Source organism: Odocoileus virginianus, unplaced genomic scaffold (genome assembly GCF_023699985.2).
Source record: "Odocoileus virginianus isolate 20LAN1187 ecotype Illinois unplaced genomic scaffold, Ovbor_1.2 Unplaced_Contig_20, whole genome shotgun sequence".
NCBI classification, from domain to species: domain Eukaryota; kingdom Metazoa; phylum Chordata; class Mammalia; order Artiodactyla; family Cervidae; genus Odocoileus; species Odocoileus virginianus.
The window spans coordinates 620,935-676,968 of NW_027224337.1; the positions used below are offsets into that span (position 1 = coordinate 620,935).

General features: G+C 38.6%; 2 protein-coding genes and 2 pseudogenes across 3 annotated transcripts in view; all 4 read left to right on the plus strand.

Annotated features, from left to right (window-relative positions):
- The window catches only part of LOC110148584 (olfactory receptor 56A3-like), a 960-nt gene extending 686 nt beyond the window's left edge, over window positions 1–274 (plus strand). Inside the window, exon 1 of the mRNA XM_020910632.2 lies at window positions 1–274. This exon is cut by the window's left edge and continues 686 nt beyond it. Coding sequence (XP_020766291.2) covers window positions 1–274 — 274 coding nt within the window.
- Window positions 275–12,297: 12,023 nt separating this feature from the next.
- Window positions 12,298–14,988, plus strand: LOC110148582 (olfactory receptor 56A3-like). 2 transcript variants are annotated; one of them, XM_020910630.2, is made up of 2 exons: window positions 12,298–12,337; window positions 14,084–14,988. In XM_020910630.2, the coding sequence occupies exons 1-2, from the start codon at window positions 12,298–12,300 to the stop codon at window positions 14,986–14,988; spliced, it is 945 nt and encodes a 314-aa protein (XP_020766289.2). The 2 variants fall into 2 exon arrangements, with proteins under 2 accessions (XP_020766289.2, XP_020766288.2); XM_020910629.2 differs by lacking the exon at window positions 12,298–12,337 and having other exon boundaries at window positions 14,041–14,988.
- Window positions 14,989–30,383: 15,395 nt separating this feature from the next.
- Window positions 30,384–31,322, plus strand: LOC110148580 (olfactory receptor 56A3-like; annotated as a pseudogene).
- A 14,463-nt stretch (window positions 31,323–45,785) lies between these two features.
- Window positions 45,786–46,341, plus strand: LOC139034037 (olfactory receptor 56A3-like; annotated as a pseudogene).
- The last annotated feature ends 9,693 nt before the right edge of the window (window positions 46,342–56,034 follow it).

A 56,034-nucleotide genomic window follows, 5' to 3' on the forward strand; every position in this document is an offset into this window, starting at 1 on the left:
CCTTCGACTCCATACAAAAGGGGCAGCTGCTAAAGCTCTGAGCACCTGTGGCTCTCACTTTATCCTTATCTTCTTCTTCAGCACCATCCTGCTGGTTTTTGTTTTTACCCATTTGGCCAAGGAAAAGGTTTCACCTGATATTCCTGTCTTACTTAATGTCCTCCACCATGTCATTCCTGCAACTCTCAACCCCATTGTCTATGGTGTTCGAACTCAGGAAATTAAGCAGGGGATTCGGAAATTATTGAGAAAGGGTAGTGACAGCAGAAAGTAATTGTGTTCTTGCTGCTCTCCATGAAGAACACTCAAAATCACAACTGAAATGCAAGGATTGGGATGTAGAAATACAGTTCTAATCTTCTTCCTGTTCTTGTCTAATAATATGAGCTATGCTGTTTCCTCTTACACAGAGTCACATCCTAGTTCTTATCATTCCATGGCATCCTGGCAGAGACAAAGGATAAAGATGTATAATCTTTCATCTTGGTAGCCAGACCAGGGGTCATGAATTTTGATGAGTCAAGCATCAGACCTAATTGTCTGCTTCTAATTATCTCCCAAGTAGAACTAGTGGAGATGAAAAAAAATCTATGCTCACTTAAAAATGTGTGGCCACATTATAGAGAGTGAAGTAAGCCAGAAAGATAAACACCAATACACTATACTAACGCATATATATGGAATTTAGAAAAATGGTAATGATAACCCTATATGCAAGACAGAAAAAGACACAGATGTATAGAATAGACTTTTGGACTCTATGGGAGAAGGGTGGGATGATCTGAGAGAATAGCATCGAAACATGTATATTATCAAGTGTGAAACAGATCACCAGTCCAGGTTGTATACAGGAGAAAAATGCTCAGGGCTGGTGCATTGCGATGACCCAGAAGGATGGGATAGGGAGGGAGGTGGAATGGGGGTTCAGGATGGGGAATACATGTAAATCCACGGCTTATTCATGTCAATGTATGGCAAAACCCACACAATATTGTAAAGTAATTAGCCTCCAACTAATAAAAAGTTAAAAAAATAAATAAATAAAATAAGATTTTTAAAAAATGTATGGCCAAAGCAAAATAGCTTTTAAAGACTGTGCTTTGACTTTGGAAGAGTAAATATAAGATTAAAAAGCAACTGCTTACAAGTGTTTAAAATAGCTGTTACATTTTAACATTTTTCCTTAGGCATTCAAAAATATTTATAAAAGTTATTTTATATTCAACATAGTATTAGAAACTAGAAAACTAACTAAAAAAAATCAGCCTGTTTTTTGAAAGCACATGACCTACTGAAAAACACAAAAATATGTAAAGTTAATTGTACTGCAATGTCACAACAGTTTGATTGAAACACATGATTAAGACACTTTGGTAGCCCAGAAGAGAGAGACATTTATTCCTCTAGATGGAATTCATTCACCTCCCTGAACTCCTCTTTTAATCCACACCATCTAAATTGCCTCCCAAGCACTTTCTTAAAAACATAAACTACATCCTGCCTTTGGGATTTCTTACTTTTTGTTGCTCTGTCCACATAGGTCTTTCCCTCTGGTCCATTCAGTCTCCTTGACCAGGATATTTAAAACAGTATCCAACAAAATTCCCCCCAAACATAAACAATTTTCTAATCCCTTTCTGTTTAGAAGTTATCACTGTTCTGCATAGCGTTTATTACTATCTAGTGACCACAAATTTTGCCAATTTATTTATGAGTGTACATTCACCAAAGTTTATTTTGTAAAAGAACATTCCTTAATTAATCTCAAAAACATACAAGCAACTCCTGCAGCTCAATACCAGAAAAACAAATGATCCAATCAAAAAATGGGCCAAAGAACTAAACAGACATTTCTCCAAAGAAGACATGCAGATGGCTAACAAACACATGAAAATATGCTCAACATCACTCATTATCAGAGAAATGCAAATCAAAATCACAATGAGGTACCATCTCACGCTGGTCAGAATGACTGCTACCCAGAAGTCTACAAACAATAAATGCTGGAGAGGGTGTGGAGAAAAGGGAACCCTCTTACACTGTTGGTGGCAATGCAAACTAGTACAGCCGCTATGGAGAACAGTGTGGAGAGTCCTTAAAAAACTGAAAATGGAACTGCCATACGACCCAGCAATCCCACTCCTGGGCATACACACCGAGGAAACCAGAACTGAAAGAGACACGTGTACCTCAATGTTCATCACAGCACTGTTTACAATAGCCAGGACATGGAAGCAACCTAGATGCCCATCAGCAGACAAATGGATAAGAAAGCTGTGGTACATATACACAATGGAATATTACTCAGCCATTAAAAAGAATGCATTTGAATCAGACTGGAGCCTATTATACAGAGTGAAGTAAGTCAGAACAAAAAACACCAACACAGTATACTAACGCATCTATATGGAATTTAGAAAGATGTAACAATGAGCCTATATGGAAGACAAGAGAAACACAGATGTGTAGAACAGTCTTTTGGACTCTGTGAGAGAAGGCATGGGTGGGATGATTTGAGAGAGTAGCACTGAAACATGTATATTACCATATGTGAAACAGATCACCAGTCCAGGTTCAATGCATGAGACAAGGTGCTCAGGTCTGGTGCACTGGGATGAACCTGAGGGATGGGATGGGGAGGGAGGTGAGGGGGTGTTCAGGATGGGGAACATATGCACACCCATGGCTGATTCATGTCAATGTATGGCAAAACCCACTACAATACTGTAAAGTAATTAGCCTCCAATAAAAATAAATAAATTTAAAAAAACAGTTTCTTTAGTCAGAAGAAAATGATGTCAAATGTAAACATGGATCTACACAAGTGAACAAAGAGCATCAAAATTTGTTCCTACATGTGTAAATATATTTTTTTATTATATAGATGTATTTTTAAATAATTGTGATTTTAAACAAAAATAATAACAATGGAGTTTTATAAAATGTATACAAGTAATAGTGCAAATAAGAAAGGGAGAAATGAAAGCATATTATTGTAAGGTTCTTCTGTTACATTCAAAATGATACACTATCACCTGAAGGCAAACTGCCATTAGTTAGAAATGGGTAGGATGTACGTCCATGACTGATTCATGTCAATGTATGACAAAACCCACTACAATATTGTAAAGTAATTAGCCTCCAACTAATAAAAATAAATGAAAAGAAAAAAAAAAGAAATGGGTAGGATAATCTCTAAACTAACCCCCAAAATGAAATTGCATTAACTCATTTGGACACAAAAAAGATAGAATAAACCTTTTTGAGTGTTCAGTTTGGAAGAAGGGGCAGAGAACAAATTGAAAATGATAGATTTAAGCCCAACCAAAAAAAAAAGCCCAACCATAGCCATAGTCACATTAATTATAAATAAGCAGACCAAACATCCAATTAAAGTTCAGAGTTTATCAGATTGGATTACAAAAAAGAAGACCCAATTAAATGTTGCTTACATGAAATACACTTCAAATGTAAACACAAATAGGCTAAAAGTATAGAAATGGAAATATATTCTATATCAACTCTAATCAAAAGAAAAATTGAATGGTTATATTAATACCCAGAAAACATAGTTTCAAAGCCAAAAGCAACAGAATACACATCATTTCAAGTGTACACTGAACATTTATGACAGTTAACCATATTCTAGGTCATAAAATGAGTCCCATATAATTAAAAGAATTCAGACTGTACAAAGTATGTTCTCTGATCACAATGAAATTGAATTAATACCAATAACAAAATGATATCTGAAAAAATAACAAAATATATGAAAACTAAACAATAGGTTCTTAACTCATGAGAAGAAGAAATCAAAGTGGAAAAAAGAATTGATTTTTAACCAAATACAACATATCAAAATCTTTGAAATGCCACTAAAGTCATAGTTGGAGAGATATACATAGCACTATGCTGCTGCTGCTGCTGCTAAGTCACGTCAGTCGTGTCCGACTCTGTGCGACCCCATAGACGGCAGCCCACCAGGCTCCCCCGTCACCTGGGATTCTCCAGGCAAGAACACTGGAGTGGGTTGCCATTTCCTTCTCCAATGCATGAAAGTGAAAAGTGAAAGTGAAGTCAGTCAGTCGTGTCCGACTCTTAGTGACCCCATGGACTGTAGCCTACCAGGCTCCTCTGTCCATGGGATGTTCCAGGCAAGAGTACTGGAGTGGGGTGCCATTGCCTTCTCACTATACATAGCACTAAATGTGTACTTTAGAAATACAAAATTTCTAAATATAAGACTGGATGCTATAGAATTCCCAGGGGAAAACATAGTTAGAATACTCTGACGTAAATCACAGCAATAGTTTTCTGGATTTGTCTCCTAAAGTAAAAGAAATAAAAGCAAAGATAGACAAATATACTTTTGCACAACAAAAGAAACCATCAATAAAATTAAAAGACAACACCCTGAATGGGAAAAAATATTTGAAATGCTATGATAAAAAAGGAATTAATATCTAATATATATAAACAACTCATACAACACAGCATCAAAAAAAACTGAATTTTAAAAATGGACAGAAGAACTGAGTAGACAATTTTCCAAAGAGGAAATGCAAATGGTCAACAAGAACATGAAAAGTTGCTTCATAAGGCTATCATAGGGGAAATGCAAATCATAAACTACAGTGATGAAATATCACTTCACACCTCCCAAAATGACTATCATCAAAAAGAACACAAATTACAAATGTTTGCAAAGATGTGGAGAAAAGCAACCCATGTACCCTGTTGGAGGGAATGTAAATGTGTGAAGTCACAGTGGAAAACAGTATGGAGGTGTCTGAAACACTGAAAAACAGAACTAATATATGATCCAGCAAATCCACCCCCAGGTATACATCTGGGAGAAATAAAAGGAAGACACTAATTCAAAAAGATACATGCACCCCAATGTTCACAGCAGCATTATTCACAATAGCTAAGATATGGAAGCAATCCAAGTGTCCATCAACAGAAAATGAATAAAGAATATGCTGCATACCCAAGTGTGCTTCAACAGATAAATGCATAAAGAATATGCATGTGTGTGTGTGTGTGTGTGTGTGTGTGTGTGTGTGTGTGTGCTGTGCTGTGCTATGCTAAGTCACTTCAGTCATGTCCAACTCTTTGCGACCCCATGGACAGTAGCCCACCAGGCTCCTCTGTCCATGAGATTCTCCAGGAAGAATACTGGAGTACGCTGCCATGTCCTCTTCCGGGGGATATTCCTGACCCAAGGATCAAGCCAAGGTCTCTTGCAGCTCCTTCCTGCATTGCAGGCAGAATCTTTACTACTAGTGCAATCTGGAAAGATATACATATTTTGTGTGTGTGTGTGTGTGTGTGTGCTATATGTACACACACACACACCCACACACACACATATATAACTGTTGCCCAAGAATACTGGAATGTCTGGAGTGAGTAGCCTATGCCTTCTCTGGGGGATTTTCCCAATCAAAGAATCAAACAGTGGTCTCCTGCATTGCAGATAATTTACCAGCTGAGCTACCACGGAAGCCCTATATCTATCTATCTATCTATCTATCTATCTATCTATCTATCTATCTATAGTTGTTCATCCACTAAGTCATGTCTGACTCTTTGCGACCCCATAGACTGCAGCGCTCCAGGCCTCCCTGTCCTTCACTATATCAATAACTATATCTATGTGTACTTTGGTATACAGCTGCTGCTGCTGCTAAGTCACGTCAGTCGTGTCCGACTCTGTGCGACCCCATAGACGGCAGCCCACCAGGCCCCCCGTCCCTGGGATTCTCCAGGCAAGAACACTGGAGTGGGTTGCCATTTCCTTCTCCCATGCATGAAAGTGAAAAGTGAAAGGGAAGTCGCTCAGTCGTGTCCAACTCTTAGCGACCCCATGGACTGCAGCCTACCAGGCTCCTCCGTCCCTGGGATTCTCCAGGCAAGAATACTGGAGTGAGGTGCCATTGCCTTCTCCGAACTTGGCATACTACTCAGCTATAAAAAAGAATGAAAATTTCTAATCTGAAGCAACATGGGTGCATTTGGAGGATATTATGTTAAGTGAAATAAGTTAGAGAAAGAAAAGTACTATATGATATCACTTCTATATGGAATGCAAAAAATACAGCAAACTATTGAATATCACAAAGAAACAGACTCGCTGATATAGAGAACTAACTACCCGTTGCCAGTGGGGAGGAGCAGGATAGGAGTAGGGGATTAAAAGCTACAATCTACTATATATAAAGAAAATAAGCTACAAGGATGTATTGTACAACACATAAAATATAGTCATTATTGTATAATAACTATAAAGCATTTTTTAAATTAAAATTTCCTTTTAAATTGAAAATTTTTAAATTAAAAATTCTGAGTCACTATATTGTGGGAAATGCACTGTACATCATTGATACCTTAATTAAATAAAGATGCATATACAAATGTAATATTACTCACTATTAAAAAAGAATGAAATTTTATCATTTGCAGCAACATACATTGACTTAGAGGGTATTATGCTTGGTGAAATAAGTCAGAGAAAGAAGAAAAACACTGTATAATGTCACTTATATATGAAAACTAAAAACTAAAAGGAACTGGTGATTATAACAAAAAGGAAACAGACCAACAACATAGAGAACAAACTAGTGGTTACAAGTGAGGAGAGGGAAAAGAGGAGGGGAAATATGGAAGAGAATTAAGAGATACAAACTACTATGTACAAAATAAATAAGCTACAAGGATATATTGTACAGCACAGGGAATATAGCCAATATTTTATTATAAGTGGACTATAACTTCTAAAATGAGTGAATTGTTAATTGTATAAATGAAACTTACATAGAATTATAAATCAACTATACCCGGAAAGAACAAAAATTTAAAAATAAATATTTCTCTATGTCATAAGTGAAAAACATTATTACCTACACATTCTTTCTAGGTCCAGAAAGAGAGATGTACAAGGATGTAGACAGTAGCAGGATATTTGGTAAATTAATTGCATGTCATGAGTGTTGTTTATTTACATCAAAAAGGATAATAAGTACAATGGAAATTGAACCACAGTGAAAAATAATGAAGTCAACTCACACAGAGCAACAGATTTTTAAAATTTTATATTGGAGCATAGTTGATTAACAATGTTGTGTTAGTTTCAGGTGTACAGCAAAGTGATTCAGTTATACATACACATGTATCTAGTCTTTTTCACATTCCTTCCTATTTAGATTATTACAGAACTCAGAAGGAAATGTTACTGTCATATTAACCCTCTGAAAAACACACAGTATTTTCTCAGTAACATGTTCTTCAAATTTGTCTTGCAATTTTATAAATAACATGATAAACATCATCATAAGGTAATGCCTATCCATCTAGAAGCATCATTTTGTTTTTTTTAAATTTATTATGGGGAAAAAAAATTCACATTCACAAAAATAGAGCAGTATAATAAACTCCATGTGCCCATCCTCCAGCATCAACAACGATCCACATTCTGTCCATTTGATTTCATCCAACCCCCACCCAAGTGTATTTTGCATGGAAGGATGCCTGGAGCATTTAAAAGCTAACTCAACACATCATTCCAGGTCATCTGTAAATGTAGAAGCATCATTTTGGATGTCCATACCTATTAAGCATGTGCAGGATTCCCATTAGAACTTCTGAGTGAGTTTATAGGATCAATGGAATATGTCAAATATGAATATGCAAACACATATAAACAGGTAAGGATGTTTGCAGGAGACAGACTAACTGCCAAAGGAGCACATGTCAATGTGCAGCTAGATTCCCAGAGGTCTTTTCTTCAACAGAGAAAGCAAATAATTTCTTCTACCATCTCCCTGCCTTCCTGCCTCAAAATGACTTTAAGTCCCAAAGGGAGCAACTTTGGAGGGGTTCCCAGAGGGCAGAATCTCTGAGTCCCAAGAGGTATACCTACCCCAGGCCCTTGGGAACTATACAAGGCTCCACTATCAATGAAGTTAGATCCCGTGCTTACATCTTCAGTGAGTCTGCGTGAAGAAAGATATACCAGCGTTAACCAGAAGATAGGAAAGACCTATCTCTTCACTGGAGGTCTGTGCTCCTGTGCATTCCTGGGATGGTACTGCTCAAGTAATCTGAAAGCAGGTAGTAGTCACTGCTTCCTGTGTCAGATGAGTAGGTGCAGGGGAAAGCTCTGCTCTGGGACCTTGTTCTCTCCTTTGCCCTTCGCTTCTATGATCTTTTCTTTCTTAGTGATGATAGAGATGCAGAGGAGGTGAAGTTTGTCCATGGGAGACTAACAGGTGGTGGGGAGCCTGACAGTACATCATCTGGACCCCACTTAGGAAAATTGGGAGTATGGACACTGGGCACAAAGTATTCATGCAAAAGTACTGGAATCATGGGGAGGAATTAAACTTATTCTGTATAACTTAGCAAGGTGAGAACAGAGGTCACAATTGGGAGCCGGGGGGATATCAGAAAGTAGCTCCTCGGATGTCAGTTCCATCTAAATAGTATCTAAAGCTACAGCTGCCAAAACAAACAAACAAAAAAATGATTCCCAAAGATCAAAGAGGTATCTGCTGCTGGATATTGTCAATAATGTCTGTAACTATATTTCAGAGACACATGTTACAGGTCTGTCTGAGTTCTGTGGAGTTACGTGAATGCTAACAACCTTAACACTTCATGAAACAGGGCTTCCATAGTGTTATCTGTGGCCTCTCCTACAGCTTGGGTGGTCACATCCACTTTAGACTTGGACACTCTACTTTCCCTGCTTCTTCCTACCCCTCGCTGGAACCAGTAACCATTAGCTCCTGGTTCTCAGCCCTGGTGCTCTTATTGGCAAGTTCTAATGGCAAAGTCTGAAAGAGAACAAAAGCAGAAATTAATGCATATTTATACTTAAGGCTCAGTGGGTTTTTTAATGTTTCTTGAGTGACATATGCATTGAAGAACACATAGGAACAAATATTCCAGAGAAAATAAGGGTCAAAGAGTGGAGTAAAGAGACAAATTAATCTTGCTTCTTTCTTAGAAATTTCATCCTACTTCTAGAAATAATAACTCCTAATCTCTTGAGAAAAAATATAAACCATGCATCTTTCTTCAGGTACCCATGGACACTCATGTCTGAATCACCAGTTGTTCCAGTTAGCTGTACCCTCTTAAGGCTATTTCAACATTTTTTCTGCTTCCATGCATGCATTTCTTGATTCTTTAAGGAAGAACTTAGAAATTCCTACCTAACAAAAGCATCCTGAAGATAGTGAGATTTGGGTCTATGACTTGTAAAACTTAAATGTAAAACTGATTCAGAGGAAGAAAGGAGAAAGGATCAGTTGACAGAATCTGAAGGATGGAGGTGGTGTTTAGAGGGGACAGTTGGAACTGGGCAGCCTGGAGTTCTACATTGTGTGGCACAAGCAAAGTTAATAGGAGCTCAATCATTGTGACAGTGGTATGCTTGTTAGATTTTCCTTTTTGCCTCAGACTTATAAGTGAGTGAGTGTATTCTAAGACAAAGAGGCAAAGAAAGGTAGAGTTGATTGAATGTAGTGCCCAGAACATGTAGAAGGTCCTTTGGTTACAACTCACCACGTACAGATGTGAGAATTGGACCATAAAGAAGGCTGAGTGCCAAAGAACTGATGCTTTTGAACTGTTGCTGGAGAAGACTCTTGAGAGTCCCTTAGACAACAAGGTGCTCAAACCAGTCGATACTAAAGGAAATCAACCCTGAAAATTCCTTGAGAAAACTGATGCTGAAACTGAAGCGCATACTTTGGTCACCTGATGCAAAGAACCAACTCATTGGAAAAGACTCTGATGCAGGGAAGGGTTGAGGGCAGGAGGAGGAGGGGGCAACAGAGGATGAGATGGTTTGATGGCATCATTGACTCAATGGACATGAGTTTGAGCAAATCAGAGGTAGTGAAGGCCAGGCTAGCATGCAACAGTCCATGGGGTCACAAAGAGTCAGACACAACTGAGCTATTGAACAACAACAACACTGGATGTTATATTCATAAGATGTTCCTCTTAAGGACATCCTATACTTCCAGTATCTCTCTCTCCCTGTGAGCAACTCCATCAGGCAAAGCCTTGAGCACCAGACAAGAAGAACTGAGTAGAAGTGAAGAGTGTGTGGTTATGAAATTTTTTTCAAAAAAGAGAATATGGCTCTGGAAATTGCTTTAGAATCTTTATTGAATCCTTAGGTATCTGCCACTTAGAGGACAGACACAAGAAACCAATAACAAGAGTCACAGTATGATACTAATTAAGAATGAAACAGGGCTCCATGAGCAGTGGGAAGCAGGAATCAGAGTTGCAACTGAAAGGAAAAAGAAGATGCCAGACTGCTGGGAAAGTGCCCTTAAGATCAGGGAGAGAGATGAGGATATGAAAGTGATAGAGCCAATGAGATCCGCATTTCCACCTCACTATAGCAACACAGGACATGGCTGTATGCATATTCGACAGCTTTGGATCTACTTTTGTTTCATCTATATCTAAACCCTAGCAGTTAAGCTGCAGAAAAGACACATAATACTGCTGAAAACTTTGTCCACTGGAAAAGGTAAATTACTAAGATAGTCACCTTGGCACACTTACTTCAGAGTATGGTTACTATTATATGACATGATATGTGTACAATTCTTTCCCAAATTGTTAATGTCACTACTAATATATTGTTATTAGCAAGAGAAAAGGAATTGGAAGATCATTCGATTTCTTCTACGTATCAGGTAGGAAGGCCATGCCTGGCAAACACCAGCTGGACAGGACCATTTGTAAGGGGACAAGGAAGAGGCAAGAGAGGAGTCACAGGAAGGGACACCCCTCCTCCCTCCTCTGAAAACCAGCCCTGGTCACGGACAGGGACTCCCTGGTGAGGAGAATCTGGGAGGAGGAGGATTGGAACTTCATTTGGAGACTAGAATTCATAACTGGAAACCAAAACAGTATTTGAACCACTATAGAGGCAAAAGTTGGTTTCTAATAGTATGAAAATGCTTTTCACTACTGGCTTCACAGTTTGATTAAAACACTCTTTCCCTTGCTACCCTGCCCCTACTCCAAATGTCCTTCCCTTGTATCAGTTCTGTTTTCAGAACTATTCATTGTATCATCAGTGAAGTTTGCTTACATTTCCACAATGTTGATGAGGCCCCTACATTATCATAGGATTATTTATTAGGGCAAGAGGGAATCTAGAAAGTATTTGAATCTAAAGCACTGGATTAGGATTAGACAGGAATAGGATTAGCCTAATACTGTGAGAATGGTTAAGATTATGAGAATCAGCCACTCCTTGGTAATGTGGTGATAATAAAACATATCTCAGAGGGGGTGAAGAATTAAATGAGATGAATCCCTAAATATTTGAGCACTGTTCCCAGCAAGTGATAAGAGTTCAACAGCTAAACAATATGTAATTTTATATTATGTTAATGAACCTCATGAGAAATACAGAGGAAATTTCATAAACTCCTGATAAAAATTTTCTAAACCCACATGATAACACTCTATATGAGACTGTGTAGACAGCTTTAAATGCACTGCTTTGAAGGTTGCCAGAAAGTCCTGACCTACACATTTTTCCAAGTTACAGACTTCTTTTGACTCTCTGGTTCTATTCCTTGGTGGGGAAGATCTGCTGGAAAAGGGATAGGCTACCCACTCCAGGATTCTTGGGCTTCCCTTGTGGCTCATCTGGTAAAGAATCCACCTGCAATGTAGGAGACCTGGGTTCAATCCCTGGGTTGGGAAGATTCCCTGAAGAAAGGAAAGGCTACTCACTCCATATTCTGGTCTGGAGAATTCCATGGACTATACAGTCCATGAACTTGCAAAGAGTCAGATATGAGAGACTGACTTTCACTTTCACAATTCAAGGAGAGGAGAATCTTAAAATCATTTGTCTGTAATGTAAATGAGAGTATCACATCAGTTTATTCACAATTCTCTTTCTCCAGCCTATTCCCCATGCCCATTAGTCAGCCCTCCCCTATTCTCTTCTGATAGTTTGCTCAAGACTCTGTCATTGCTTATAGCACTTATTATCTGTTGTCCCCAGAATGGCTTTAGTTTTCCCTGCTTCAGAGTAGGGATGGTTTCTAATTCAATTCTCTGATCCTAGTATCACACTAGTGACCCTAGTATTTCCAGGCCAAGGAGAAACTTTAAATGATGAGACGACAATGGCAACTTTGAACTAGCCTGGAAGAAAGAGGGAATGTATATCTAGATTATTGTATGGAAGAAAGGGAAATCAGAGATGGAAAGAATCTTAAGGTGAATCTCACCACCCTCACAAAAATGCAATCAGAAAATGAAGTTTCATCCTGTTTACTATTAAGTATCAGTCCTGCAGAACTGGGTGGAATTGCTCATTCTCCTTTAAAGGTGATTCATCCTGGAGTTAGGAATCCAACTAATATGAAGACCAAAGAAATAGAGTGAACAAAAGGCAATTTTTAGGAACAATTCGTAGGTACCAAATTAAAATGACCTTAGAAAAATGTAAATTCACTAACATTATTTTCAGTGTACTTTTTTAAATAAATACATCTGAAAGGTCAGATTTTGGTGGTTGGAGGTCTACAGTCATTTATCTGAGTCCCTAGTTTGTGCTCTGCTACTTATTTCCATGTGTTGTGCCAGCTAAATTGCAGATATCAGTCTATGTGAAAAGTGAAAAAGTGAATGCTAATTTCTCAGTTGTATCTGATTCTTTGAGATGCCTGGTCTGTAGCCCACAAGGTTCCTTGTCCATGGAATTCTCCAGGCAAGAATACTGGAGTGTGTAGCCATTCCCTTCACCAGGGGTCTTCTGGACCCAGGATTCAAACCTGGGTCTCCCTCATTGCAGCAGATTCTTTACTGTGTGAGCCACCAGTGAAACCCAGAGTATATGTAATCATTTTTAAATAATGAAGAAGAAATATGAATGCGAATTTAGATGCTTATTACAAAGTAGCTTTCTAAGCAATTTTCCCCTTCTCTTTAGTTTCTGTAAAAATTTAGCAGTTCTATTAAAAACAGAGAGCAAAGGGGTTTCCCTGGTGATTTAGTGGTAAAAATTCTGCCTGCCAAAGCAGGAGACATAGAGTTCATCCTTGATACAGGAAGATCCTACAGGCCATGGAGCAACTCAGCCTGTGGGCCACACCTACCCAGCTTGTGCTCTAGAGCCTGGGAACCACAACTACTGAGACCACATGCCTCTACTGCTGAAGCTGACATTCCCTAAAGCCCGTGCTCCACAATAAGAGAAGCCACCACAATGAGAAGCCCATGGCCCGCAACTGGAGTAGTTCCTGCTTTCTGCAACCAGAGATAAGCCCATGCAGCAACAAGAACCAGCACAGCCAAAAAATAAATAAATAAAATAGTTTTAAAAAGAGTGAAGTAAGTCAGAAAGTGAAAAACAATTATCATATATTAATTCATACATGTGGAATATGGGGAAATGGTACAGATGAACCATTTCCAGGACAGGAATAGAGACAAGATGTAGAGAACAGACTTTGAAATAAGAGTGGTGTGGGGGAGAGGAATTGGTAGTTTGGGACTGACATATATACACTAACATGTGTGAAATAGATAGCTAGTGGGAACGTGCAATATCACACAGGGATCTCAGCACAGTGCTCGGTAATGATTTGGAAGGATAGTATACGGGAGTAGAGTCAAAGGAGGGCTCAAAAGCGATGGCATATATGTTTACATAGGGATGATTAATTCTGTTGTACAGTAGAAACTAACAATATTGTGAAACAATAGTACCCCCAAAAAAATTAAAAATAAGCTTGACAAATCAAACATTTACAAAGAAACCATATCATCTCACTCTTCTGTATCATTTAAAGTAATGTGACTATTCCCAGCAGGGCACAAAAGATGCACATGTAAATTCACTAGGCTTGGATAAATTGCCAGAATCCACAAGTCCCTTAAGTAAAGCAATTTCTTCTGTTGCTATATATCTTGAATTAGTAACTAGTTTTATCCTAAAATTATAGATCACCAAAAGGAAGCTGTGGAACTATATGACAAACTATGACAGCACACCAAAATGGCAGCATCTCCACTGAGTTTTCAGACTTTCTTCTGAACTGTTTTGTCAGGTCCCCCAGCTGGCAGCACTGGCTGTCCCTGCCCCTTAGCTTCCTCTTGCTCCTGGCCCTTGGGGCCAACACCACCCTCCTGATCACCATCCGGCTGGAGGCCTCTCTACACGAGCCCATGTACTACCTGCTCAGCCTGCTCTCCTTGCTGGACACAGTGATCTGTCTCACCGTCATCCCCAAGGTCCTGGCCATCTTCTGGTTTGATCTCAGGTCCATCAGCTTCTTTGCCTGCTTCCTTCAGATGTACATCATGAATTGTATCTTTGCCATGGAGTCCTGCACGTTCATGGTCATGGCCTATGACCGCTATGTGGCCATCTGCCATCCACTGATGTACCCATCCATCGTCACTAACCAATTTATAGTCAAGGCAGCCATTTTCATTTTGGCCAGAAGTGTCTTTTTGACACTGCCCATCCCCATTCTCTCAGGACGTCTGCATTATTGTGGGAGAAACGTCATTGAGAACTGCATCTGTGCCAATATGTCTGTCTCCAGGCTCTCCTGTAGTGATATTACCATCAATCGTCTCTACCAATTTACTGCAGGCTGGACCCTGCTGGGATCTGACCTCATCCTCATCTTCCTCTCCTACACCTTCATACTGAGGGCTGTGCTGAGACTCAAGGCACAGGGAGCTGTGGCCAAGGCCCTAAGCACATGTGGCTCCCACTTCATCCTGATCCTCTTCTTCAGCACTGTCCTTCTGGTTTTTGTCTTCACGCTTATGGTAGAAAAGAAATTGTCCTCTGACATGCCCGTCTTGCTCAATATCCTCCACCACGTCATCCCTCCAGCCCTCAACCCCATTGTCTATGGGGTGCGAACTCAGGAGATCAAGCAAGGAATCCAGAGGCTACTGAAGAAAGAATGGTAACTGGAACAACTGGATCTTGTCTTTCCTAAAATTGGGTGGCATTTGAATGGATTATTCAACGATTATTGAGTCAATGAGTGGACTGAAGTTCATATCGATGAATTTTAATTTCAAACTGTGTAAACGTTTTTGTGTTCCCTTTAATAAAGCTTCAATCTCATCTAGAGTTCCTCTTTCTCTCACACTTCAAAAGGAATCTCCTTTAAAAAAATTGAAACTAAAAAAAGGGAATCTCCTTGATCCATTTGTCCCCTTTTCCCACACTTCTTATCCTATTTTGTCCAAAATACTAAAATTCCTTAAGCAAGTTCTAAAGTGAGAGATTTATGTTCCTGAACAGACAACTGTTAATATACCATACTTTTCTTATCTTGGGGATACAACTGTGTCTATTTGGTGGGCTGTGTTGGGTAATTTGTAATGTGTTCTTATTCTGATTTCCACTGAAGGGAGTATATTGGAGACTAAGATAGTAGTAGTAGTGTCAGGCGCAGAGTCATGTCTGACCCTTTGTGACCCTATGGGCTGCCCACCAGGCTCCTCTGTCCATGGGATTCTCCAGGCAAGAATCTCTTGGAGTGGGTTGCCATTCCCTTCTTTACGGGAATCTTCCCACCCACAGACTGAAACTGCTTCTCCTGCATTGCAGGCAGATACTTTACTAGCTGAGCCACCAGAGAAGCCCAAAGATAATAGGAGTTTAAACTTCAATTCTGAATGCTGGAAAGTTACTAATAGTCTGGAATTATCTTTTTCTCTCAACTTTCAATGATACCACAGGCATTAATCAACTCACTGTCTCTCTGTCTCGCTTTTCTTCTCTTCACTTCTCCATCAATGTGCATTAGAAAGGGGCAGGTTTTTTTCCCTGAATACTCACGTGTATAAGAATTATCATGAAGTTTCGGTAGATTTAAGGGACTATCGACTTTATGACCCAAAGTGTCTGTGCATTGGACACATATCTTTTGGATCCAGGGTTCCATGGTGAATGATATGCAAACACATGGTATGCTAATGAGTTAAAGAAGTTAAGCAACGTAATATACGATTCAGTAATAATACTCAAAGATACAATAGACTATATGAACGTTAGTTTAGTTTCTAAGCACACTTGGGTTCTGCAAATTCCGTTAACTATTAAGGTACAAAAATAAACAGAACATTAGAATTGCTTTCAGGCTTCTCTGGGCGCTCAGTCGGTAAAGAAACTGCCTGCAATGCAGGAGATGTAGGTTCAATCCCTGGGTCAGGAAGATCCCTGGAGAAGGAAATGGCAACCCACCCCAGAATTCTTGCCTGGGAAATCCATGGACAGAGGAGCCTGGCGGGCTGCAGTCCTTGGGTTACAAAGTTGGACACAACTGAGCCACTAAACCACTGCCACCACTGCTTTCAGGAGCTCAAAGTTGGTTTAGAAAGTGTGTGTGTTAGTCATTCAGTCATGTCCAACTCTTTGCAACCCCATGGACTGTAGGCCACCAGGCTCCTCTGCCCACGGGATTCTCCAGGCAAGAATACTGGAGTGGGTTACCATTCTCTTTTCCAAAAGTTGGATTAGGAAGAATATAAATAATGAGACGGTAACAGGCAGGAAGGCTGGGGTCCCCAAGTGGAGGAAATAGGCTGCAAGTGTCAGACTTTTTGTCTCTCTCTTAAGAGGCAGGAGGAAACAAACTACAAAAGTCACATTTTTTTCCCTCTCTGTACAAAATAAAAGGGAGGTTTCTTTTAAAACTTTGTGTTACCATGACAACATCTGATTCTGCCTGAACTGAACTTTTCTCAACCCTTGAGGTAACCAATGTGTTTTTCTATGGAAATGTTTTTCTTAAGCTATTTTAATGAACTGTGTATTTACTTTAGACTCTGTCTTTCTTCAATATTGGTTCCACCTAAGACTCAGAACCAATAATGGCTCAACAAATCAGTATGTTTTACTCATGGAAATGTTCTCTTAAGCTGTGTTAAAGAAACTGCATTTGCTTGGAAACCTGCCTTTCTTCAAGCTTCATGTCAATTGTTTTATGGTCTGGGATAACTCACCTTGTGCAAATGCTATCTCAAAATGCACGTTGTGGGTGAGGGGCCTGGGGCAACTCTCCCATTTTGAGACATTCCCTTTCTCTAATTAGAAGCTTGCTAATAGGTGTATAACTTCTTGCTATAAACTAGTAAGGGAGCACTCTTTCTGCCCCTTTCTGATGTCTATGTCAGAAGCTTTCTCTCTTTTATACTTTAATAAAACTTTACTACACAAAAACTCTAAACAATCAAGCCTCGTCACTGGCCCCGGATTGAATTTCTCTCCTCCAGAGGCCAAGAATCCTGGCATTGTTCATGGCTCATATGAACAACCTTTCAATGATAATTTCAGAAATATATTATTCTCATATGAAGAAGCTGAGGAATTAAACAATGTGTCTCTGCAGGTACTAAGATGCTGAGAAACATAGGAAGGCAACAGATGGAGTTAGAAGGTCTGAGTTGTAAGCCTTGCACAACCACATACACACACAAATTCGTTTCCTGGAAACAAGTGAGTTGGTATTGTTGTGTTTCATGTTACTCTGTTACCTGAAAATAGTAAACAATTTGTTTAGAAGATCCCTTCTACACATAAGACCTGTGTGCTTCAGTGACAACATATGTGTGTTATGTTATTTTCACCATGAAAGGAAATATCTACCAAAAGTTCAATGAAGAAGTGAAGTGAAGTGAAGTCGCTCAGTAGTGTCCGACTCTTTGCGACCCCATGGACTGTAGCCTACCAGGCTCCTCCATCCATGGAATTTTCCAGGCAAGAATACTGGAGTGGGTTGCCATTTCCTTCTCCAATACTCTTCTCCAAGTCTGGTTCTTTCAGTCTTTACTGAAAGCATCAGGAACACATCTCTTGCCTTACTTAAGCTTTCATCCTGCAAAGATCTATCCATTTCTTTTCCTTCTGCCACTCACGGTGAAAAAGAATACATAAATTACTATTTGATTTCTCTACCCCTGTATAGCACTATGAACTACTATTTGAAAAATAAGTGTGCACTCACATAAAAAAAAATAAGTAAAAGTGTATATCAATATTTCATTGAGAAAATGCACTTGTCAAAAATAAAAAGGAATCTGTTCAGATTGCTTGGTTCACACCATAAATAACAGTTTCGTTTATTACTTGAAGAAGTCTCCCGAAAATCTTATTCACTTAAAGATTTCAATATAAAGAAAATCTCTTGGTTTAAAACTGCATAAAATTGTATAACTGGATACCAATGTGAAGGTCTTACAAATACAGATATAATAGCCATCTAACACAAATATAACATAAGTTTTTATCTATTATGAATGAAACTGTTATGAACAAGCAGGTCAAGAATTTGTGTGAATATATGTTGTAAATTTTCCTTGGTAAATGTTAGAAGTACATTGCAAGATTGTAGAGTATGGATATGCTTAAATTTCTGGCAGAATATCACGGTTTGAAGAGTGCTTACTCTATTTTACTCTCCTTCCAGCAGTAAGAATTCCAGTTATTTCTTCCTCCACATCCACGCCAACACTTGCTGTCATTTTGTAAATGTCAGCCATTCTTCTAGCTGTGCAGTGGCATCTCATTATAATTTTAATTTGCATTGCTTCAATTGGCCATTTAAATGGCTCTTTTAAAAAAAATTATTCATTCTTTTATTTTTGTAACTGGGTTACTCACTTTATAGTTAAGTGATAGCATTATATATTCTAGTACTTTGCAGAAATATGCATCATGAAAATTTCTCATAATCCGTGTCTTGCTTGCATTCTCATTTTTCCATTTTAATTTTTTAAAGAGAAGTGATTTTAAATTTTGATGAAATATAACATCATTATTAAGTCCTTTGAGGCATACTCTTTTTGCCCTAATTAAGAAATGCCAACCTGTCTTAAGCTTATAAATATTTTTTCCAACAACTTTTAATAATTTTTAATTTTCGATTTTAGGTATAAGTCTATGCCCTAAGGTATGTTTGTGGTATTGGATAATTGCTAGAGTTTGTTGTTATTGTTGTTTTCTGAGTAGAAATACAGTTGGAATGTTCCAGCAGCATTTGCTGAAAAGACTATCATTTCTCCCATTGAATTACTTTGGGTCCTTAGTCAAAATGCAATGTTTGTTCATGTATAGGTCTATTTCTGGACCCTCTATTCTTTTCCATGACACCAACCTATGTATACTTACACAGAAAACACAATGTCTTGATTACTTTATCACATTTTATGTAATGAACTGAGATAATGTGAGTGCTCCAAAGTTGTTCCTTCTTAAAATTGCCCTTACTCTTTGCATCCCTTTCATTTTCATATAAATTTTAGAAGCAGTTTGTCAATTTCTCCAGAAAAGACTGCCAGGATTTTAATTAGGATGGCATTGTTCTACAGATCAATTCAATGAGAATTAATGTCCTGAAAGGCTTCCCGGGTGGATCTGACTGCTAATGTGAGAGACATGGGATCTATCCCTGGATTAGGAAGATCTCCTGGAGAAGGAAATGGCAACCCACTCTGTATTCTTGCCTGGAGAATCCCATGGACACAGGAACCTGGAAGGCTACAGTCCATGGGATTACAAGTGTCAGACATGATTTAGTGGCTAAACTACCACCACCAACGTTTTGATAATATTACCCCTTCAAACATGTGCAAATAGCACATATTTACATTTTTTACATTTTTTTAATTTATCTCAGCAATACTTCTCATTTCCATGTATAGATCTTTCTCATATTTTTAAAAAGTTTTCCTACATAGTTTAATACTATTTTCAACATTTTTCCAGTTCATTTTCCAATGGCTTATTTCTAATATATAAAAATATTGATTTTTATCTGTTAATCTTATATTCTGAGATATTGACAAATTAGTTGGTGCAATTTTAAAAATTGAATTTGTAAGACATTCCACATACTTTATGGTTTTCTTTAAATAAAGACAATTTTGCTCCTTCATTCTTCCCAAACTATGTTTTTTTTTATTCCTTTAATTTATTGCACTGCTTAGGAAATCCAGTGCAATGTTAACTGGAAATCCTGAGTGAGAGGGGACATATTTATCTTTTGTCTTACACTGAGAAAAATATCATTAAGTACTATTTCAGCTCTTCAGCATCAATTTGAGAAAGTTTCCTTTTTATCCTTTTTTCTTTAGTATTATTATGAATGATATGGCATTTTGTTAAATATTTCTCTGATTTGATTGAGATAGTTATATATTTTTCACTCTATATTGTTGATATAAATAACAAGGTCAATTTATATTTTATTATTAAGTCAACTTAACAACAGATGAATGGATAAAGAACATGTGGTGTATATGTGTGTGTGTGTGTCTGTGTGTGCATGTGTGTGTATGTGTATATATGTGTATATTTATATATGGCAACAACACTGGATGGACTTGTAGGGCATTATGCTTGGAGAAATAAGTCAGACTGAGCAAGATAAATATTGTGGCTATCAAGTCTATGTGAAATCTCAAAAATAAAACAAGCTAGTAAATATAGCAAACAATTAACAAACTCATATTTATAGATAACAAACTATAGATAGAGTAAAACCTTTATTTTAAAAATTAAGAATTGTTATGAGAATCACCTAAACCTACAACAACCATGAAAATTTTTTAAATAAGTTTTTAAGCCATAACTAAAGAAAAAATTCTTGCTCTATTTTTTCTAGACCCTCAAAGAAATGTGTGAAAGTGCAAGTCACTCAGTCGTGTCCAACTCTTTGCAAACCCCTGGACTATACAGTCCATGGAATTCTCTAGGCCAGAATTCTGGAATGGGTAGCCTTTCCCTTCTCCAGGGGATCTTCCCAACCCAGGGATCGAACCAAGGTCTCCCACATTGCAGGCAGATTCTTTACCTGCTGAGCCACAAGGGAAGCCTTGAAGAAAAGAAATGTGTACAAGGAAATAAACAGTAGTAGTATTTGTGTGTGTGTGTGTGTGTGTGTGTGTGTGTGTGTTCAGGCACTATTTTGTGTCCACTCTTTGCAAGCCCATGGACTGTAGCCCACCAGGCTCCTCTATTCATGAGGCTTTCCGGGAAAGAATATCAGAGCTGTTTTCCATATCCTCCTCCTGCGGATCTCCCGAACACAAGGGATCAAACCCATATCTCCTACCTGAGTCTCTTGCACTGGCAGGCAGATTCTTTTACTACTTGGTAACAATTATTACCAAAGAGGCTGAAATTGAACCATTCTATGAAGACCTACAACACCTTCTAGAACTAACACCAGAAAAAGATGTCCTTTTCATTATAGGGGACTAGAATGCCAAAAATAGGAAGTCAAGAGATACCTGGAGTAACAGGCAAGTTTGCCCTTCGAGTACAAAATGAAGCAGGGCAGAGGCTAACAGAGTTTTGCCAAGAGAATGCACTGGTCATAGCAAACACCTTCTTTCAACAACACAAGAGAAGACTCTACACAAGGACATCACAAGACGGTCAATATTTGTATCAGATTGTTTATATTCTTTGCAACTGAAGATGGAGAAGTTCTATATAGTCAGCAAAAGCAAAACCAGGAGCTGACTGTGGCACAGATCATGAACTTCTTATTGAAAAATTCAGACTTAAATCAAAGAAAGTAGGGAAAACCATTAGACCATTCAGGTATGACCTAAATCAAATCCCTTATGATTATACAGTGGAAGTGACAAATAGATTCAAGGGATTAGATCTGATAGACAGAGTGCCTGAAGAACTATGAATGGAGGTTCATGACATTGTACAGAGGCAGTGATCAAGACCATCCCCAAGAAAAAGAAATGCAAAAGGACAAATTGGTTGCCTGAGGAGACCTTACAAATAGCCAAGAAAAGAAGAGAAGCTAAAGGCAAAGGAGAAAGGAAAGATATACCCATTTGAACACAGAGTTCCAAAGAATAGCAAGGAGAGATAAGAAAGCCTTCCTCAGTGATCAATGCAAAGAAATAAAGGAAAACAATAGAATGGGAAAGACTAGAGATCTCTTCAAGAAAATTAGAGATAGCAAGAGAATATTTCATGCAAACATGGGCCCAATAAAGGACAGAAATGGTGTGAACCAACAGAAGCAGAAGACATTAGGAAGAGGTGGCCAAAATACACAGAAGAACTAGATGAAAAAGATCTTCATGACCCAGATAACCATGATGGTGTGATCATTCACCTAGAGCCAGACATCCTGGTATGCGAAGTTATGTGGGCCTTAGGAAGCATTACTACAAACAAAGCCAGTGGAGGTGATGGAATTCCAGCTGAGCTACTTCATATCCTAAAAGACGTTGCTGCTAAAGTGCTACACTAAGATGCCATCAAGTTTGGAAAACTCAACAGTGGCCACAGGGCTGGAAAAGATCAGTTTTCATTCCAATCCCAAAGAAAGGCAATGCCAATGAATGCTCAAACTACCACACAATTGCACTCATTTCACATGCTAAAAGTAATGCTCGAAACGCTCCAAGCTAGGCTTCAATACAGAAGAACTGTACAAAAAAGATCTTTACAACCCAGATAATCACAATGGTGTGATCACTCACACTCACCTAGAGCCAGACATCCTAGAATGTGAAGTCACGTGGGCCTTATAAAGCATCACTAAGAACAAAGCTAGTGGAGGTGATGGAATTCCAGTTGAGCTATTTCATATCCTGAAAGATGATGCTGTGAAAGTGCTGCACTCAATATGCCAGCAAATTTGGAAAACTCAGCAGTGGCCAGGGGCTGGAAAAGGTCAGTTTTCATTCCAACCCCAAAGAAAGACAATCCCAAAGAATGCTCAAACTACTGCACAATTGCACTCATTTCACACGCTAGTAAAGTAATGCTCAAAATTCTCCAAGCCAGGCTTCAACCGTATGTGAACTGTGAGCTTCCAGATGTTCAAGTTGGATTTAGAAAAGCAGAGAAACCAGAGATCAAATTGCCAACATCCGTTGGATCATCGAGAAAGCAAGAGTGCCAGAAAAACATTTATTTCTGCTTTACTGACTATGCCAAAGTCTTTGACTGTGTGGATCAGAATAAACTGTGGAAAATTCTTCAAGAGATGGGAATACCAGACCACCTGACCCACCTCTTGAGAAACCTATATGCAGGTCAGGAAGCAACAGTTAGAACTGGACATGGACCAACAGACTGGTTCCAAATAGGAAAAGGAGTATGTCAAGGCTGTATATTGTCACCCTGCTTATTTAACTTATATGCAGAGTACATCATGAGAAATGCTGGGCTGGAAGAAGCACAAGCTGGAATCAAGATTGCCAGGAGAAGTATCAATAACCTCAGATATGCAGATGACACCACCCTTATGGCAGAAAGTGAAGAGGAACTAAAAAGCCTCTTGATGAAAAGGAAGGAGGAGAGTGAAAAAAACTGGCTTAAAGCTCAACATTCAGAAAACTAAGATCATGGCATCTGGTCCCATCACTTCATGGGAAATAGATGGGGAAACAGTGGAAGCAGTGTCAGACTTTATTTTCTTGGGCTCCAAAATCACTGCAGATGGTGATTGCAGCCATGAAATTAAAAGACGCTTACTCCTTGGAAGGAAAGTTATGACCAACCTAGATAGCATATTAAAAAGCAGAGACATTACTTTGCCAACAAAGGTCTGTCTGGTCAAGGCTATGGTTTTTCCAGTGGTCATGTATGGATGTGAGAGTTGGACTGTGAAGAAAGCTGAGTGCTGAAAAATTGATGCTTTTGAACTGTGGTGTTGGAGAAGACTCTTGAGAGTCCCTTTGATTGCAAGGAGATCCGACCAGTCCATCCTAAAGGAGATCAGTCCTGGTTGTTCATTGGAAGGACTGATGCTGAAGCTGAAACTCCAGTACTTTGGCCACCTCATGTGAAGAGTTGACTCATTGGAAAAGACCCTGATGCTGGGAGGGATTGGGAGCAGGAGGAGAAGGGGACGACAGAGGATGAAATGGCTGGATGGCATCATCGACTAGATGGGCATGAGTATGAGTAAACTCTGGGAGTTGGTGATGGACAGGGAGGCCTGGCGTGCTGGGATTCATGGGTGGCAAAGAGTCTGACACGACTGAGTGACTGAACTGAACTGAACTGAGGCTTCAACAGTACATGAACCAAGAACTTCCAGGTGTTCAAGGTGGGTTTAGAAAAGGCAGAAAACCAGAGATTAAATTGCCAACATCCATTGGTTCATAGAAAAACCTAGGGAATTCCAGAAAAACATCTACTTCTCCTTCATTGACTACACTAAATCCTTTGACTGTGTGGATATCAACAAACGAAGCAACAGACAAAGGATTAATCTCAAAAATATACAAACAAACTGGAAAATTCTTCAAGAAGTGGGATTACCAGACCACCTTACCTGCCTCCTGAGAAATATGTATGCAGGTCAAGCAACAGTTAGAACCGAACATGGAATAATGGACTGGTTCCAATATGGGAAAGGAGTACATCAAGGCTGTATATTGTTACCCTGTTTGTTTACCTTATGTGCAGAGTACATCATGAGAAATGCCAGGCTGGATGAAGCACAAGCTGAAATCAAGATTGCTAGGAGAAATATCAATAACCTCAGATACACAGATGACACCATCCTTATGGCAGAAAGTGAAGAGGAACTAACTAAAGAGCCTCTTGATGAAAGTGAAAGAGGAGAGTGAAAAGCTGGCTTAAAACTCAACATTCAAAAAACTAAGATCATGGCATCTGGTCCCAACACTTCATGGCAAATAGATGGGGAAGCAATGGAAATCATGAGATACTTTATTTTGGGGGACTCCAAAATCACTGCAGATGGTGACTGCACCCATGAAATTAAAAGATGCTTGCTCCTTGGAAGAAAAGCTATGACCAATCTAGACAGCATATTAAAAAGCAAGACATTACTTTGCTGACAAAGTCCATCTAGTCAAAGCTTTGATTTTTCCAGTAGTCATGTATGGATGTGAGAGTTGGACTATAAAGAAAGCTGAGCGCTGAAGAATTGATGCTTTTGAACTGTGGTGTTGGCAGAAGACTCTTGAGAGTCCCTTGGACTGCAAGGAGATCAAACCAGTCAATCCTAAAGGAAATCATTCCTGAATATTCATTGGAAGGACTGATGCTGAAACTGAATTTCCAATACTTTGGTCACCTGATGTGAGGAACTGACTCATTTGAAAAGACCCAGATGCTGGGAAATATTGAAAGCAGAGGAGAAGGGGACAACAGTGGATGAGATGGTTGGATGGCATCACCAACTCCAAGGCCATGAGTTTGAGTAAGCTCCAGGAGTTGGTGATGGACAGGGAAGCCTGGCATGTTGCAGTCCAAGGGGTTGCAAAATGTCGGACATGACGAAGCAACTGATTTGAATAATTATTACAGATCATATGGGTGTGAGCCAAAGGGGATAATGGGCACAATGGAAAATGAGCCCCACTCAAAAATAATAAAGTCAATTCACCCAAAGCCACATATGACATATTTTTAAGATTTAGAGTGAGGAAAATTAAAACTAATATCATATTTATAACACAATGACATTTATGAAAATTCAATATCCAACTGTATTCCTTACACAAATATATAGCTAAATAAGCATACTGGAAAGTAATTAGTAGCACATATATTAAATACACTAAAGATTTCACTTTTTGGAAGGGAGGAGAACTAGGAAGAATGCTGAGATACGAAAAAAAAAAAGCAAAATAAAATTGAAACAAAAGAAGGACCTGAAAAAAATGGATGATGCTTGTTCCCATAACTTGAAAAGTATGAATAATTCATATGAGGTTTAAAATGAATAAAAAATAAAGGAACATATTATCTTTCCTAGCATATAAATCCCATTTAAAAAAATTTGAAGCAGCAAAAATGACTGTTGCTTTTCTCTCTGAAAAATACTTTGTGTTTTCTCAATAATATTTTTTCACTTCCTCTTGCACTTTTATCATTATTATGCTGTGATAAAAGTGATAATATATTAACATCATTACATTCAATAACACAATTTTGGATGTCACTATCTGTTAAGCATGTTCAGGAATTCCATGGGAGTTTCTGAGTGAGTTTAAAGGATCGATAGAAGACATCAAAAGTGTATATACAAACACAAATAGACATGTAAAGATGTATGTAAGACAGTCATATTTAGGAGACTGACTAACTGCTAGTAGAGACATGGCAGTGTAGGACTGGATTCCCAGACATCCTTTCTTTTACAGAGAAAGAAAATAATTTCTTCTCTCATCTGCCTGCCTTCCTTTCCCAGAATGGCCTTAAGGGCCAAAGGGAGCAGAATGGAGGAGTTCCCAGAGGGCAGAGTCCCTAACACTCCACAGGTATACCTACCCCAGGTACTTGGGAATGCTCCAAGGCTTCAGTATCAGTGGAACCAGAACCCATGCTTAACGTCATCTGTGAGTCTGAGTGAAGAAAGATAGACCAGCATTAACCAGAAGACAGGAAAGACTTATCTCTTCATCAGGGGTCTGTGTTTGTTTTCATTCCTGGGATAGTGCTGCTGAAGTAGTCTGAAAACCAGTAGCTGATAGTGCCTCCTGTGTCAGGTGAGTAAGTGCAAGTGAAAGCTCTGCTCTGGAACCTTATTCTCTCCTTTGCCCTTCTTTTCTATGATTTTTTTGCTTGGTGATGACAGAGATGCAAAGGAGGTAAAGTTTGTCCACAGGAGATGGGTGGTGGGGAGCTTCAAAGTACATCATCTGGACCCCACTTATGAGAATTTCAAACATTTCAACAAGGAGTACGGACACTGGGCACAAAGTATTCATGCAAAAGTCCTGGAATCATGGAGTAGGAATTAAACTTATTCTATATAATTTAAGGTGAGAACAGAGATCACAGTTGAGGGTCAGAGGGTGTCAGAAAGTAGCTCCTCAGATGTCAGTTCAATCTAAATAATATCTAAAAACTACAGCTGCCAAAACCAGAAAATGATGCCCAAAGATCAAAGTATCTGCCACTGGCTATCATCAATAATGTCTGTAACTGCACTTCAAGATGTCTTAAAGGTCTGTCTGAGTTCTGTGGAGTTAGGTGAACCCTAACAACCTTAACACTCAAATATATAAAATAACATGGCAAATAAGATGTGCATTTCTACCTCGCTGAGATGACACAGGACACAGCTGTATACAGATATTCAATGGCTTTGGGCCTGACGTTTGTTTCTTTCACATCCAAACCCTAGCGGTTAAACTGAGGAAAAGACATATAATTTCACTGAAACAATTTTTCCATTTGAAGACGTAAATTATTAAGATAGTCAACTTGACCCACTTTCTCCAGAGTATGGTTAACATTATATGACATGATATGTGTACAATTCATCCCCAAATTGTCAATATCACTACTAATATATTCTGTTATTAACAAGAGGAAAAAAAATTGGAAGATCATTTAATCTCATCTACGTAGCAGATGGAAAGGCCATGCCTGGCATGTCACAGCTAGACAGGACCCTTTGTCTGGGGAAGCAGAGAACCACGAGGAGTGAAGAGAGGAGACTGGGAATGGACAGCCCTCCTCCTTCCTCTGAGAGTCAACCCTGGTCACTAACAGGGAGTCTCTGGTGAGGAGAGTTTGGGAGCTGTGGAGGACTGAAACTGCATTTGGAGATTAGAATTCATAACTGGAAACAAGAACACAACTTGAAACACTACAGAATCAAAAGTTTGTTTCTATTGATATGAAAATACTGTTTAGTTATGGGTTCACAGTTTGATTAAAGCTTCCTTTTCCTTGCCACTTTGCCCCCTATCCCAAAGCTATTTCTCGTCTATCAGTTCTGTTTTCAGAACTACTAATTGTATCATTGATGGTTTTTGATTACTCTTTTATAGTATTGATGAGCTAAGTACATTATCATAGAACTGTTTTTTAGGGTCAGAGAGAAACTGGAAGTTGTTTGAATCTAACACACTTCATTAGGATTAGATAGGAAGAGGATTAGCCTAATACTGGGTAGATGGTTAAGATTTTGAGAACCATCTCCCTTGTTTGTAATGTGATGATAATAAAACATATTTCACAAGAGGGTGAAAGATAAAATGAGATGAAGTCCTAGATATTGGAGCTCCATTCTCAGCAAGTGACAAGACTTCAGCAGGTAAACAGTATGAAAATTTATATTATGTTAGTAAGCCTAGTGAGAAATCAAGAGAGAATTTTAAAAACTCCTGGAAAGAAGTTTGTAAACCCACATGATAACTCCTTACATGAGACTCTGTTTTTGAAGACAGATTTGACTACAATGGACTGCATGATTTGAAGGCCACCAGAAAGTCCTGACCTATACATTTTGCCAAGTTACAAACTTCTTTTGATTCTCTGTCACAATTCAGGTGGAGGAGAACCTTAGAATTCTTCATCTGTAATGTAAATGAGGATGGGTGCTGAACTGTTTCTGTTTTATCCAATTCTTGGAGATGCCATGGACTGTGGTCCACTGTGCTCCTCTGTCTGTGCCCTCCTCCAGGGGATCTTCCCAACCCAGGGATCAAACCCATGTCACTTATATCTCCTCCATTGGCAGGCAGGATCTTTATCATTAGTGCCATGAGGGCACCACATCACTTTACTCACAATTCTGTTTCTCCAGCCCATTCCCCATGTCTGGTAGTCAGCACTCCCCTGTGCTGTGCTGTGCTCAGTTGCACAGTCGTGTCCAACTCCTTGCAACCCCATGGACTGTAGCCTGCCAGGCTCCTCTGTCCATGGGGATTCTCCAGGCAAGAGCACTGGAGTGGGTTGCCATGCCCTCCTCCAGGAGATCTTCCCAACCCAGGGATCGAACCCAGGTCTCCTGCATTGCAGGCGGATTCTTTACCATCTGAGCCACCAGGGAAGCCCAAGAATACTGGAGTGGGTAGCCTATATCCCTTCTCCAAGCAGCCCTCCCCTACTCTCTCATAATAGTTGATGCAAGACCCTGTCATTGCTCATAGCACTTATTAGTATTACTGTTGTCCCAGAATGGTTTTAGTTTTCCCTACTTCAGAATAGAGACGGTGTCTAACTCAATTTGGTGACCCTAGTATCTAACAGCATGCCAAGGAGAAACTTTAAATGATGAGACAACAGTGGCAGCATTGAACTAGCCTGGAGGAAAGAGGGAATGTGTATGTCCCTAGATTATTGCACTGAAGATGAAAAAGGGAAACAGAAAGGAGATGGAAGGATTTTAAAGGTAGATCTCATCAACCTCACACTAATGCAATCAGAAGAATCAAGTTTCCTCCTGTCTACTGTTAGGTATTAGTCCAGCAGAGCTGAGTGGAATTTCTCATTCTCCTTTTAAAGTTGTTTCTTCCAGAATTTAGGAATCCTACTAATATAAAAACCTAAGTAGAGTAAACAAAAAGCAATTTTTACAAATAATCCAAATCAAAATGACTTTTTAGACACATGCAAATTCACAAACATTATTTTCAGTGCATAATTTTTAAAGTCTCTAATTAAAGCATAATAAATACAGCTGAAAGGTCAAATTATGGTAGCTAGTGGTCTATAGACATTTATCTGAGTCCCTCAGTTGTGCCAGGTTCTGCTGCTTATTAGCATGTATTGTTCAAGTTAAATTGTAGATATTGTAGTCCATGTAATCATTTTTAAATAGTAAAGAAACATGAGTATGAATTTAGAGACTCACCTGTTATAAAGAAGCTTCCTAAATAATTTTCTCCTCTTAGTTTCTATAAAGATTTAACAGCTCTATTAAAAATACAGAATGAAGTGAGTCAGAAAGAGAAACACAAATATCATATATTAATACATATATGTGAAACTTGGTGAAACAGTAGAGTTGAACCTATTTGCATGGCATGAATAAAGATCTAGTCAGAGAGAACAGACATGCTGATGCAAGAGTGCTGTGGGTGGATGAATTGGGAGATTGGGGTTGACATATATACTCTACCATGTGTAAAAGAGATAGCTAGTGGGAACCTGCAGTATAGTCCAGGAAGCTCAGCTCAGTGCTCTGTGAGGACTTAGGTAAGACGGCAGTAGCGGTGGTGAGGGGGAAGGAGATTCAAGAGGGAGGAGATATATGTGTACACACAGCTGACTCATTTTATTGTACAGAAGAAACTAATAAATATTATAAAGCAAATATATACTCTATTAAAATATTATAAATAAACCTTGAACAAATCAAACACTGCAAAGAAATCACAGCACCTCAGCCTTCTGAATTGCTTAAAGTAATATGAATATCATACTGGGTACATAAGATATACACAAAAATTCACTTAGTGATAGATAATCTGCCAGGATGCATAAGTCACTTAAGTAAAGCAATTTGTTCTATCTCTATGTATCTTGAATCAATAGCTAATTTTTATCCCAATTTTACAGATCACTAAAAGGAAGGTGCAGGAATATTTGACAAAATATGACAGCACACCAAAATGGCAGCATCTCCACTGAGATTTCAGACTTCTGAACTGCTTTGTCAGGTCCCCCAGCTGGCAGCGCTGGCTGTCCCTGCCCCTCAGTCTCCTCTTCCTCCTGGCCATGGGGGCCAACGCCACCCTCCTGATCACCATCCGGCTGGAGGCCTCTCTGCACGAGCCCATGTACTACCTGCTCAGCCTGCTCTCCCTGCTGGACATGGTGCTCTGCCTCACCGTCATCCCCAAGGTGCTGGCCATCTTCTGGTTTGACCTCAGGTCCATCAGCTTCTTTGCCTGCTTCCTTCAGATGTTCACTATGCATCGTATCTTTGCCATGGAGTCCTGCACGTTCATGGTCATGGCCTATGACCGCTATATGGCCATTTGCCATTCTCTACAATACCTGTCCATCATTACTGACCAATTTGTAGTCAAAGCAGTCATTTTCATTTTGGCCAGAAGCATCTTTTTGACAGTACCTACCCCCATTCTTTCAGGACGTCTGCATTATTGTCGGGAAAATGTCATTGAGAACTGCCTCTGTGCCAATATGTCTGTCTCCAGACTCTCCTGATATTATTATCAATCATCTCTACCAATTTGCTTGTGGATGGACCCTGCTGGGATTTGACCTCATCCTCATCTTCCTTTCCTACACCCTCATACTAAGGGCTGTTCTGAGACTCAAGTCAGAGGGAGCTGTGGCCAAGGCCCTAAGCACATGTGGCTCCCACGTCATCCTGATCCTCTTCTTCAGCACTGTCCTTCTGGTTTTTGTCTTCACTCTTGTGGTAGAAAAGGAAGTGTCCTCTGACGTGCCCGTCTTGCTCAATATCCTCCACCATGTCATCCCTCCAGCCCTCAACCCCATTGTCTATGGGGTGCGAACTCAGGAGATCAAGCAAGGAATCCAGAGGCTACTGAAGAAAGGTTGGTAACTAGGATAAGTGGATCTCTGCATTCCTAAAATAGGATGGCTTTGAGTCAATAGTGAATGAGTGGATTGAAATTTGTATCTATGAATTTTAATCTCAAACTGTACAAATTGTCTTTGTTTTTCCCTTTAATAAAGCTTTAGTTTCTTATAGTTTCTCTTTCTCCCACTCTTCGAAAATGAATCTTCATGATCATTTCTCCCCTTTACCCACACTTTTTATCCGAATGTGCAAAATAGTAAACGTCCTTAAGCAGATTCTAAAGGGAGAGATTTATGTTCCTGAATGAAAGTGAAAGTGTTAGTCACTCATTTGTCCCACTCTTTGCAGTCATGTCCCACTCTTTGCAGCTTCATGGACTATAGCCTGCCAAGCTCCTCTGTCCATGGGACTCTCCAGGCAAAAATGCTGGAGTGGATAGCCATTCCCTCCTCCAGGGGACCTTCCTGACCCAGGGATTGAACCCAGGTCTCTAGCATTGCAGGCAGATTCTTTACCATCTGAGCCACCAGGGAAGTCCTGAAAAAACAACTTTAAATATGCCATATATTTCATATTCTTGTGTAAACAATTGTGGATGCTCTGTAGGCTATATTATATAATTTGTAATGTGTTTTTATTCTTATTTCCACTAAATATAACATATTAGAGACAAAGATATAGGAGCTGAAACTATAGCCCTGAATAGTGCAAGGTTGCTATTGGTCTCTGTGTGCTTATTCAGTCACTTCAGTCATGTCCAACTCTTTCCGACTCCATAGACTGTAGCCCACAGGCTTTTCTGTCCATGGAATTATCCTGGCAAGAATACTGGAGTAGGTTGCCACTTCCTACTCTAACTGGTATGTAAATGGGTTTTTCCTATCAATCGCCAACCATATCACAAGCTTCCTTCTCACCGTCTTATTGTCTCTCCTCTTCTCTTCTCCAGCAGTGTGTGTGTGCATTGCAAGAGGGCACAGTTTGTTTTTTTCGGAATGCTCTTGTGTGTAACAATTATCATAAAGTTTAGCAGATTTAAGAGACTACTAAATTTTTTCCCCCAAATGTCTGTACTTTGGACATGTATCTTTTGAATCCAAAAGATATGCAAACCATTATACAGAGCGAAGTAAGCCAGAAAGATAAAGACCATTACAGTATACTAACACATATATATGGACTTTAGAAAGATGGTAACGATAACCCTATATGCAAAACAGAAAAAGAGACTCAGATGTATAGAACAGACTTGTGGACTCTGGGAGAAGGCGAGGGTGGGATGTTTCAAGAGAACAGCATTGAAATATGTATATTATCTAGGGTGAAACAGATCACCAGCCCAGGTTGGGTACATGAGACAAGTGCTCGGGCCTGGTGGACTGGGAAGACCCAGAGGGATCGGGTGGAGAGGGAGGTGGGAGGGGGGACTGGGATGGGGAATACATGTAAATCCATGGCTAATTCATTTCAATGTATGACAAAAACTACTGTAATGATGTAATTAGCCTCCAACTAATAAAAATAAATGAAAAAAAAAAAAACAAAAGATATGCAAAGACAGCTATGTGAATGATATGCAAACACAGGTATGTGAATGAGTTAAAGAACTGTTAAGCAATATAATATATGATTCAGTAATAATACTTACAGATATAACAAATTATATGGAAATTAGTTCTTATTAATTTTATAGTTTCCAAGTACATTTATGTCCTGGGAATTCTGTTAACTCTTAAGACAAAAAAAATTAATCAAACATTAGTATTGCTTTTGGGAGTTCAAAGTTGGACTAGGAATAATATAAATAATAATTCCAGAAATATATTCTTCTCAAATGAAGAGGCTGAAGAATGGAATCATGCGTTTCTATGGGCATTAAGGTGCTGGGCAACATAGGAAAGCACCAGACAGAGTTAGAAGGTCTGAGTTGTAAGCTTTGCACAACAATACACACACACAAATTAATTTCCTGGGAACAAATGAGTTGGTCTCATTGTGTTTCATGTTACTCTATTACTTGAAAATACTGAATAATTTGTTTAGGAGATCCTTTATACATATAAGAGTTGTGCCTCAGTGACAACATGTAATTGTGTTATATCATTTTCACCATGGAAGGAAAATCTCACAAAGTTAGCACTATCCCCAAAGTCTGGTTCTTTCAATCACCACTGAAAGCATCAGAATACATCTCTTGACCTACTTAAACTTTCATCCTGTAAACATCTATCGATTTCTTTTTCTTCTTCCTCTCATAATGAAAAAGAAAAAATCACTATTTGATTTCTCTGCTCCTCTTTAGTACTAGGAGCAAATATTTTAAAAACAACCATGCACTTACATAAGAAGCAATAAGTATAAGCATACATCAGTATTTTATTGGTGAAAATGCATTCTCAAAAGTAGAAAGCAATCTGTCAAGGTACTACTTGGTTCCTACTATAGATAACCTTTTTCATTATTACTAGAAGATCTCCCACAAAACTCATTCATTCAAAGATTTCAATATTAAAAACTGTCATGGTTTAAAATTGTATAACTGGATACCAAGGTGAAGGTCTTATAACCATAGATATAATATCATCTAACTGAAATATAAGATTTTACCTATTATGAATGAAATTGTTATAAACATGTAAGTCAAGACTTTGTGTGGATATTTGTTTTATGTCTCCTTGGTGTTACAAGTAGATTGCAAGACTGTATAGTAAGGGTATGATTAAATTTCTAGCAGATCGCCAAACTGCTTTGAATATCTTTGTTCCGTTCTACTTTCCCATCAACAGTGAGAAACCAGTTCTTACTTCCTCCACATCCATGCCAACACTTGGTGTTGTCAGTCTCTTTAAAATTCAACCATCCAGGTAGCTGTGCAGTGGCATCTCTCTGTTGTTCAGTAGCCCCGGCCTGTCTGACTCTTTGAGACCCCATGGACTGCAGCACGGGAGGCTTCCCTGTCCTTCACCATCTCCTGAAGTTTGCTCAAAAATCTAGTTCTTGTGTTGTTCTAGTTGGCTGTTTAAATGGCTTGTTTTGAAAACAGTCTATTGAAGTCTTTTATTTTTAAATTGGGTTATTTATTTTATACATAAATAATAGCATTATAAATTCTAGAAAAGAATACTTTGTAGAAATATCCATCATGAAAATTTCTCACAACCTATGGTTTGCTTGCTTTCTCATTTTCCCATGTTTTATTTTTTAAAGAGGTGTTGTTTTAAATTTTGATGAATATGACATCATTATTAAATCTTTAGGAGAAGGCAATGGCAACCCACTCCAGTACTCTTGCCTGAAGATCCCATGGACGGAGGAGCCTGGTAGGCTGCAGTCCACGGGGTCCTCTCAGAGTCAGACCCGACTAAGCAGCTTCACTTTCACTTTTCACTTTCATGCATTGGAGAAGGACATGGCAACCCACTCCAGTGTTCTTGCCTGGAGAATCCCAGGGATGGGGGAGCCTGGTGGGCTGCCGTCTATGGGGTCGCACAGAGTCGGACACGACTGAAGCGACTTAGCAGCAGCAGCAGCATTGTCTTTTGATGCACCTTTTGTGCTAATTAAGAAATAGGACCAGTCTTGGGGTTTCCCAGGTGACTCAGTGGTAAAGAATCCATCCGTCAGTGCAGGAGATGCAAGATCCCTGGGTCAGAAGATTTCCTGGAGAAGGAAAGAACAACCGCTCCAGTATTCTCGCCTGGGAAATTCCATGGACAGAGGAACCCGGCAGGCTCCAGTCCACAGAGTCGCAAAGAGTCAGACTTGACCGAGCACGCACACGTGACCTATCTCAAGTTTATAAAGACTTCTCCAACAGTTTCTAATAATTTTTACTTTAAGATTTTAGGTGTAAGTCTATAGCCTAAGGTTTGTATATGGTATTGGATAATAACTGCTGCTTTTTTTTTTTTCAAACAGAAATACATCGTTCCAGCAGCGTTTGCTGAAAAGACTATAATTTCTCCCATTGAATTACCTTAGGCCCTTAGTCAAAAGGCAGTATTCATTAATGTATAGGTCTATTTCTGGACCCTCCATTCGTTTCAATTATTCCAGTCTATGTATACTTACACGGAAAACATAACATCTTGATTACTTTACCACATTTTATGTAATGAAATGAGATAAAGTGAGTGCTCCGAAGTTGTTCCTTGTTAAAATTGTCCTCACTCTTTTATGTCCTTTTTTTATATATACAAATTTTAGAAAAAACTTTGCAATTTCTACAAAAAGCCTGCTATGATTTTTATTTAGGATTACATTGAATCTACAGATAAGTTTGATGAACATTAATGTCCTGAAAATATTGCACCTTCAAACTCATGTAAATATCATATATTTACATTTTTTTAAGGGTTTCCAGGTGGCAATAGTGCTAAAGAACCTGCCTGTCAACACCGGAGACATAACAGACGGGGGTTTGATCCCTGGGGCAGGCATGGCAACCCACTCCAGTATTCTTGCCTGGAGAATCCCATGGACAGAGGACCTGGTGAGCTACAGTCCATAGGGTTGCAAAGAGTTGGACACAATGAAGCTACTTAGAACTCATGAATTCATACTTGTTTACATTTTCTCAATTTATCACAGCAATATTTTTAGTCCCATGTGCAGATCTCACATATATTTTTTAAAAGTTTTCCTAAGTATTATACTGTAATACTATTTTCAATTTTTCAAGTTCATTTTCCAATGGTTTGCTTCTAGTACATAAAAATACTGATTTTTATTTGTTGATCTTGTATTCTGAGATTTTTGCAGTTTTAAAAAGTGAATTTGAAAGACTGTCCACATACTTGATATGGTCTTCTTTAAATAAGACAATTTTGCTTCATTATCCCCAAGCTATATGCTTTTTTCCTCTCATTTATTGCACTGCTTAGGAAGTCCAGTACAATGTTAGCTGCAAAGGGTGCACACACAGCATACACATTATGAAAGGATATTGAATTTTGTTAAATGTTTTTTTGATTTAATTAAGATAGTTATATATTTTCCCTCTACTTTGTTGATATAAATAACAAGATCAATTTATATTTTATTGTTAGACCAATCAAAAACAGGTGAATGGATAAAGAAGATGTGATATATAGATAGATAGACAGCAACAAAATTGAATGGACTTGGTAGGGTATTATGCATAGAAAAATAACTGAGATAGAGCAAGACAAATATCATCTGATATCATGTGTATATGAAACCTAAAAAGTAAAACTAGTGAATATAACAAAATAGCAACAGACCCATAGATATAGATAACAAACTAAAACAGGGTATAACATTTAAGAATTGTGAATCACTAAGTGGGTCACCTAAAACTTAAATATTATTGCAAATCAACTTTAGGTCCATTAAAAAAATTTTAAAGTATGTTTATAAGCCATAACTAAAAAAAAAAATTCCAGCACTTATGTTTTTTTTTGATACATGAAGTAAGGTGTATGTGTTTGCATGCTCAGTGGTGCCTGACTCTTTGTGACCCCATGGAGTGCTCTTCTGTCCAGGGAATTTCCAGGCAAGAATACTGGAGTGGGTTACCATTTCCTCCTCCAGGGGATCTTCCCAACCCAGGGATCAAACCTGCATCTCCTGAGTCTCCTGCATTGGCAGGCAGATTCCTTACCACTGAGCCACCTCAGTTCAGTTCAGTCACTCAGTCGTGTCCGACTCTTTGTGACCCCATGAACCGCAGCACGCCAGGCCTCCCTGTCCATCACCAACTCCTGGAGTTTACCCAAACTCATGTCCATTGAGTCGGTGATGCCATCCAACCATCTCATCCTCTGTTGTCCCCTTCTCCTCCTGCCCTCAATCTTTCCCAGCATCAGGTCTTTTCAAATGAGTCAGCTCTTCACATCAGGTGGCCAAAGTACTGGAGTTTCAGCTTCAGCATCAGTCCTTCCAATGAACACCCAGGACTGATCTCCTTTAGGATGGACTGGTTGGATCTCCTTGCAGTCCAAGGGACTCTCAAGAGTCTTATCCAACACCACAGTTCAAAAGCATCAATTCTTCAGTGCTCAGCTTTCTTCACAGTCCAACTCTCACATCCATACATGACTACTGGAAAAACCACAGCCTTGACCAGACGGACCTTTGTTGGCATAGTAATGTCTCTGCTTTTTAATATGCTATCTAGATTGGTCATAACTTTCCTTCCAAGGAGTGAGCGTCTTTTAATTTCATGTCTTCAGTCACCATCTGCAGTGATTTCGGAGCCCAGAAAAATAAAGTCAGCCACTGTTCCCACTGTTTCCCCATCTATTTGCCATGAAGTGATGAGACAGGATGCCATGATCTTTGTTTTCTGAACATTGAGCTTTAAGCCAACCTTTTCACTCTCCTCTTTCACTTTCATCAAGAGGCTCTTTAGTTCTTCTTCACTTTCTGCCATAAGGGTGGTGTCATCTGCATATCTGAGGTTATTGATGTTTCTCCCAACAATCTTGATTCCAGCCTGTGCTTCTTCCAGCCCAGTGTTTCTCATGATGTACTCTGCATATAAGTTAAATAAGCAGGGTTACAATATACAGTCTTGACAATAGGGTACTCCTTTCCCTATTTGGAACCAGTCTATTGTTCTATGTCCAGTTTTAACTGTTGCTTCCTGATCTGCATACAAATTTCTCAAGAGGCAGGTCAGGTGGTATTCCCATCTCTTTCAGAATTTCTCACAGTTTATTGTGACCCACACAGTCAAAGGCATTGGCATAGTCAATAAAGCAGAAATAGATGTATTTTTGGAACTCTCTTGCTTTTTTGATGATCCAGTGGATGATGGCAATTTGATCTCTGGTTCCTCTGCCTTTCTGAAACCAACTTGAACATCTGGAAGTTCACCATTCACGTATTGCTGAAGCCTGGCTTGGAGAATTTTGAGCATTACTTTACTAGTGTGTGAGATGAGTGCAATTGTGCAGTAGTTGGAGCATTCTTTGGCATTGCCTTTCTTTGGGATTGGAATGAAAACTGACCTTTTCCAGTCTTGTGGCCACTGCTGAGCTTTCCAAATTTGCTGGCATATTGAGTGCAGCACTTTCACAGGCAGCTGCATGGCGCAGGAGCATTGGAGAGAAGATACCCCATTGAGCCACCTGGGAAGCCCTAAATAAACATACTGGAGATTAATTAATAAGACATACTTTAAGTAAAATAGAAATTTTACTTATCAGAAGGGAAAAGAAATAGGATGTTGAGATATACAGAAGACAGTGATATAAAAATAAAACAAAAGAAGTATCTTAAGAATGGATGAGGTACCATTATACACCAGTCAGGATGGCTGCTATCCAAAAGTCTACAAGCAATAAATGCTGGAGAGGGTGTGGAGAAAAGGGAACCCTCTTACACTGTTGGTGGGAATGCAAATTAGTACAGCCTCTATGGAAAACAGTGTGGAGATTTCTTAAAAAGCTGGAAATAGATCTGCCATATGACCCAGCAATACCACTTCTAGGCATACACACTGAGGAAACCAGATCCGAAAGAGACACGTGCACCCCAATGTTCATCGCAGCACTGTTTATAATAGCCAGGTCATGGAAGCAACCCAGATGCCCATCAGCAGACGAATGGATGAGGAAGCTGTGGTACATATACACCATGGAATATTACTCAGCCATCAAAAAGAATTCATTTGAATCAGTTCTAATGAGATGGGTGAAACTGGAACCCATTATACAGAGCGAAGTAAGCCAGAAAGATAAAGACCATTACAGTATACTAACACATATATATGGAATTTAGAAAGATGGTAACGATAACCTTATATGCAAAAAAAAGAAAAAGAGACTCAGATGTATAGAACAGACTTTTGGACTCTGTGGGAGAACGCGGGGGTGGGATGTTTCAAGAGAACAGCATCGAAACATGTATATCTAGGGTGAAACAGATCACCAGCCCAGGTTGGATGCATGAGACAAGTGCTCAGGCCTGGTGCACTGGGAAGACCCAGAGGGATGGGGTGGAGAGGGAGGTGGGAGGGGGGACCGGGATGGGGAATACATGTAAATCCATGGCTAATTCATTTCAATGTATGACAAAAACCACTGCAATGTTGTAAAGTAATTAGCCTCCAACAAATAAAATAAATGGAAGAAAAAAAAAAAAAAAGAATGGATGATGCTTGCTCCCATAATTTGAAAAACATGAATAATATAGGTGAGGTTAAAAATTAAAATAAAAATAAAGAAACAAATCATGCTTCCTAATAACCAGTTGTATACAAATCCCATTTAAGTATATTTTATGCACCAAAGATTATTGTTGTATTTTCTCTCTGAAAAATACTTTGTGTTTTCTTGATAATATTTTCTTAATTTTTCTTTGCATTTTTATCATTATTATGCCATGGTAACAGTCATGATAAATTTACATCAATCCATTCAATAGCATGATTTTGGAAGTCCCTGTATATTAAGCATGTTTAAGGAATTCCATGAGAACTTCTGAGTGAGTTTATAGAATCTATGAAAAGTGCCAGGAGTGTATATGCAAAACGGTATGAACATGTAAGGATGAATGTAAGACTCATAGCCTGGAAACTATCTACAGAGCACATATCAATGGAAGTTTGGATTCCAATTCCCAGACGTCCTCTCTTTTACAGAGAAAGAAAACCATCACTTCTCCTATCTTCCTGCCTTCCTGTTCCAAAATGGCCTTTTTGTCCAAAGGGAGCAGCTATGGAGAAGCTCTCAGAGGGCAGAGTCCCTTCGCTCTATAGTTATAGCTACCCCAGGTACTTGGGAAATATTCAAGGTTCCACTACCAGTGAAACCAGACTGTATTTTCACATCTGTAAGTGGGTGTGGGTGAATAGTGCTGAGAGGCAACTATTCCAAGATGAAAACCAGAAGAAAGGAGAGACTTACTTCTTCAGTTCAGATCTGTGTTCTTTTCCATTCCTGACTCAGTACTGCTGAAGTAACCTGAAAATAGGGTATTGGATAAACATCTGGTCTCAGGTGAATAGGCACAGGTGAAAGCCTGTTGTTTAGGAACTTGTTCTATCCCTTACCCTCCTTTTATCTTCTCTGGTGTTTTGCTTGACAGTTACAGAGATGCAGAAAAACTGGAGTTTGTGAATGGAAGATTAATGAGTGGTGTGGGGAAGAGCTGGAAAGTGCATCATTAGAGCCCAATTATGAAAAATTGGAGATTTCAACAAAAATATGGAAACTGGAGGCAAAGTGTTTGCCACAAATGCTGGAATCATGGTGCGGGAATTAAATTCATTATAAATAACTTGACACACTAAAGACAGAGACCACAACTGGGGAATGAGCGGGGGGAGGTGTCAAAAACAAGTTCCTCAGATTTGGGGTCAATCTAAATAATTTTTAAAAGCTATGGGCTTCCCTTGTGGCTCAGTTGGTAAAGAATTCGCCTGCACACTGTTTATAATAGCCAGGACATGGAAGCAACCTAGATGCCTATCAGCAGACGAATGGATAAGGAAGCTGTGGTACATATACACCATGGAATATTACTCAGCCATTAAAAAGAATTCATTTGAATCAGTTCTAATGAGATGGATGAAACTGGAGCCCATTATACAGAGCGAAGTAAGCCAGAAAGATAAAGACCAATACAGTATACTAACGCATATATATGGAATTTAGAAAGATGGTAATGATAACCCTATATGCAAAACAGAAAAAGAGACACAGATGTACAGAACAGACTTATTGGACTCTGTGGGAGAAGGCGAGGGTGGGATGTTTCGAGAGAACAGCATCGAAACATGTATATTATCTAGGGTGAAACAGATCGCCAGCCCAGGCTGGATGCATGAGACATGCTCGGGCCTGGTGCACTGGGAAGACCCAGAGGAATCGGGTGGAGAGGGAGGTGGGAGGGGGGATCGGGATGGGGAATACATGTAAGTCCATGGCTGATTCATGTCAGTGTATGGCAAAAACCACTATAATATTGTAAAGTAATTAGCCTCCAACTAATAAAAATAAATGGGAAAATAAATAAATAAATAAATAAAATAATGAGGAAAAAAAGAATCTGCCTGCAATGCGGGAGACCTGGGTTCAATCCCTGGATTGGGAAGATCCCCTGGAGAAGGGAAAGGCTACCCACTCCAGTATTCTGGCCTGGAGAATTCCATGGGCTGTATAGTTCACGGGGTCACAAAGAGTCAGACACGACTGAGCGACTTTCACTTTCACATGGCTGCCAAAATCAGAAAATTATATCTGAAAATGAATGAGTTATCTCACTGGATACCCTCAATAATGCCTATAACTGCAGTTTGGAGAGATAGCTTACAACTCTGCCTGAGTTTTTAGAATTAGGTGGTCCCTGACCACTCTTCCACTTCTCAAACAGAACTGCAGTGGTGCTGCAGCTTGGGAAAAAGCTTGGGTGGCTAGGTCTGCACTTTAATCTTGGGCCTTCAACCTTCCTGGCTTCTTCCTACCCCTGGCTGGAGCCAGTAACCATTAGCCCCAGGTCCTCAGCCCTAGTGCTGCCTTTGGCAAGTTTTGATTGCAAAAAAAAAAAAAAAAAAAAGATGGAAAGAGTAGAGTGGGAGAAGATGAGGCTTCTATACTTCTAAGGCTGTGTAGGTTGTTCAGTGCTTTTTGAGAGGCATTTGCATTGAAGAACATGTAGGAACAAATATTCCAGTAAAAGGAGAAGAACAGAAGGGTCAGTGAATGGGGGGAAAAAAAAGAAATAATCCTCTTACATTATTCTTTAAAAAAAAATTTCATCCTACTGCTAATAATAATTAACCCAAAGTTCTTCAGGAAACAGGATAGTGCTTCTTTTTCTAGGTTCCCCTTGGATGCTAACTTCTAAATTACCAGTTGTTCCAATTGGCTATACCTTCTGAAGATCATTTCAAAATGTTTCCTGCTTCCTTATAGGGATTTCTTAATTCTTTCAGGAAATACTTTGAAATCCCTAGATAAGAAAAGCTTTCTGAAGATACTGAGATTTGGGACTGTGACATGGAAAACTTAAATGTGAAAATTTTGCAGAGTAATATCAGAGGATGATGTGTGCAAAGATCAAATGACAAAACCTGAAGGGCAGAAGTAGTTGGGGTTTTTTTTTTGAAGGCAGGTGACCCAGTGGTTGGTGGTGAGGAAGAGAGAAGCCTTCCAAAGACTCATTGATTGAGCCAGTTCAGAATTTGCCTTGTGGGTTTCTGAATACACTGATTGATCAAATTAAAATGCAAGCTAACGCCGTGCGTGCATGTGCGTGCGTGTGTGTGTGTGTGTGTGTGTGTGTGTGTATTTTAGATAAAATACAATATGTGACTGACTGACTCATTAAAAAAAAAAATTAACCTTGTGCACACGTTCCAGCCACTGGGAACTGGGAAGGAGGGAGTTGGGCTGGGAGAGGAAGGACGATGTGGTGGGGTCAGGAGCAGGGAGGGCCAGGGATGATGGCAAGAGGAAAGGAAAGTAAAAGATAAATAAGGGCTTCCCTGGTGGCTCAGATGGTAAAGAATTTGGCTGCAATGCAGTAGACTTGGCTCTGGGAAGATTCCCTGGAGAAGGGAATGGCTACCCACTCCAGTACTCCTGCCTGGAGAATTCCATGGACAGAGGAGCCTGGCAGGCTACAGTCCATGGGGCCGCAAAGAGTCAGACATGACTAAGCAACTAACACTTTCAAGCTTTTCCAATCTCCTCCCCTCGGTGCCCCCATCATTTTCTCTCTCAGTGCCCCTGCCCCGCCCCGTCTCTCTCTCTCTGTGTCTCTCTCTCGGAATCTCTTGGATGTGACCCGCACCCTCTCTCATCTCAGCAAAATCAGAGATGGTGTTTAGAGGGGACATTTGGAATTTGGCAGGCTGGGTTGTACGAGGTGTGGATACAAGCAAACCTAATAAGAACTGGGTCATTGTAGCAAGTGGTGCGCTTGGTAAATTTTTTTTTTTTTTTTTTTTGCCACAAATTTGTAAGTGAACGAATGTATTCTAAGAGAAAGAGGGAGAGAAAGGCAGAGATGAATGAACATAATTCAGAATATGAAGAAGGTCCTTTGGTTACAGCTCCAAACTGGAAGTTATATTTCTATGGACCTTCCTCTTAATGATATCCTATACTTCCAGTATCTCACTCTTTGGGGGCAATTCTACCTGGAAAAGCACTGCTTTTCTGCTAGACAAGATGCACTGAGTAGACGTGAAGTGTGTATGGTTTTGAAATAAAAAAAAAAAAAACAGAGAATACAGCTATAAAAATTGTTTTAGAATCTTTATTGAATACTTGAAGGGCAAACCCAGGAAAACAGTAATAAGAGACACAAGATAAAGGTGGACTAAGAAGGAAATTGGACTCCGTGAGCAGTGGGAAGCAGGAGTCAGAATAGCAAGTGGAAGAAAAAGAGAGATTTCAGATAGCTGGAAAAGTACCCTTAGGATGGTCCAGTGAGAGACCTGCAAGCCTATAAAACAATATGGCAAATAAGATATGCCTTCTACCTCACTGTGGTGACAGCTGTATGCATATATTCGGTGGCTTTGGATCTGACTGATTTCTTCCCTGTTCAAGTCCTTCCAGTTAAGCTACAGAAAAGACTTGTAATACCACTGAAGCAATCTGTCCCTTTGACAGGATAAATTATTAAGATCATCAACCTTCCCCACTTACTCAGAGTATGGCGTGCATGCTCAGTTGTGTCCAACTCCTGCAACCCTATAACTATAGCCCAACCAGGCTCTTCTGTCCATGGAATTTTCCAGGCAAGAATACTGGAGTGGGTTGCCATTTCCTTCTCCAGGGGATCTTCCTGACTCAGGATTGAACCATGTCTTTGTGTCTCCTGCATTGGCAGGCAAATTCTTTACCACTAAGCCACCTGGGAAGACCTTACTCAGAGTATTATGAGTCCTAAAGGACATAATATGTTTAAAATCCAATCCAATGTTGTCAAAATCATTACTAATGTGTTTTGTTATTATCAAGAAAAAAATGAGAATTAGGTCGTGTAAATCTCTTCTACAGATCAGGTGGGAAGGCCATGCCTGGCAAACATCAGCTAGAAAGCACCCTTTGTCTGGGGAAGAAAAGGACCAGGAAGAATGAAGAGAGGAGCCCTGAGAGGGCATGCCCTTTATCCCTCCTCTGAGAGCCAGCCCTGGTCGCTAACAGGGACTCTCTGGTGAGGAGAATCTGGGAGGAGTCAGCTGAGGAGGACTGGAGCTGCATTTGAAGACTAGAATTCATAACTGGAAACAAAAACACTGCTTGAACCACTACAAAAACAAAAGTAGGTTTCTAATGGTATGAAGATATTGTTCCATTCTAGGTTCCCAGTTTGATTAAAACATCCTTTTCCTTGTCATCCTGCCCCCACTCCAAAGTTATTTCTCCTCTAGTTCTGTTTTCAGAACTATTAATTGTATTATGGATAAAATTTACTTTCTTTTTTATAATGTTGATGAGGTAAGTACATTATCATAGAACACTTTATTAAGACCAGAGGAATCCTAGAAATTATTCACATCCAATCCATTGTACTACACAACATTGGGATTTTGAGAACCAGTTCCCTTGTTTGTAATGTGGGATAATGAAACATCTCTCAGGATGATGAAGGATTAAATGGAGGAGGCCCTAGAATATTTGAGCAGTCTGAGCAAATGTGAAGAGTTCTAAAATTAATTTGCAATTTTATGTATGTTAGGATCCAAAGTAGTTTGTAAACACATGATAAAAAGGTTTCTAAATCCATAAAATACAACTGTATCTGAGAACTCTGAGTAGACAGATTTAAATTTAATAGACTGCATGATTTAAAGGACCCCAGAAAGACATGACCTATACATTTTGCTAAGTTACGACCTTCTTTGGACTCTCTATCACAATTCAGGGAGAGCTTTAGAGTCCTTATCTCTAATGTAAAGGAACATACCACTTCACTTTCTCTACAGTTCTTTTTTTTTCCAGTCTATTCCCCATGCCCATTAGTTAGCCCTCCCATATACTCTCATAATAGCTTATGCAAGACCCTTTCATTTCTCATAGGACTTATTTTTATCCATTTTCCCTAGAATAGCTTTAGTTTTACTCCTTCAGAGTAAGGACAATTCATTATTCAATTCTGTGATCCTAGTTTTGGTTCCTAAGAGAATGCCAAGAGGAAAGTTTAAGTGATAAGAGAATAGTGGCAACATTGAACCACTTCCTGGAAGAAACTGTTTAGTTTCTATAAAGACTTCACAGTTCTATTTAAACAAACAAACAAAAAAAAACCTTGCACACATCTAACATTTATAAAGAAATAAAGTCTACCTTATCTTTATGTATTGTTAAAAGTAATAAGAATAAAAGTAATAAGAATATCCCAGCAAAGGCACAAAGGATATACACATAAATTTGCTTAGCTCTGCAGAATCTGCCAGAATCCACAAGGCACTTGTTCTATTTTCATGTATCTTGCATCAGTTGCTAATTTTTATCTTAATTTTACAGAGCACTAAAAGGAATCTGCAGAAATATATGATAAAATGTGACAGCACACAAAAATGGCACCATCCCCACTGAGGTTTCAGGTTTCCTCCTGAATTGTTTAGCCATGTCCTCCAGCTAGTAGCACTGGCTATCCCTTCCCCTCAGCCTCCTTTTGCTTCTGACGCTGGGAGCCAACACTACCCTCCTGATCACCATTCAGCTGGAGGCCTCTCTGCATGAGCCTGCTCAGCCTCATTGCCCAGCTGGACATTGTACTCTGCCTCCCTGTCATCTCCAAGGTGCTGGCCATCTTCTGGTTTGACCTCGGGTCCTTCAGCTGCTTTGCCTGTTTCTTTCAGATGTTCGTCACGAATAGTTTCTTTGCCATGGACTCCTGCACATTCATGGTCATGGCCTATAACCACTATGTGGCTATCTGCCATCCACTAAGGTACACATCCATCATCACTGTCCAATTTGTCATCAAGGCAGCCATTTTTATTTTGATCAAAAATGCCCTTTTCATAGGGCACATCCCTGTTCTTTACTGTGAGATGAAGAAGAAAAAGAAATGGACAGAGCTTTGCAGAATGAAAGCTCAAGTAGGTTAAGGAAGCAGGTGCTTCCAGTGAAAACTAAGAGGCTCAGACTTTGGGGACAGTATTGACATTGCATTATGGGGAGATTTTCCTTCCATGATCAAAACAAAGTAACACACAAGTTGTTATTGAGGTACAAAAGCTTATATTTGGAAAAGATCAAAAACAAATTTTTCTCTGTCATCAGGTTATATAGATGATGAGTAGCATCAGGATAGACTGGAACCTGGAACTCTTTGCTGCAGTACTGCATCTGGATTAATGTCTCCTTGAGCAATAAAATACAAAGAAACTATAAGAGACTAAAAATAACTGCATGCATGCACCATTGGGTTTAATTCAGAGTGAAAAGATACAAAAAGACCAAAAACCCAACTGTCACTTCTGGAGAGCTGGGAGCAAAAACAGGGTGTCAGGAGCAAAAGCAAGGTACTGCACATGCCCTGTGCACTCAGCACCACTAACAAAGTGGTCAAAACACCTAAGCCACTGCTCCAGCCCAACCCCTGGACATACGCTTACCCTCATTCTATGTGAGAAACCAGCTAACTTGAGATTCATAGTAAAGGATGAGAGAAATGAACTCTTAAAATCAAACTGTTTTATTAAAGAAGACACAATATCCACTTTACCCAGCTCATAGATATAAATTTCAGTCTATTCATCCATTATTTTTTCCTTTTATTTTTTTTTAAACTGACATATAGTTGACTTACAGTGTATTAATTTCAGGTCTATAGCACAGTGACTCAGCTGTACACATATATATGCATATTATATATCTTCACACTTATCTCATTAAAAAAAAACAGGGTTACAGTGTACATATATCAAACCCAGATATCCCAAATTAGCTCTTCAGTGATACAAAAATATAATAAAAGGGCTACATAGGGGATGTAGAGCACATAACCTTCTCCCAAACACCGAGGAATTTTACACAAATTTTGTCTTCCAAATACTAAGACCATTATATTTTTAGAAGTAGTTGTTTGTTAGCTTTGCATTTCTTTCTGTTTTATGCAGCTTTTACAGATATATGACTCATATCAAATCATTACTGATGGCTTCATTTGATAAACAAGGTGAACAGACTGGCAATGGCTTTATCCTTATCCCACTTACAAAAAAAATAAGAATTTTCTCTAAAATAATATTCTCTACTTAAAAAAAAATTATTTTATGACTTCCCTATTGACACAGTGGATAGGAGTCCATCTACCAATTCAAGGGACATGAGGTTCAATATCTGGACCAGGAAAATTCCATACGCACAGAGCAACTGGACCAATGGTCCACAATTACTGAGCCCACATGCTGCAACTGCTGTAGCCTGCAAACCTAGAACCCGTGCTCCACAACAAAAGATTCTACTGCAGTGAGAAGCCCATACACCACAACAAAGAGTATCCTCCACTCACTAAGCTAGAGAAAGCCTGCACACAGCAACAAAGACCCAGGGCAACCAAAAATAAATAAATTAAATTAGTAAATACTAAAAACATGTAATTTTAAGTTTTCATGTGGCCAAATTAAAACAAAAAGGAAAAGTTACATTAATTTTAATAATGTATTTTATTTAATTGAATATATCTAAAGTATTATTTCTACAAATAAAATATATAATTTAATAATGAACATTCTTTTGCCATGATCTGGATCTTTGAAATCCAGTGTAATTTACATCTGAAGCATATTTCAGTTGGGGCTATCTGTATTTTGAGCTAACCACATGTGGCCAATGGCTACCATATTGATCAGAATAATTTGCTTTTAAAAGGCAAATGAAAAGTGTGTAGGAGAGCAATTGGGTTGGGGGAAAATTGACCTTCTTGGAAAAGAATTACAGCTATATTCTTTCCTTTGGCTACAGTTTTTCTTTCTTTATTATGTTTTGCCATGTAGAAAAAACGGAAGCCAGGATTTTAGGAGATACATGATGACGTCTTCATCTTAAAATACTGGATGACATGAACCTAGATACCAGGCATCAATGTGTGAAGATTAAAATGAGACAATACTCATTTACTTGCTATGTACAACACATAGTCCTCAAATCCTCAAAATCTGTAGTGACAGAGTTGAAATGGAGCCATGCATAAAATTTGGAAGTCACAGAACCTAATGAAAAATGTAAATAGAAATTTTACTCTTTACTCATGAAAAGTAAAAAGTATTAGTGCTAGAATAAGCAATAGATATAAATATCAAAGATTTATAAGAAGGTAGATGATGATCATCATTTGTAATTTCTAAACTTTATGCTGTTTGCACATGCTTATGTATATGTATTTTAAATTAGCTATTTTGTGTTTTATTATTTTAATAAATATATTTTCTATGAAATGTTTAATAGTATAAACATTATAATTTGTTATTCATTCAAACATGAACAGGAAACCTGTCTCTTCAAACCAAATAAGCATTATCCATAAAATTCAAAGCTAAGATCTTGTTGATGTGAACTTGCAGTTTGCTCATACATTATCCATAGTTAGACCTTTCTTCATATATCCAGAAAGAGTGAGATAGATAGATATCTGAGACCAGACCCAGCTGACACAGGATATTGATCTTGAGCTGGGAGAACAATGCAGAGTGCATACAGACAATGTTGATGGCCCTTCAGGCCAACATTTTAACATCATATCATCTATCAAATATGCATTTCTGTCTAATTTAGTCAAACCCTTGTTATGGTGCTAAGCTTTCAGTAATGAGCAAATAGGCAAGGTCCATGTGTATAAGAGCAAAGTCTCTGAATTTGGAAGAAACAAAAGTTCAAGAAGTAGTGAGAAATGTCAATAGGTAGGAAGAATATAGCCAAGGAGAACATAAGATATGGGTACAAGGCCATGGCCACTTGCAGAGAGAACATTAGAAACAGTTTTGTGCAAATAAATTTGAGACATTTGACAACTAAACAAAATGAACAGATTTCTTAGTGACACAAATTATTAAAACTGAGTATGATAATTAATATCATGTGTCAAATTAGCTGGGCCATGAGATGCACAGATAGTTGGTCAAATGTTATTCTGGCTATCATTCTGGGTGTTTCTGTGAGGGTGTTTTGAATGAGATTAACATTTAAATCAGTGGACTTTGAGTAAAGCAGTTCATAATGTGGGTGGGCCTCATCCAATCAGTTGAAGACCTGAATAGAACAGAAAGATGGTTGTCACTCTGAGCAAGAGAAAATTCTCCAGCTGACTATTTAGACTTCATCTGCAACATCAGCTCTTCCTTGTTCTGCAGCAGATGGTCTTCAGATTAAAACTGAAGCATTACCCCTCCTGGGTCTCCAGCCTACCTGATCACTATGCCAACTTTGAACTTTTCAGCCTCCATATTGACATAAGCCAATTCTTTTATATATATAAATATATATATGTATATGTATACATATGTATATGTATGTATATGTATATGTACACATATATACATGCACATACACTGATACAATGAGAAATAGAAAATCTGAATAGAATAACACCTACTAAAGAAGTTCTATTTTATAACCTTTCCATAAAGAAAATTCTAGTCACAAATACTTCCATGATGAATTCAAGCAAACATTTAAGGAAGAAAAAATATTAATTTCAAAAAACTCATAATAATAAAACAAAGGAAATAATTCTTGTCATTTTATGAGACCAAAATCACCCTGACAACAAAATGAGGAAAAAATATTGTAAGAGCATTTCAAATCAATTTCATTCATAAATGTACATATAAAATCTTAGCAAATCAAACAAGTAGTATATTTAAAGGGTAATATAGTATGACCAAGCAAAAATTGGCCTAAAAATGCAATATTGACTTAACATTCAAAAATCATTCATTGTAATTCTTTGAATTAAACTAAAACATTTTTGAAAGACAGAGTGAAATTCAATTCACCTTACCAGATATTAGTATAAATCACAAAGCAATTGTAACAAAACATTGTAGAACTGATTCAAAAGTGACCAGATACTTCAACTTAGAGGATATTTTGGACATGAGATTCTTATATGTAAGAATATAGCGAGTGTTATCACTGACAACATAAATCAGTACTGTAAATATTTATTACTTAGTAAATTGTGTTGATAAAATCGCACCCTCATTTGCAGAAAATGAAGCTGGTTATATATGTTAGAATAACCACAGAGGCAATATTCAAAGTCTTTAATGAGCAGTACATACAGCATGAACACTAACAGACCAGAGTGAATAGGTATTTACATTACTAAAGGCCATCTGCTTGCCAAGTATTTAACCCTTGATAGCTTGATCCTAAATAAATAGGATACTAGGGCACTGATGGTAGTGGGTGGGAGAGGGATAGTTTCCCATGGGCCTTTGAATGGCAGTTATTTTTAAACAAATAAAATCTTACTGAACAAAATGAAATGACTGTACTAGAGTAAGCAAGTGAATATCAGCCTCATGATATACAATATAAACCATAAATAAAGACATAAAAATTAAAGATAAGACTTGACAGCTTATAGAAAATATAGAAAAACAACTTTGCAAACTTGATGGGAAAGAGTTCTTAACCAATCATCCAACAGTAGAAACTACTAGGAAAGCTCTAGCTAAAATTGTCTATATCAAAATTGAAGCTCTCTATTTAACAAAAATATTGTATTCAAAATTAAATTGCTGATCAGAAGAGGCTATTAGCAATCTCTAAAGATAGAATTAAGTGTTCTAAAACTTCAGTCTTAAACTATAAAAGGAACTATCAAGAAAAAAAAGCAAGAAAAGGTAAAGAATATATAAGAGAATGAACACCAGAATGACTTAGATTTTTGTTTAAAAAAGCTTAGCAATCCAGAAAGTTAAATTAAAGCAGTGAGGACTCTTTTCAACATTATATCTATTTTTTTTTAATTGGGCAACAGCTAACACTGCAGTGGCTATAAGAAATCAAGGAACTCAATCCAATTCTGGAAAGAGTGCACAGGTGTCATAGAGAAATCTGGTCTCCCAGGTTTATACCACAGGGAAATTTTCACACATACATTTTTAAAAAATGATAAAGACAAGATTCCTTGTCATGTAGCTATAGAAAGGCCCCAATCTAAATGTTGGATTTGTTAATAAAAAGTATACATACAATAGAATACTACTAGAGTTAAAAGAAATGATTTGGATTTGCATATTGTACTTTCCATAGTTTTTTTTTACATAGTTGAATGAAAGAATAAGGAACAGGGTGAGATTTATAATATAATACAATATATAAAAATTCAACATCACCACTGAGAAAAATTCTTTCTTATGGATAGCTTATAGATAAATAAACATTGAAGCTGAATGAGCAAGGACATGTATTAATTAAATAAGGCTTATGTCTTTTGAAGGGAGCAGAAATTAGGATTGAGATTGCACGATGAAAGTAAAGTGTTTCATTATTAATATTTGAAAGCAAAAACATTAGCATAAAGTTAAATCAAGGTCATGATATTAGTGTGTCACAATGTGAAGAGATCCTCAACTCTGGGACCCAGAAATCCCAAAGGAAAACAAATAAATAAATAAAAGTTTCATTTTCCATAACAATTATAGAGTTAAAATCAAATCACCAGAGTTACTTGGCAGTCCAGTGGTTACAACTCTGCACTTTCATTGCTGTGGCCCGGGTTCAATTCCTGGTCATGGAACTAATAACTTGTAAGTGTCCAGCATAGCAAAAAGAAAAGAAAAAAAAAAAAAACTTGCAATTAAAAATATTGTATTGCATTTTGTATACTTTCATTTCAGTAAAAATGTAATGAGAGCCTTCTCTGGAGAATGCATCTTATTTCTCAATAACTAAGTTTTCATTTGTTTCACTTTTTTCATTGTAATGTTACAGGTAAGGTCATAATAAGAAATCATCTATCCATTCAATAATGTTTATATGTGTGCTTAGTTGCTCCGTTATGTCTGACTCTTTGCAACCCCAAGAATTCCTCTGTCTGTGGGATTCTCCAGGCAAGAATACTGGAGTGGGTTGCCATTCCCTCCTCCAGGGGATCTTCCCAATCCAGGGATTGAACCCAGGTCTCCCACATTGCAGGCAGATTCTTTACTGTCTGAGCCACCAGGGAAGCCCTTAATAACATTTATGGGCAATACTTATTCTCCACTGAGAATGAACTTGAAGCCCACAGTGACTTGTGAATGAGCTTATTGCATCTCTGGAAAGGAATGAGGGCATTCCTATACATAAATGTGTAAATACATGGGTGTAAATATGTGTTATTGATGCTCAGAGAAATAACTCACAGCATGTCTTATATACAACATAGCCAGTAGGTCTGAACTCCCACAGGCTCTTTTTCTCAGGCTGAGACAGAACCATTATCTTCCTTAACTGCATTCCTATCTGTCCTGGAGGGCCTTATGAGCTTGCTTGCCTTGATTTCTACCTTCACCCCAAGGGAAAAGGAACAGACAGCTCCTCCAAGGCAGAGTCCCTGAGGCCAGTGTGGTTATAACAAGCTCAAATTATATTGGTTAGAGTTCCAATGTCAGAGGAGCCAGAACCCATGATATTGCATCCTCTGAAAGTGAGTCTGGGAAGCAAACCTGGAGGGGCCTGAGAGGCATGGACACCAGTATCGGCCAGAAGGCAGAGGGGCCCTATGTCTTCAATCCAGATGTGTATTCCTGTCCTTCCCTGAGTCAAGAGTGCTTGAGGAGTTTGAACGGAGGTAGTGGAAACTGTGTCCTGTGTGACAAGAGGAACTTTCTTAACTGCCTTGGCACATCTGGGGGCTTCATATACTAGGGATGAATGTAAGCTGGACCTTGTCCATGGAAAATTAACTAATGTTTGGAATAGCTAATAAATAGGACCTAGTAGAACAATTCAGCTGCTTTCAGTCTGAAATCTGGAAATCTAGAAACCCAACAAGAGAAAATCTGTGCATAAATACTTGATTAATCAGAGGGGAGAAAGATACTCTACATAGTGACAGACCAGAAAACAAGGATGTGTATGAGAAGGAGGAGAGGGAGAATAACATATTTCAGTTCAATCCAAAGAATTTCTAGGGACTTCCCTGGTGGTACGGTGGTTAAGACTCCATGCTTATCCTGCGGGGATATAGGTTCGATCCCTAATCGGGGAACTAAGGTGAGGGAACTAAGATCCTGCTGCTTGAGGGCTGAGTGGTGAAAAAGAATTCATAAAAGCGAAAATGCTAATACTAGAAAATCTAGTAACTTCTTTTCTGTCTCTAGATCCAGCCAGTAAGTTTAAAAGACAGACTGTTGGTAGTATTTCACATTCATCCAAATAATATGGAGTTGGGCAATCCTTTTCATCCCCTCCAAATTTCAAAGTCTGTGCCTCCAGGGTGCCGTGACATAATTCCGTCCTGGACTCTAAATTTGAGTTAGTTTCCTGCATTGGTCTCCAGCTTCAGCTGGCTTCCTCAGCTTGGCCCTGAAATGATTAGTTCTGGGTTCTCAATCCTATTCTTGCCATAGGCTATCTCTGATTGAAGAGGAATAATTGAAGAAGAAAGGGGAAAAGTATATACATATCTAAGTAATCCAAGTACTTTAGTCCTCTAAATGAGTAGATAGATACTCAGTGCTTATTGAACAAAGTATTGATTGAAGGGAAAAAAGAGAAAGAATGAGAAGGGGGGGAAAAGGCAAGAAATCTTTAAAAAGAAAGAATAGAAAATAAAATGGGCAATTCCTCACTTCTGCTCTCCAGAAATTCTATTGTAAGGCTAGAAATAATCTTTCCAAAACTTTCCAGGAATTTTTAAAATACTGCATTTCTTGTAGGTTTCCTTATGGGTCCTTGTTCCCTGTGTCTGAGATGTTTTCACGTGACTGGATCCTCCAGAAATCAGGCAGGAGTATTTAATTCAGTTTAACTACAGTGAGATTTGGGATTGTGCTAAGAATAAAAATACTGTAATGTTGCTACATGAAGGTATGAGCAAAGGAAGAGCTAAAACACAAAATTCAGTACAATATGACAAGTCCTGTTTGAAGGAAAGTGTGTCAGAATTTGATGTGGAAATTTGCATGTGTTGTGACAAAATTAACTGGTATAAATGCAATTCTTGGTTTGTGTACTGTCTCAGAGGCACAGATGAGACCATTTAAAACCACTTTGAAATTCACCAAGGCCATGTAAGCATTGCTATTCTTAAAAACTGTGAAAGAACTGAGATTTAATGTAAAGTCCCAATGGATCTTGAAATTACTTTTGCCCCAGAGAGAGGGACAGTTCCTGGCAGACCCTACTAAGACAGACCTTCCTTGATGTTAAACCAGAACATAAAAAGGAATAAAGAGAAGATTTGGGGAAGAGGAGGATAAAGTCCAGTATCTTTGCTAACCCAGAAATTTCCCAGGGCCAACTGGTAGGAAGGTTGAAGTCTAACAAAAAACAATGTGAACAGGATTGGAAGTGTGGGATCAAGGACATGCATAGATGGAAACTAATATGTGTTTTTAACAGTTCCATCAAATTAGGTATTTTTGAATGAAAAACCTTTTCAGCTTTGGGTTCATACTTCTATCAAAAATCCTTTCCTATCTACTGAGCTCTCATTCCAAAATTACCTACTACTGTATTCAACTTTCAAAAATTGTATTATCCTAGAAGAATAGATTTGCTCTCTTTTGAGGACATTGAGGAACCAAATACATTATCATAGCATTATAGGGCTCATTATAATAGGTATCCTGACTGTCCAACCAATGTTCTTTAACTAATTAGATGTAGTACAGCTAAGAACTGGGTTGAAAATCAAGTAGAAATTTGCATCTACTGTTTTCCTGTCTGTGTGGTCTTGGAATTTTCTCAACCTTTCTCCCTCTGCTTCCCCTTCGTTTGTAAAGTTACATAAGACATACCTCCTGGGTCATTTTAATAATTGAAATAATGCTCCTAATATAGAGAAGAGGGTTTGATCCTGGGCTTTCCAGTTTGGCTCAGTGGTAGAGAATCCCGTCTGCCAATACAAGAGACTCGGGAGACATAGGTTTGATCCCTGGGTCCAGAGGATCCCCTGGAGGAGGAAATGGCAACCCTCTCCCTGTATTCTTGCCTGGAGAATCTCATGGACAGAGGAACATGGCAGACTACAATTGGATCTCAAAGAATTGGACACTTTTGAGCACACACACACACACACATGCAAGCTCCTAATGTATTTTAGCACAATGTCTAATAAGTATTTGAAGTCCACTTGATTCACTGCAAACAATATTTGCATTTTACCAGCTAGCTAAACAGATGGAAAACAGTGAAGCTGATATACTGATGAAACAATTTATACCCATGAGATTACACTGGAGCAAAATATCTTTGTAGACAGATAAAGGGACTATATACAATATGACTTTAAAGACTCCAGAAATTCTAATATCAGACATTTTGTAGGTATTTCTCACTGCAACAAGCAGCTCATTTTTTTGCAGCTTTCTTTGAACTTGCTTTAAAATTCAGCAGGAGAGTAGTCCTGGGAACACTTTACTTTCATGTGAGTAAGTTTAGTGCTCATCTACTCTCAAAATATTCTGCACATTACTCTGTTATTATCTTATCATTTTGTCTTATAACTGACAATCCCAAGGGAATTTTCACCTCTCTGAGAACAAGGATAATACTTAATCTTTTTGTTCCCTCTCTATAAAGAGCTTTAAAAAAAAAAAAAAAAAAAGCTAAATTAGAAAAAAAAAAAAAGAGTGGCA

What these genes read in the sequence shown, in the direction of transcription:
- LOC110148582 (XM_020910629.2), top strand. Translation starts at nt 14,041, where the DNA reads ATGACAGCACACCAAAATGGCAGCATCTCCACTGAGTTTTCAGACTTT.